This window comes from Impatiens glandulifera, chromosome 2 (assembly GCF_907164915.1).
Source record: "Impatiens glandulifera chromosome 2, dImpGla2.1, whole genome shotgun sequence".
Taxonomy (NCBI): Eukaryota; Viridiplantae; Streptophyta; class Magnoliopsida; order Ericales; family Balsaminaceae; genus Impatiens; species Impatiens glandulifera.
In genome coordinates this window covers 1034315-1106123 of record NC_061863.1, presented here as the reverse complement: position 1 = coordinate 1106123, position 71809 = coordinate 1034315, and the positions used below count along the sequence as shown (strand labels likewise).

At 28.7% G+C, this 71809-nt stretch overlaps 10 protein-coding genes and 1 long non-coding RNA gene across 11 annotated transcripts; 2 read left to right on the top strand and 9 right to left on the bottom strand.

The window, feature by feature from the left end:
- Window positions 1–6152: 6152 nt before the first annotated feature.
- Window positions 6153–7197, bottom strand: LOC124928192 (vesicle-associated protein 2-1-like). Its single transcript, XM_047468721.1, has 5 exons — window positions 7134–7197; window positions 6923–6993; window positions 6756–6837; window positions 6562–6677; window positions 6153–6485 (listed from the first exon to the last, which is right to left on the bottom strand). Exons 1-5 carry the CDS (start codon window positions 7195–7197, stop codon window positions 6153–6155), a joined length of 666 nt encoding a protein of 221 aa, XP_047324677.1.
- A 6120-nt stretch (window positions 7198–13317) lies between these two features.
- Window positions 13318–13765, bottom strand: LOC124927999 (oleosin L-like). The gene has a single exon (XM_047468514.1). The coding sequence runs from the start codon at window positions 13751–13753 to the stop codon at window positions 13337–13339; it is 417 nt and encodes a 138-aa protein (XP_047324470.1). The 5' UTR covers window positions 13754–13765; the 3' UTR covers window positions 13318–13336.
- An 11880-nt stretch (window positions 13766–25645) lies between these two features.
- LOC124928189 (ethylene-responsive transcription factor 2-like) lies at window positions 25646–29945 on the bottom strand. The gene is made up of 3 exons (XM_047468719.1): window positions 29935–29945; window positions 29675–29727; window positions 25646–26088 (listed from the first exon to the last, which is right to left on the bottom strand). Exons 1-3 carry the CDS (start codon window positions 29943–29945, stop codon window positions 25646–25648), a joined length of 507 nt encoding a protein of 168 aa, XP_047324675.1.
- Window positions 27547–28447, bottom strand: LOC124927968 (homeobox-leucine zipper protein HAT4-like). The gene is made up of 3 exons (XM_047468479.1): window positions 28237–28447; window positions 27993–28072; window positions 27547–27892 (listed from the first exon to the last, which is right to left on the bottom strand). Exons 1-3 carry the CDS (start codon window positions 28375–28377, stop codon window positions 27685–27687), a joined length of 429 nt encoding a protein of 142 aa, XP_047324435.1. The 5' UTR covers window positions 28378–28447; the 3' UTR covers window positions 27547–27684.
- A 292-nt stretch (window positions 29946–30237) lies between the features above and the next one.
- LOC124927364 (COP1-interactive protein 1-like) lies at window positions 30238–33538 on the bottom strand. The gene is made up of 3 exons (XM_047467770.1): window positions 33432–33538; window positions 32109–32402; window positions 30238–31719 (listed from the first exon to the last, which is right to left on the bottom strand). The coding sequence occupies exons 2-3, from the start codon at window positions 32377–32379 to the stop codon at window positions 30263–30265; spliced, it is 1728 nt and encodes a 575-aa protein (XP_047323726.1). The 5' UTR covers window positions 32380–32402; window positions 33432–33538; the 3' UTR covers window positions 30238–30262.
- Window positions 33539–33743: 205 nt separating this feature from the next.
- Window positions 33744–37760, bottom strand: LOC124927375 (BTB/POZ domain-containing protein POB1-like). Its single transcript, XM_047467782.1, has 6 exons — window positions 37401–37760; window positions 36017–36148; window positions 35731–35846; window positions 35575–35641; window positions 35060–35339; window positions 33744–34713 (listed from the first exon to the last, which is right to left on the bottom strand). The coding sequence occupies exons 1-6, from the start codon at window positions 37624–37626 to the stop codon at window positions 33897–33899; spliced, it is 1638 nt and encodes a 545-aa protein (XP_047323738.1). The 5' UTR covers window positions 37627–37760; the 3' UTR covers window positions 33744–33896.
- A 1681-nt stretch (window positions 37761–39441) lies between these two features.
- On the bottom strand, window positions 39442–40937 carry LOC124925867 (reticulon-like protein B4). The gene is made up of 5 exons (XM_047465985.1): window positions 40594–40937; window positions 40312–40492; window positions 40093–40234; window positions 39933–40002; window positions 39442–39849 (listed from the first exon to the last, which is right to left on the bottom strand). The coding sequence occupies exons 1-5, from the start codon at window positions 40784–40786 to the stop codon at window positions 39674–39676; spliced, it is 762 nt and encodes a 253-aa protein (XP_047321941.1). The 5' UTR covers window positions 40787–40937; the 3' UTR covers window positions 39442–39673.
- A 5260-nt stretch (window positions 40938–46197) lies between these two features.
- On the bottom strand, window positions 46198–47113 carry LOC124927132 (late embryogenesis abundant protein At1g64065-like). The gene is made up of 2 exons (XM_047467485.1): window positions 46704–47113; window positions 46198–46636 (listed from the first exon to the last, which is right to left on the bottom strand). The coding sequence occupies exons 1-2, from the start codon at window positions 47051–47053 to the stop codon at window positions 46318–46320; spliced, it is 669 nt and encodes a 222-aa protein (XP_047323441.1). The 5' UTR covers window positions 47054–47113; the 3' UTR covers window positions 46198–46317.
- Window positions 47114–54199: 7086 nt separating this feature from the next.
- On the top strand, window positions 54200–54622 carry LOC124928187 (RING-H2 finger protein ATL40-like). Its single transcript, XM_047468716.1, has one exon. It carries the CDS (start codon window positions 54200–54202, stop codon window positions 54620–54622), a length of 423 nt encoding a protein of 140 aa, XP_047324672.1.
- A 691-nt stretch (window positions 54623–55313) lies between these two features.
- On the bottom strand, window positions 55314–57871 carry LOC124923920. The gene is made up of 4 exons (XR_007098274.1): window positions 57695–57871; window positions 56867–56959; window positions 56085–56260; window positions 55314–55503 (listed from the first exon to the last, which is right to left on the bottom strand). It is a non-coding gene; the product is annotated as an uncharacterized LOC124923920 (long non-coding RNA).
- Window positions 57872–62209: 4338 nt separating this feature from the next.
- On the top strand, window positions 62210–63964 carry LOC124928180. The gene is made up of 5 exons (XM_047468708.1): window positions 62210–62356; window positions 62458–62550; window positions 62643–62834; window positions 62906–63058; window positions 63596–63964. The coding sequence occupies exons 1-5, from the start codon at window positions 62210–62212 to the stop codon at window positions 63962–63964; spliced, it is 954 nt and encodes a 317-aa protein (XP_047324664.1).
- Window positions 63965–71809: the final 7845 nt, after the last annotated feature.

Sequence of the window (71809 nt, the reverse complement as noted above, 5' to 3'; positions counted from 1 at the left end):
CTAATCATTAATCAATTTGAGCACAAGATATAAATATATATTTATATTTTTGAATTAAGATGAATACGTATTTGAATTAAGATGAACACGTATGAGTTATGACACACAAACACTTTCGATAGAAATCGAACCCGTGATATTTTGATCTCTTAAATTATTATTTTTTTGGTTAAAGTGAACCGAATTTATGAGTTTTTTTGTTATTATTTTGTATCTAAACTTTAGGGTTTTATTATTAGTTTTTTTGGATGATGTTCTCGTTGGCTTTGGATTATTTTATTTATTTGGTATTGACGGTATGAAATTCTCGATCAATATGACATTTGGTTGGGTATAAACGACGATGTGAAATTCTCGATCAATGTGACTTTTTGTTGGGTATGAATGATATATAATTCTCAATCAATAAGACATGAATATTTTGGCTAGAGTGTAAACACATTTCTTCTTCTATAAGATTGATTTTGAACTTGTTTCTTATATGCTTCTCTAAAATTAGGTTGAAGTCTCTAGCTGAACATGAGATTATATTGTTTTAATTTTATTTGGAAATATTTTGTTATTTATTTTTTATTTGAGTGTATTTGCTTAATTTTTTCTTATGATAAGAACCATTCTTAAAAAGTACAATTTTTTTTATTTTATAGACAAAATTTAGATTGAGTTTTGTATTGTGATAAGTATTATTATTGAGTTTTATATTTTAATAATATTAATGATACTTATCTATTTTGTATACAGTTATATTTTATTTTAGAATTAATTTTTTATTTTAATAAGTTAGGTAGTAATTTTAAATATTATAAAATAGTTTAAGGGCTAAAGTGATATTTATATATATAATTTTACACCTTTTTGTTTTGCTAATAAAGTTTTTTCTCTATATATATATATTTTTTTTTTATAGATAGTTGTTTTCAAATATAATTGTTTTTTTTTTTTAAATTATATGCTCATAACTAAAGTTTTTGAAATAAGTCCTATTATTATTTATTTAATAATGACCATTGACTTTTTCTATGATTTTAAGAATATTCATGGGTTGGGTTGAAATATCTATTTTGAAACTTAATCACATTATATTTCAATAATAAACTATATTGCGTAAATTATTTTTAAAAAATATATTGAATTACATTTACAAAATCTAATTGTTAATATTTTCTTCACCTTTTTTTTCTTCTTCTCATCTATCTCTTCTCTTCAAGTGCTTGTCAATATCACTAGAACAAACTATTTGCTCATATTTCAACACTTACACTATTAGACATTTAATTTATGTGGTGTAAGAATCGGTCCAATGATGTCGATTTATATGAAGATGATCGTGATGGTTCTATGGAACCTTTTCCATTTGACATCCATAAAAAATACAATGTAAAATAAGAACAAATGATAGATTATAGTTCAAATCAAATCAAATCAAATTTTAAGTAGAATTTGAAAAGGATGCAATGTATTACAAATCAAAATTCAAGTCCCATTTTGATGTTTTGACTTTTTTCATTAGATATTCTTTTAAAGTTTTGTTTTTGTTTTCACTATATCTTTTTGTTATTTTGATTTAAATATAATTATAAACTTTTTAATAAAATAAAGTGTTTAAGGTAATTATATAAGACTTTGAATTAAAATATATATATAATACGGTAAAACTCTTTTTTTTAGGTCTATTCAATATGATACAAATGATGGTAACTATATGAGTATCTAAAGTGTTACCAAATACACTCGAAATACAACGAGATTAACCATTTGTGACTAATAATGAAATTCTAAACAAATGTTTACCAACGAACAAACATAACATAAAATATAGCGTTAACGAACTCGAATACCCTAAATAAAATGAATGAGTTTATCGAACGTCTCCACTGGTTTTTTAGAAAGACGTCACATATCGTCATAATAATAACGTTGTGAAGTAAACACATCGATCGATTGCGATCGCAAAACATCATACGATTTCTTTCCAACCAAATGGTTCACCAGAAGATAACCGGGATAAGAACACATTGACTAAATCCAGCCGAGCTCGTGATTTTATTCAAAGATTTCAACAACCGATGATAAACTTAGGCATCACATATTCAATGTCAATTATGTTCCAAAGTCATCACATCATCTTCCTTGCAATGTAAAAACAAGTGAAGTGTAAAAATGGTAAAAATCTTTTATCATTATTATTATTTAAAACTCATTAGATAAGTAATTCAAAAAAAAATAAGAAATCAAATGCTATGATTTTGATCGCCAATAAAAACTTTTTAAATTAAAATGAAAGACTATAAATAAGTTAATTTTTTAAATTAAAAAATAAAAATTAGTCATATAAAAATACGATTCATTCTTATCCCTTTCCAATTTCTCCAGGTCACCAAGAACCAATTAACAATAGTAAATGGTTTACATTTATTTTTTCACCGTGTGTTATTTTTGTTTTTGTTGGAGAATATAAAATAGCTCCTAAACTTATAGTTCTTGACAAAAACAAGCCCCTAAATTTATAGTTCTTGACAAAAACAATTATTATTTTTTTAAAACGATTTAATCATATTTCATTAAGAAGCAAAAAAATTGGGAAGATCAATAATCAAATAAACTAACCAGTCATTTTAAGTCCCATTAATTAGTACATATTAGATCAAATAAGCTCAGGCCTATTACTTGTCTACTATAAATCTCTTACAAAAAATACCCACTTATTCTACATTGGTTTTGAAAAACAATAAATTCTTATGCTATCTCTAACCCTTAATTTCATTTTCATGCTTAAAAGTAGTAAATTTTACGTGTAACAATAATTTATCTCTAATCTAAAAACTCATTTTCAAATTAAAAAAAATATCTTTAGAATATTTTTTTTTTTACCAACTTTTTAATATTTTCAATACTATCTACATATTTATAAATTTTACAAATTAAACCCAAATAATTTTTTTTCTATTTAATTAAAAATATTGAAATCGACTATTTTAATCTTGAAATCTTTATCAATTAATATAGTCTAAAATGTCTTTTATTTTTAATTTGTAGTCTATAATGTTATTTTCTTACTTTGTATTTTATTTTAATGTATTTTTTTTTAATTTTGTTAATTATTATAAATTTAAGATACATACAAAAATATATAAGAAAAAAATAAGTAAATATATATTTTAAAATTTTAATTTACAAACAAAAATTATTTTCTCTGTTTATTATATATATTTATTATAATATTTAATTATTTCATGTTTCATATCAATTTGGATCTTCATAGCTAGGTTAAGAGTAATTTTTTTTTTAAAATTTTTTGACATCCATTTCTATTCAAATTTCTTTAAGATGAAATGGGTCATTTTTAGGGATTAACTTTATATATATAGTTTTAAAAATGATATATATAGTTTTAAAAATAAAAAATATATATCTTAGTATATTAATATATAAATATATAATTTTAATAATTTTAAAGGGTTATATATATTTTTAATTTAATTAATATTAAAATATTTTAATAATAAATTTTTTAAGAGAGAATAATAGCTTAAAGTTTGTATTTTAATTAAAATATTAAATAGTTTAATAATAATAAATTGAAATAAGATAAATTGTTAAGTGTTTTTTTATAGTGCCATTTAAAATATAAAATTGAAAAAAATATAATTTGTTCTAAGTTGAATTTGTAAGATGGCACTTACAATGTCAAATAATTTGTTATACTATCTTCTGAAAGGAGGAAAAAAAATCTCATTTTATTATTACTATTTTTTAATATATATAATTTAAAATAAATGATATAAAATTTATATCCAACTGAAATAATTTATGTGCAAATTATATTATTTTTAATCGGTTAAAATTAAATAATATTTCATAACTTTAAAATTGACATTGAAATTAAAATTGGTTAGAATCAAATTCTTAATTCTTAAGTTGGGTACACTTTTAATGTTAAGAATTAGAATTTCAATTAGAATTTTAATATCAGTTATACTCTTTTATTAAGAATTTTAATTTCAAATTTATTATATATATTTTTAAACAAAATAACTTATTATATTAGCATTTCAAATACGATTAAAATTTTGTATTCATATATTTTTTTTTTTACTTTAGAAGGTTAAAATATTACACTTATTACTTTTTTCTTAATTTAGTAAGTTAACATTTTAAATATATATATATATATATATAATTTATATATATTAATTTAAAAGTTAATAGGTTAAACTTATATTTTTTTTTCTTAATTTAAGAAGTTAAGATGTCGAATAATATATTTATTTTTTAAAGTTATGAAGTTAACATGTTAAACCGATATTTTTTTTATTAAAAATTAAAACATAAAAATCTTTTAACATTTTAATTATTTTATTTAGTTATGTCAAATTAATATTTTAATAAAATAGATAATATATATTAAAATTATTTTATTATATATTTTTTTCAATCATAAAAATTGAGATTAAATTATAATACTGTTGAAGTTTTCTTAAATATAAAATTGTAATTTTAATTTTAATTTCAATCATAATTCTAATTTTAATTCTATCAATCCAAACATATCCTTGTCCTTTTAAATACTCATGAGTTACATATCAAATATTCAATAGTTGTTTTTATGGTTTAATATATTCTAATTACATTACTTTTTTTAAACTATTGTATGTATTTACATGATTATTTTTTAACTTTATGAATAATGTATATTTTATTATTAATCACAATTATATCTTTGATTTAATATCTTCATATTTTGTTGCGCGTCAATAATGATTTAATAAGATATCATATCAAACTAGACTACGTACCCCGTAAGATTTTGCATAGTTTATTATTAAAATGTTCAACTATTTTTTCTTTTACATTTTTTCTTGGTTAAATTTATTTAAATATTTTTTATAAAATAACTAAAAGATAGTAATTCCCTTTTAAAACGAACAATAGTGAAGAGAAACTATTTGAACTAGTTATATTTCAAAACACTATCAAACTTAAAACATTCAAACAAATCATTTTATTTTGATAATTTTAAAATATAATTATAACAAAAGGACACCAATTTGTTTTTTAATGTATGAAACTAGTATGTCAATGTCCCCACTGATATTGACATGACATTCATATTTTTATATATTTTTAATTTAATTTATTATTTATTTATTTAATTTAAAAAAAGACAAAATATACATTAATATAACCGTTTCATTTAAAAATTTTCATTTATCATTTTTATCCATCTTAATTTTTTTCAAACTCATCCCAACTTCAAATCATGAGTCCGTCCCTAAATTCAAGAAGTGAAAATCGAACTTATGATGTCACATTTTTTTTTTATATGTTAATTTTTTTTTATTTGAAAGATATGGTGATAATAACAATGTAGGGGAGATGATATCAGAGGAATCTTATAATAATTTGATTTTACTATAGTTTTGTGCTCAGTTTGTTTTATGGAATCAAATTTTCCTTGTGAATGGACAATGGACAAATATGCAAGTCCTTTTCTCCACCATGTGTCTCTAATTTTCTAAAGATTACTCACTCGTTTTAGATAATTCAATTGTAACGGATCCAAGTTTAATTTATTATTATTTTGCAAAAATTTATAATATTTTATTCGTTTTTGTGTATACTCGCCCGAGTTCCGGCAATTCAAAACAGGGTTGATGACGATGAGGAATAAGTAAAGGTAAAACTCATTTAAGTGTGATGGTGAATTGAAATATCAAAGCCTACCCAAAACTCAGCAAATATTACTAAAACTCTTTATAACTAGACAAAAACAATTTCTATTCACCACCTCTTCTAGTCTAGCGGCAATAAGAGGTGTATATCCCTAACTTTTTTGAGAGGTCTTGGGGTCTCGAGATTAAAGTTTTATATTTGTTGCAAATCGTCAAAGATTGCGAGTCACCATCATTTTTTGAAACAACGATAAAAGGATACAAAATTGTTTTAAAAGACGAGGGCACATTAGTAATTTATCTTTCGAAAGGTATACTTATTGAAAACAATTCAATCTATATCAAGTGGCTGCCATCAACTATGCAAAATCACACCTCTTATGTTTCAACTTAAAAAAGAAGGTCATGAAGGAGGCAATCAAGATTTTTTTTTCTACATTCAATCAAATGGGCAAAAGGGAACACAACCCTTTTCCTAAACTAAGCCGCTGCAATGTCTAAAAGTAATCCCATCATGATTCCAACTAATGCAACCATGATTGCATAAGCAAGAAAGAAACCCGAGGAATCAACCCCTTTTTGATTCTTTTGTCTCTTCAACATATCCTGTATCAACACGCCATGATTAATAACGATCAAATCTTTATAAGAAAAAGGAGAAAGTAGAAATGTTTGCGTATATGAACTCACATTATCGCTACCGGATTGTGTCCTTGGTAATTCATTTTCGGAACTTCCAAAATTTTCTCGAGGAGATAGATAGAAAACCTTGAGTTTAAACTCCTCTATTTTTCTTCCACTTTCCTTGGAAAACTACATATAAATAAAATTGAGGGTACTTTTTCTTTTTAAAGCAAAAAATTGCAAGTAAACGAAGATTCATTAGTACCGTATCGGATGGAAGCTCTTCAACTTCGCTATGTTGCTCGACTTTCGTGGTTTGTAGTAAAAACTTGTCATTACATTGCATATTTGGAGGATACTCTACTTGTGCTTGAAGAGTCACTAAAATAAAACCATTGAAATTACAACTATATATATTAATCTAACATAACTACATACTATATAAAATAATAGTTTCACCTCTTATTACGCAAGAATCTCGCGGTTGTACAATACCCGTGTTTGGTCGTACAAAATATTTCTTCGGTGAAGTAGTTTTGACCTAATTTAAATTCAACATTAGAACAAAAAAATACATATAATTTTCTAAAATGAATATATATATATAGATAGTACAATGTTATAACCTTAAACGCGACATAATTCTCGGTGTTGTTGGCTATCTTAAGATCGCAATAGGTTTGTTTCTCTAATTCAACTGTCACACAATAACAACACACACACAAATTTCTTAATTGAGTATAGAAGTATAGTTCCAAACTAGTCATGTATTAACTCTATATAAATATAAATTTAAATTGAGTGTATACAAGATAAGAAATAAAGACAAGTGCATACATAGGAACCTGAGCTCTTCTGGGTGAACAGAGATCAATTTGTTACTACCACCACCAGCGCTCATGGTTTAACGCTAATAAAACCGAGACCTACGACTTTGTTTGGAAACACTTGGAACTGGATTGTAATCGTTAAATTTATCGATTTTAACGCCCGTGGTACATGCATGCATACATTGAAAGTCGAGATGTTTAATTACAATTGTGCATGGACGAGATTAGATCCAAAATAATAATAATAATAATGTTAGAATTGGAACTATAGGAAAAAACAGAGTATGAAAAAGTAAAGAGAGTTCACGGATATTAAGGATCGATCAAAGACAAAATAGAGGAGGAGGAGGAGGCATCATTGAGACTTATATAAGCTAACACGTGGTGATATCTGAAATTTATTTAAATCTCACCTTGTGCATCTGTCATCTCTTTCCAGACTAATTTTAGATTCCATTATATAATCTTGTAACAATTTCAAAAATTCAAATAACATTGTTTTTTTTTTTTTTTTTTTTTTTTTTTTTAAATAACTAAATCATACTAACTCTAGGCTTTCAGTTATTTAAATAACTTAATTTAAGCAAATAATATTTTATTCTCACCTTCATGCATCACATCATTTAATAAAATAATCAAAATATTAAAAAAAATAATTAATTATTATATATTACTATCCTTTAAATTTTTTTAACAAAAAAAAATATATTTATCTTATTACCAATTGTCAGTATCTCTCTCTAGGTTTTCTTATAAATATAATATTAATATATAATTAAAATTACTTACTAAATTAAATAAAAATAAAATTTATTATTAGGTAAATCAAACTTATTGTAAAACTTGTTAAATAAAACATATACTTTATTAAGCAAAACATTATATAAACATCTACATAAAATATATTATATAAAAATTAAAATATTATGCATTATAAGAAGAGTGAAAGCCAAACTTATTACAAAACTTATTACAATAAGCTTTACATTATAACGCAAAAAATGACAATTTTAAAGATAGTTTTTGAACTCAATAATCATGTTTTATAACTTATTTTTCTCTCGAGTCACGAGTGAGACATGTAACAAAAATGATAGTCTTCACTAAGGATGACAATGGGGTGGATTGAGGGCGGGAAATGCAATTTATCATCATCGCCCTATTCTACTTTGGAGATTTGTTTTAATATCATCCCGTTGGGTTTTGCGGAATCTCCGCGGAGCACCGTTATACCGTATTTTTTATAAAAAATCATACAATATATGAACGAATATTTTATTATTATATATTATAATATATTAAAAATTTATATAAATATAAAAAATAAACTTAAAATTCTTATAAAATATGAATAATAACTAAATATATTGGTAATATTATTTATTTAATTATATTTACTATTGTTCGGGACAGAATTGAGATGAGATCAGAGTGAGGTACACAAATATCATCATTGCCCTATCCCCGTTCAGTTTTGGGAAAAAACCGCCCCTAACAGGGCAATTCAAACCGAAAAGCGCGAAACGAATTATAAATAACATCCCTAGGCTTGACTAAAGTACATTTAAAATTGTCGATTTAAACTAGCTTTCATTTTTTATAATTGTCGCCTAATTTACTCTTCGAGAAATTAGGAAAGAATATATATTTAAGTGTTTTCAAACGCGTTTTAGACATTTTGTTCTCGTTACTATGCTTAGTTACTAAAATGCACAAACGCTATGTCTCAAATGTCCATGTCATCTCCAACCCAAAAACCCATTTTCAAACTCAAAATTCAAAAATGTTATATTAAATTGTAATTCATCTCCAACCCAAAAACTCATTCTCAAACTCAATTATACTAACATTTTACTTTTTCAATAATATCTATATATTTATCTAACATTACAAATTAAACCTCGTAACCTTATAATAACTTATTAACTTTTAAATTCTCATTCAATTATAGAAAATTTTAATAAAATTAATTATAAATCAATAATTTATATAAAAAAAATAAACATTATAAAATAAATACAAATTACATTACACAAGCAAAAAAATGTGTTTTATTTTTTAAAATTGTTTTTATTATTTTTTAGTTTTTTTTATAAATATTATTAATTATTATAAATTTATGATACGTAAAAAATATTAATATAAAATATATATGATAAAAAAAATTAAAATATAAATAAATTATATAAACAAATTAAATAAAAATAGATTATATAAATAAATTAAATTATATAAATAAATTAAAATAATAAATTATATAAATAAGTTAATATACATCATTTAAGTATAAGATTGATCGATTTGTACAAATAAAAAACTTTTTAATATAAAGAATAGTGTAAACGCAAATTTGAATATTAAGGAGAGAGAATTTAATGAAATACTCCTAATGGTTAATAGGTTTGCGTTTGGTTTGGTGTTGGGTTGGAGAAGAAAATGTGTTTTGGTTTACGTTTGATGTTGGGTTGGAGAAGGCCTAATGATATACTGTAAACTTTTTTACATTTAAAAAAAAAAAAAAATTACCCATTATTTATTTATTTCCCTAAAGCACATGCATATAAAGGCGAATGTAAACATAAACACCTTGTTTAGTTTTTATAACAATCTCCTCTAAAGCACACATATTCGTTCTTTAGCGAAATCTCGTTCAATATATAATGTCAAACAGTCGGCAAAAAATCATCCTTCATTTTATTACGAAGTTCCGTTTTCACCTCTTTCATGGTTGAAAATATTCGCTCAGTTGTAGCTAGCGGTAAAAACATGTAATATTAAAATAAAATAAATCAATTTAGTCAACATAATATAAATTTTTGATCGCATACTCTCGGTTAATTATTGACACAACTAAACAAATGTAGAAATCTTCAAATTCTGCATCATATCAAGATTGTAATGTACCAATTCATATTTCAATACAATAATGTCTTGATTTGTAAAATCTTCAGGGTAAAATTTCATTATAAACTTACAAATATTATCATTATTAAACGAGTCTAATGTTTTTTGGGGTTTAAAGATGTACTAAGAGATGGATTTTTTATTGTAGAGACTATATGTGTAGGTGGAGAATTTTTATTAGTTTGACGATCTCTTTTTAAAAAATGAAGATATCAACGTCTTTCTTTTCTTTGCATCAGATTGATATTATATTTTTTATATACACAAACATAATTTTCAAGATTGTATATATTTTCAAAATTCAATATTTTATCGAACAATTAAATGTAAAATTGAAAAAAAAACATAAAAAAATTCTCATGTAAACATTTAGTTGAAAAGTTACATTACATTAATAAAAAAAATAAAAGAAAAAAAATTAAGTAATTTTAACCTGATAAATTTTCAAAATTTTACTTTATCAAACCTACATAAATTAGTTATAAATATTATATACATAATTAAATTAATAATTATACTAAGAACATGAGAATTAAAAGAAATAAATTAAAAAGAAATTAATTATACTCTTTGGGAATTAAAAAAATAAACACAAGAATTTTTATAAAATAATTAGAAAATAGAGAATTAATGGAATAAATTATAAGGTAGGTGTTCTTTTTAAACAATTTATGAAAAAAATCAATAAAAAAATTTATGAAGGAATTAAGGTATATATACATAATATACTTGGAAAAAGTTAAATATTTTTAATTTAATTTAATTTTATATATAATATAATATATATTTGTTTTCAATGTCAAAAATAAAATTATAAATGAAGGTGTTTTTTCTTTCTTTCAGGGTGGTCTTAAGCCCATAGCCCTATACTAAATTCGTCCATGTGAGTAGTGAAGTTTGAAAATTTGTACCTAGGGGTGTAAACGAGTAGAGTCGAGCTCGAACTAGTCCTGGCTCGTGTTCGGCTCGACTCGTTTTTTATTGGTTCGGCTCGAGCTCGATCGAGCTTTCAATATTAAGCTCGAACTCAGCTCGATCATATAACCATAGACTCGATTTCGGTTCCAAATGCTTGAAATGCTTGAATTTAAATATATTTATAAATTAATTTCTTATATTAAAAAAAGATAATGAAAGTCGAGAGTCCATTTATCGGACCGTACAACCTTTCGCATATTTTTTTATATTTTATACCCCGTAACTCTTCCTCGGTTAGGACTTAGTTTACGTAAGAATGAACGTTTTGGTTTGCGTAAGAATACACGTAGAATAATTAAGAGAATTATTAATGTTCAAGCAAGTTTAAGAAGAATATTTTTCAAAGCGTGTATTGTATTTTAGATAAACTTAAAAACATAGTGGACTATGTTTATTTTAAAAAATAAAACATTTTATAGTGAAATAAAAATAATTTTATATATTATAAAATTAAATATATTGAGATTGCATATATTAAATAATATTGTAGTATAATTATATTTTGATTTGATTTTCAAAATTATGTTACTATAATTAAATTAATATTAATTTTATTTATTTTTTTATTATTTATTTTCTTATAACTTATAAGTATTATATAATATAATTTTTAATTTATAAATATTATTTTAGTATATCTTGATAAATCCTTTATAGTAAAATAAAAATAGTTATATATTTATAAAATATATTAGATTGAGATTGCATATATTAAATACAATTATATTTTGATTTAATTTTTAAAAATTATGTTTATGTAATTAAATTAATATTAAATCTATTTAAATATTATATAACATATATTTTTAAATTTATAAGTATATTTTGAGGAGACCGCTAAGCAATAAATTCATAGATAATCTTATAGGTAAGTTACAAATTTTGATTAAAAATAAAATATAATAAATAAAAGTTATATGATTAGGCTCGAAAAAACTCGACGAGTCATCAAACAAGTCTTACCTAAGCTCGAATTCGGCTCGAATCTTAAACGAGCTGACTCGAACTTGACTCGAATTCGATTTTGACCGAACTCGAATCGAACTTTGACCGAGTCACTCACGAGCGGCTCGGCTCATTTACACCCCTAATTGTACCTATAAAAAGTAAAACGTTAGTTTAAAAATAAAATAAAATCCAAACATACTCTTATTCAAAATTATTTTATTTTTTTCTATTAGAAATTATATATTTTTGAAATGATCACATTAGTTCTGATCATTTCCTTTTTTATGTTCTGAAAACCATTAAAAAACGATCGGTCTCTTTTAAAAAAATGGGTCATTGTCCGGAGAAGAATGGGTCTAGAATGTCTAATTAATTGCACATGGGCCTGTTTGACTAGTTGTTTTGGGTGGGCCTTATTGGATGTGTTGTTATTTTGAAGATTATAAAAGGTCCAGTGGTCTTACCCGTTCTAGATTTTGACTTTAAAATCCGGTTTGACACTACGGTTCAACCAGAATTTTGATCCGGAAATATCAGGTTCAAAACCTATAACACAAAATCATAACTTATTTATCAAAATAATATATTAAAATTAAAATAAATTAAAATGCATTACAAGTTAAACTTATTAAAATAAAATATATATTTTATTTGTCTTTATCTTTCTTAATACTTCTATTGAAATACATTTTATTGTAATTTTTATTTAATATATAACATTTAAATCATAAACTTTTTATTTAATATATAATATTTTTTCCCTTGTGAATATCATAGTTCACTTCACTATAAAAGTATTTTTTTTTTCTTTTCAATTTAAATTTCAAACATTACAAAAATACAACTCATTCTTCTTGGTGTAATCATTTCAATATAGCTAATAGCCCCTAAGGTATTGTTTGGATACAACCTAATAAAAGATCAAAGAAATACATATTTTACGATTTATAAAACAACAACTAATAGAACAAATTTTATTACATTCAAACACGATTCTCACCGTCAAATCAATGATTTTATTTTTCACGTGTCAAAATCTTACATTTATTGACACGTGTTCTTTCAATCTCAATTAACTAACCCCATAAATTTATATCATATGTTCAAATTAATCCTCAAACTTCCAAACAAATAAATTAATCCCTCAAATTTCGATCAAAAGCTGAATAATCAAATAACGAGTTATTATAACATAAAAGCAAATAGCAATGGCAACTTTATTAATACAAAATTCCATGGCCAAAGCCTGGAATTTCATTTTTTGAAAAGGGAAAACCTGAAAATACATTACAAGTGATGATCTGATAAAGATTCAAACAAAAACAAAGAAACAAAGATCCAAACATACATGATCGATCATAAACCACCAAACAAACAAACTTAAGAAGCAGAAGTAAACTGCTGCTGTGCCCTGTCCTTAATCTCGGTCGCAGCTCCGGCGATCCTATCCCTAACTTGATCCAACCGATCAGCTCCAACTGGATGTTTACCAAACAAGTAACCATACATCCAATAAAACACAAATCCAGCAACAGTTCCAAACCCACCTGAAGCTATGAATCCAGATGCAATCAGAAACAGAGTAATCACAGCTGGAACAAGAACAGGGCTGAAGATCACAATCAAAGGAGTGGCAAGAACTATGCCAACCACGGTTGCAGCTAAGGTGAGACAGGAAAGGATGACTAGGGTTCCTCCTATGGCAGTGGCGGTTGACACTTTCGCAACCTGACGGGAAAACTGACTCATGTGTTGTTGCTGCTGGTGCTGGAAAGTTTGTTGCTGTTGAGTCGACATGATTGATTGATTGAAAATGGTGGGTTTTTGCTTTAGTGATGATCAATATGAATATGAAGATGAAGAGAGGATTGTATTGTATATATATAGAACCTAGATTTGAAGGTAGGGGATGAGGTGGAGGTCATGCATGGGAGGTGGGTTTTTGTGTGGACACGTATGTATACATACATACATACATTTGTACATGTTTCTTATGATGTGTGACTTTATTATTATTATTTCTCGGTTGGATCGGTGTCGGCTATGGTTGTTTTTCATTACCATTGTTTCTCGATTATTCTACATTGACAGCTGCTTGATTTTGAGTGTAATATTGTATGTGTTGTTACTTGTTAGTTCCTATCAATTGAGTTCTTTTGAAATCATGTGATCTGGAATGCACTTGATAAGGTTGAATTTTGAGTGAAAATAAAATGTTAATAAATTTATGGATATATGTATCTTTTCAAATATTATTTTTATTTAAAGTGAGCTTAAATTCACCCTCAGGTTGAATTGGATTTTTTTTAAAAATTTAAAGGAAAAAAAAATAATGATGGTTGATAATTTTGAGGAGGTATTGATTATTTTTAATAAAAAGTATTAATATATTTTTAAAAAAATAATAACTTAAAATAGAATGTATTTTAGTATTTTTGTTAATGAAATGAATAATTTAAAATAAAGTGTATTTAGTATTTTTGTTAAATGAAATAAATAATGTGATAGTTAAAAAGTGATTAATTGAAATTTTGATTTTATTTAAGTTTTTTGTAAAACTCAAAGAGAAGACGGCTTTAATTTCTTAAGTCTAATTCTCTAATAGTTTATAGTCATTTATAAAAAAAAAATCATATTTATTTATCTGCTTTAAATTTTTAGAGTCACCATGAAGGGTCTTAACCAGAACATGAAACGCCACATGTCCTTATATATGTCCAAGATGGGGACTGGAGTTACTAATACTTTTGCTTATAACGTTTATGGATTTGCACTAGCACTACAAGTGTGGACCTATGAGGTTATCGAAAGTTTTTTCCCTAGATTCTCCATAAGGAAGAATGTTGATGGCCCTTTATGCCCAAGGATAGTATTGTATCAATCCAAAAGGAAGAACACCATTCAGGAGGTACATTCTGCCCTTCATAGCACTGTGTTGTCTACGATGGAAAAGTCTTCCACAAAGAAGAGATTGTACAGTGGGGAGGATTTTGAACAAATTGAAAATTTATTCGATGATTTGTTTGAAGGAGTTACTAAAGGGGGGAGAAAGAGAAAGGCTGAAACGGAATCAGATGAAGATGTTGATGAAGATCTAGATCAAGATGAAGAACCTACTATTGTCCAACCTTCTAAGAGGAAGAGAAAGCTTGAATATGATGTAGCCCCCAGCAAAGCAGCAAACATGCATCGTAGGCAACCTCCCCTAGTCCCATTAGTCCCCCAACCGCAACTTAAACACCTGCATCATCACCGACATCTCTTGTTCGATGTATATGTCATGAGATGAAGAAAGATGTCGAAGATGAAGAAAGATGTAGAAGAGATGAAGAAAGATGAAGAAAGATGTAGGGAGACATAAGAGACATCAAAGTGAATCAACAAAACAACTTTATTCTGTTTCAAAAGATGATTCTCAGTATATGCAACTAGTTCGCCAACCATGTGACCAACCAGACGACCATAGTAACAGTCAAACTATATGAGAAGAGCTACCAGGTAATTCGTGCAATGCATCTTCAATGTTAGATTAAAAACGTTATGGTTGTGTCACGCGGTTGTGTCTCGCAAATGCAAGTGTGTCATGCAGTATCGTCTCGCGAATGCGGGTGCGTCACGCGGTTGCGTCTCGCGAATGACCTGAAGCTAATTTTTTTTTTCCATTTTGTAGGAGAAAGAGAAGGTGAATGAGAATGATATGGATGATGATAATGTAGATTCAAATATTGAAGCCATTTTGAAGGACATTCATGATGAAGAAGTGGAGGAGAAGAAGGATCTGATGAATGAGAATGATATGGAGAAGAATGATCCGATTGAGAACATTGTATAAGTGGAGGAGAAGAAGGATCTGATTGAGAACATTGTAGAAGATGAGAACATTGAAGAAGAGGAGAACATTGTAGAAGGGGAGGAGAAGATTGATCCGATTGAGAACATTGTAAAAGAAGTGGAGAATAATGAAGAAGTGGAGAACATTGAGAAGGATTCGATTGAGAACATTGAGAACACTAAGAATAATCCGATTGAGAACATTGAGAATGATTCAATCGAGAACATTGAGAACGTTGAGAAGGATCCGATTAAGGAGAAGAATGAAAAGGAGGAGAAGGTGAAGAAGGTAGTGAAGAAAAAGCCGGTAAAGAAGGCCGTGAAGAAAATGAAAGAAAAGAAGGTAGTGAAGAAAAAGGATGAAAAGAAGGCAGTGAAGAAAATTGAGGAAAAGAAGGAGGGCGATGATCTGAAACTATTCAATACTTCTACTAAAATCGTATTTGTCTCGCGAAGGACAAGGAAGACGAGGAATGATCAAGATATGCCCAACCCTAATCTAAAACTACCCAAGTTAAATGATCCTATGACCGTAAATCCCCTTCTCAAATATGACGATCAACTACTGACTGAATTGCAAACATGGCTGAAAGATCCAGATATCGACAAGAATAAAATCGATCTCAATACTTTGGAAGGTGATAAGGGCTTATTTCGCCGAGTGCTGAAAAGATTCAACTGGCTGCAAGATCAGGTAAGTCATCTTCAATGTTAGAATAATTTCACAATTGTAGATTGTATTTTGAATGTTTTTTTATCGTGTAGGAAATCGATGCATGTTGTTTAATTCTGAGAAGAAGATTTTTGCAATATCCAAAGACATATAAGAATAATTTCACAATTGCAGATTGTTGGCTCGACCCTAGGTTCATTTCTGATTACAAAGATTTTATTAAAGATCCTGCTCTTTTTGACATTGAAAACTTTATAGATTACTTCTATGGCAATGAAAAAAGTTTTATGATCAGTTGGAAATTATGCGATTATATATATATTCCTTTGAACATAAAAAAACGTCCACTGGATATTTTGCGTTGTTCGTCTACAAGAGTGGTGCATAGACGTATATGACTGCGATCCTAGATGTTATGTTAATCTTAATGAATTTATGCAACCAATGTGCGAAACGCTTCCGTATATATTTGATAAGGCAATGTTTGATCATAAAAAAGTAAGGTTTCGTCGACTTTTTTTAGACGTTATGCCATACATAAGACTTCCAAAGTCACAAGTCCCCAAAGCATCTAAGAGTGGAGATTGTGGTGTCTTTGTACTAATGCATATGGAGTACTTGACTGCAAACCTGAGTCTAGCAGAAGTGACCTCAAATGAGATGAAACTTTAGAGAGAAAAGTGGCGGTCAGGTTATTTCATCAACTTGTAGAACCATAGGTTATTTATCAAACTTTTGTAATATGGTTGATGTAATGTTATCAAACTTTTGTAATATGGTTGATGTAATGATATTAAACTTTTATAAATGTTATTATTGTTGGTTGATATATGTTATTGTTTCTTGGTTCTGAGCTTTCACGGAGAACCATTTGATTGCGTCTCGCGGTTGCGTCTCGCGGGTGCGTCTCGCGGGTGCGTCTCGTGGGTTCAAGTAGGAAACCCTAAATGGAGCTTAGCAATCGTACTCACTTAAATGGAGCTTACTTACAAATGGTTATGGTAGCAAATTAAATGTTCATTCAGTAGTAAATAATATTCTGTTCATTATAATCAATTTTGTTTAGACCCTCCCTCCATCAAATACTCTCTATTGACAATAAATAATATTCATTCAACACTACAACAAATTCATTCTACAACAAGTTCACTCAACAACATGTTCATTCTATAACAAGTTCATTCTACAACAAGTTCATTCTACAACAAGTTCATTCTACAACATGTTCATTCTACAACATGAAAATGAAGCAAAAGTTCAAGTTAAAGGCTCGTACAACTTAGATGATGGCTCATACAGCTGAAATGATGGCTCATGGTGCTGAGATGACGACTCATGGTGCTGAGATTATGGCTCGTACTGCTGAGATGATGGATCATGGTGTTGAGATGATGGCTCATGCTGCTGAGATGATGATGCTCTTGCTCTTGCAGTTGATGGTGCATGCATCACTATTTTGCATGTTTCCATATTATATCCTAGACCAGCACATGAGCTGCATCATCTCGTGACCTTACGGACCTCACCTTGGGATGTCCTACGCTTAGTTTGAGGCCGCCCTTTCTTAACCTTAACAGGTGATTTTAGGCACACGCGTTGTTTGATAATTTCATGAACATCCCAATTTTCTTCATCACCAACATGATAACATGTCTCCGAATATGCAATCAACCAAGATTCAGTTGTGTAAAACATGTGAGAAGGAAAATAGAACGATTAAACAATTGATTAAATAGATTGAATTTTTGAGTTGAATAATACATTAAGCATAAGTCATAAGAAACCACATTCTGGTGACAGGCAGCAGCCATGGCATTCGTACAAGGAAGACCGGATACTTCAAATACCCTACAAGTGCAGTCCATGTCTTTCAAATTGACTTTAAAATGAGACTCATTGTCATGCACATATAACTCGAATCGGTTAAGCGAAGATACTGTATAAAATCTCGCCTTCTTGAATCTCTCACGTAATAACTTTTCATAAGTGAGAGATAAACGTTCTTGGTGGTTGGACGATTTTTCTCTTCTATCATTAAACCAATGTTGTATTGTGAATCTTAAATAGTCAGCTATTATTGAAATATGATACTTTATTGCTTCCCTGCTCTGACTATTAAAACTTTCAGCATAATTGCTTGTGAGTTGATTGTATCGCTTACCGGGGGAAAATGTTCTACTCCATCTTTGGAACCCAATTTTTTCCTAATAAGCAGTAATCCTATGATCTTTAACCTTGATATTGTAAAAAAACCGATTAAATTTGGAGACTGTGTACGCACGAGAAGCCATTATCAAACTTCATATGACATTTATTAGTTTTGAATTTGGCCATAATATTCATCTTTATGTAATATGTGCACGCATTGTGGTCTACTTCTGGAAAAACAGCACACAAGACATTGGCGATGCTTGGATGACTATTAGATACGAAAACGAGATCATCAACTAATCCAATTACATCTCTAAGTTTTTGAATGAAATAAGTCCAGGAGTTATTATTCTCTGAATCAACAACGCCGGATGCGACAGAATATAGTTGTTTATTCGCATCTAATGCAATATCTACCAATAGTTGACCTCCCATCTTGTGCTTAAGAAAATTGGAATCAACGCACAATACAGGACGACAAAAGGCTTTGAAACCCCTAATTGAGAGACATAAGGACATTAACATATATTTAAAGTGGTCAAGCTCGTCTGTCTGAATTTCTGTTATGGTACCTGAATTATTCTTCTCCAACATGTAAATGTATGATGACAATTTTCCATAGGAATCCTCTATCGTTTCTCGCACCGCGATTAAAGCCATTTTCCTTGACCTCCAAGCCTTATTATAAGTCAAATGTATCTCATAAGTTGTCTGTATATCTTCAATTATTTTCTTAGGCAAGTGGTCATGGTGATGGTCCGTGTACTTACTCTTCATGCACTGCCCAATAATCCATGCCAATGTTTGCATTTTTTTTCTCTTCCTCGACAAAATTGAGCATGAGTGTTGTTGGTTGAATTTACGAATCTCAAACATCTCAGATAATTTACCTTTCACAGCACGCAATCTCCACTTGCATGTCTCATTCAAACATTTCACATACCAAAGATGTTTTCGTGACTTCACCACTTTAAATACAAAATGATTAGTCATGGCATATTTATATAGTCTCAGTTGAAGTTCTTTTATTATCAAACAACGCACCGACTTTCAATACGGTTTCACTAGTTATTGTCATCGCAAATGAGGGGTTTTTCGATGATAGGTTTGTTAGGTCTGTTGATGGTGTAGTCATTGATGCTCTTGCACTAGATGGTGTACCCATTGATGCTCTTGCACTAGATGGTGTACCCATTGATGCTCTGTCACTAGATGGTGTAGGTATTGATGATCGGTGAGGCGTGCGTGCAATTGCTGGTGCGACACTAGTAGTAGCTTGCAAATCACTAACTCGTTCATAATTAAAGTCACTAACACGTTCATAATTAACTAGTTCATAATGAGCCCGTTCATCTTTTCCTTCTCCTCCTTCATTTTCACTTTTAAAGACAACCTATTGAGAAACACTCTAAGTATAGTTTTTTGAGTAAATAGTGGTAGTACACTATCTTGACTTGGGTACTTCTTTACTATAAAGACACACAGTGGTGACGAAGTGCGACCAGAAATCAACCGTGATAAATAGGTCCACAAATCATCATCTTCATCAATAACAATAGGGGGAAGTTTTGGCGGAACATCATATATGACTTCAATCACTAAATCATATGTAGACTTTTGCACGTTAATCTTCTGATAAATGATATCAACTAATTCGAAAAATGTAGTATTTTGGAGTATATCCAAAGTTTTGCATGATTTTGCACAGAAAGACCTAGCACCATCAGCTGCAATTCTCCACTCTCCATTATACACAACAAATACTTCAACAAATACTTCAACTGCATATGAAAACAATAATACTATCAATCGAGAGACGCAACCGTACCATTGAAATTCAATTACTAATTATAAATGGTCTGGTCGCGAGACGCAACCGCTTTCGCGAGATGCAATTGGAATCCGCTACAATGGAGGCATTTATACCAATCAATCCCTAAACCTAACAAACGGAATGCGTTCAAAGAAAGAAATAAACAATAAGAGTAGGTCAAAGGAAGCATACATTTGCTAGTACCGGACATCATGGTTGTCTGTCTTTCTGGGATTCTGACGTCAGGGTCCATTTATTTTTAGAGAGAATGAGGAGAAGGGAGAAGAGAGATCAAGGAAGAAAGAAAAGAAAAGAAAATGTGAAGAAAGAGATTTTTTTATTAAATAGGAAGGGCATTGTGGACTTTTCACAATGCACTCAGTTACGTCTCGCAATCGGAGGTTGCATCTCGCAACGGGGGCATTTTCGTTAAAAATAAATAAAATGTGTCATCAGCGCATTTAATTTTATGCGCTGGTCAAAAAGTCAAATACCCCATCTTTAAGGCAATTTCGTCAAATTTACCGTTTAAGTAGTACAATTTTGTTATTAAATTTGAGTTTTTTAAGATTTTTTTTTTATTAATTCTTAATACCGCTTCTATATGTACGATTAGAACATTTGCAGGAATTTGAAATAGTGTTTAAATTCATGTAAGCTACCTTCCTTTTTTTACTAAAATGATAAATAAATAAATGATAGCAGCATATATTATAAATTATATTTATTATTAGAATATTTTTACAATAAATGATCTTAGAGAGAGTATATTTTATTCTAAATATTAACTTTATGAATAATTTAATTAATATATTATAAAATAAATTATTATGTTCTAACACTAAATTATAATGCTTGCATTCTATTTCTTTTATTAATTAACTCTTAGGTATCATATATTTTAATTATTTCATGTATATTAAAAAATGAAAAAAATTTATTTAAAGACAACCTAACAAAAAAAACATGAATATAAGAGATTCTTATTAAGTAATAAGAGATATAATTTTATGTTTTTATTTATTATTTACATTTAAAGATGGTAAATAAATATAGTCTACAAAGTCAATTTTTATATTAAATATTTATTGAAATTATGATGTTTCGTACTTGTGCCGATACGAGCTATAATCGTGTTTAGTATATTTTTGTGTAATCACTCTTAGAATAATGATGTTGTGCAGTTTAATTAGACCTTTCGAATTTTAATTTATATTTAACTTTATCCTTCTTCCTTTTAGTTATTTAGTGCACTTATATTACATAGATTTTTTTCAAATTTGTATCTTTCAATTTATTTGTTTTATTTAAAAATAATAATTAATATAAAAAAAACATATATAACTGCATCTGAAAGAGTTAATGACTTTTTTTTTTATAGTTTAATTAGTAAAAGATGCATTACTTGCTTGTCTTCACCATTGAATTTAGGGTTTTTGGTGTTCTATTTGTGTGAGAATCCTTCTATTCAAGTAAAGCTTTTGGATTTTTTTTTTTTATGAATAAAACATTTATTTTATTTATTTTTTTAATAATTGTCTTAGAGAATTACAACTATTAAAATTTGGAATGAAATGTTTTTTTATTAGTTAGGCATTTTACATTTTTTATCTTTAATAAATTGAAAATGAATTTAGTATAATTTTTGGTTAAAACTTTTTATTTTTCTTTACTTTTAATGAAATGTTTATTTTATTTTTTTTCATTATTAGGATTTTAAAATTAAGTCTAATAGTCTAATTCAACTTTCATATTAAATATCTATTTAGTTAAAATTGGGAAATTAAGGTTTCTAATTTTATGATATTTAAAACCTAACATTTTAGTGTTTTGATTAGAACAAATTAAAAAGACAAGTTTTTCATTAACAAACAGGCAGTAAGAGATTCTAATGCGGTGACTGTTTACACATAAGAGGATATGTAATAATTTAAATATGTAATATAACTCAACTATGTAAGAAAACAATATTATAATATTAGTTATAATAATATATATATTTTTTTTATTTCCCCCATTAATGTTATTAACTTCTTAATATCATTAATATATAACTTGACTTTCTTATAATCTTTTCTCATTCTTAAAAAGATATATAAATTTATGTCTTTAGTTTAATATTTTATTTTAAAGACAAAAAAATTGTTGTTAAAAGTAATTAATTCCAACATTTAAATAATAGTAGGAATTGTGTTGTAAAATCCTTGTACTTGTGTGCATACTCGTGATCATGTCCTTTGTACTTTTATATCTAGAGTTATATGAAAAACTGTGTTGGCCCATGCACGTAAAACTTGTGTGATCGGAATTATGTTGTTTTATACTGGAATGGAATTAAAATAAAAAAATGGAAAGAAAAAATTATGAGTTATTAAACTTAATTTGCCAAATTAAAAAACATATATGGAAACAATCAACCTAGAACACAGGATATACTATTCATCCTTAAAATTACTTAAACTATTATAATATTATAAATTTTAATCTATTATAATATACATATAACTTTTACCAATAACAAATAATAAAATTTTATTTTATTTTGGGCCTAGAATTAAGCCCGTTACAACTTTTTATATATATTTTTCACCATGGGCCCATAACTTTTATCAACAAAAATAATAATAATTTATCTTTATAATAAATAATACATAATTTATTTAGATTCTTAATTATTAAAATGTAATTTTATATTTTTAAATTTAATAAAAATAAAATATAGGTATTTTAGTTGATAAAAAAATAATTTAATCGTTAGAATGGAATTAATATGATAGATATAATTTACAAAATTAAACAAAAATTTTTTAAAAAAATTAAAAAAACCAATATCAACCAAACTCTTGAGGAAATGTTCATAATGTTATCACATATATTTTTTTAATTTATAATCTTTTAATTATAAAAAATAAAAATAAAAAATAAAAGAATTATATGTTTAAGTTTTGACGAAAACAAACTGCTTGCCTCAATAATTTGAAATTAAACATATAAATAATCAAATTATATGGCAATATAAGAACAATACATAAATAAATTGAAAAATCTCGTATTTTATTATAATAATCAAATTATGTCTCTGTTTAGTTGGGTAATGAATACTCAGGAATCCTGAGAATTTGGGGCTATGCAAATTTAAATTTTGGACCTTAAAGTAATAAAAGAAAATAAAAAATTTAACAATAAAAAATGAGATATAAATTATTAATATATTATAATAAGGAGATAGGAGATAAACAAAATTATTTTTATAATATATATTTAATATTAAAAAAGAAAAAATAATATTAATAATATAATATTATTAAATATTAAAAAAATGAGGGCCTATAAGTGGGAGTCATGTGCAACCTTACTCCAAAATTTTAATATAATACTATTAAATATTTTAGACTTTTGAATTTTTTTTAATCCAAATTTAGTATATTATGGCTTTAAAAGACATCAGTTAAATGCAAGTTACTTTTAAGAAACTATCTTTATGTAATGTATGTTCTACCATGTCTGTCCTCACCTTTGAGATGTCCTATAAACAAAACAAGGATTCAACACAATAACTTAAATATATATAATAATATTTCGTTTCTTAAGTTTATAAATAAAAAAAATACTTGGGTTAGAGTTAAAAAAGAAATAGTTATTGGTAGATTTTTATTGATTTTTATAAAATTTTGGGTTTCCCTTAAGATGGATCACCCTAGGCCAGGATTTGTTGGACTTACCGCTTATGTCAGGCCCAAGTTACATGGGCTCTTTCCAAACCAATGACTAGTTATATAAATGTTAAATAATTATAATGAGTTCAATAGGTCCATCTTTCATCATTCTAGAAAAAAAGAATCAAGATCAAAATAGCCAGACTATATTTTAAAATTAAAATAATAGACTAATTATATTTATATTTTTAAATAATACATATTTCATTAAATGTTATTAGTCCTTATATAAAGAACACATTCAACCAAGGTATAATATAATTAGTTCTAATAAGATACCAGATCTAAATATATGCATTTAATTTACAAGTAAATTTTTCATGTTTTGGGATATTACAATATTGAATGATATTTATAGAACATACTCAAAAACTTAAATTGTCATGTTAATTTATTGAATTTCATCATTGGACTTTAAAATACTTTAATTAGCTGAGATCATTTTAAAAGAACATAAGAGTAATTTTGTTAAATATAGACCTATACAAAACAATATCTTTGTAAAATGAAGTATAAAGAAACAAAAAATGGAATTTTGCTCTTAAACATGAAAGGAACACAATAAATAACTTAATTAAACTTAAAATAATATTGAATCATCACGTTGATTCAAAACCATAACCAATTTCGGGTTCTTATATATTATTCTTAAACCTCTGTTTAAGAGAATCATAATTGTCTTATCGAAGATTAAAAGTTGAAAGAACTATTCATAAATTTCAACTGAAACCAAAGACTAAAATACATAGATTTGGATGATCTAGGAGAAGGGTAAAAACCATTCAAAAAAACAAGATTCTCTGTAGTCAACTATAAGAATGTGAGTTTAAAAAAGATTTGGAGTGAAACTTAAAAAATAACGAGAAAATTATGGATAAAATAAGAATAGATATATAAATGTAAGTTTTGTAAATTTTTTTAAAATTAAATAAAAGAAGGGGTAATGTTAAATTTAAAAAGTATATAGTAATGTCATATTTTACTGTAAAAACAAAATTATATTTTCGAGTCTTTGCTATGATGGAATGAATCAAGGTACTTCTCATAGTTCAAAAGTGTAATCCCGGTTCGAACCTCAACTTAGTCTCACCCAAGCAAACTCTCATATAAATTGGTCAAATTCAATCATCATCATGATGTAAGCCAGCCCGTCAAACCTTTGGGTAGGACATCCGGGAAACTCATTCTCTTTTAGCTAAAAATTAATATTCTTTTTCTAATTTTATAATCTATTTATAAAATTGGTTAAGTTCAGATAATAAAAAAATTAGTATGAGTAGGCAGCCCACAAGTCATGAGCTCGATATAGTAATTCATTGATTTTAGTTATAAAAAAAAAACATTTTTGAGACTTTAATAGTGTTATTTTCTTGTCAAAGAAAATTTGTATAAAAATCAACCGGTTCACGCTTGAGAATAGACAAATAAAAAAGTTAAAGTTGGTAAACATCATTTAAATAAATATTCCTAGTTGATATTATTAACCAATCTTTATAACATACAATTCAACATATCTTATTTCCTCCTTTTTCATCATCTTCCACCTCATTTTTCACCACATTCATCTTCCTTTTTCTCTTATGATCTCCACTTCGATCAATAATCGAAGAACACTCCTTAACCCTAACCGGTTCAAGGTTCCCGGAATTAATCCTATGTGGAAAATTAAGCATAGCCTTTGAACCCCTAATCCTAAAAGCCGCCCTATCATAAGCCATTGCGGCTTCCTCAGCCGTTTGATAAGTCCCAAGCCAAACACGGCCACCATTCTTCATCGGATCCCTTATCTCCGCCGCAAACTTCCCCCAAGGACGTTTCCTAACTCCCCGGTAACGCCGTTCTCTAACCGCCGTTTCTATGCCTTCGCCGGGATTTGGAATTATGGGTAATGTGTCGGTTAGTAGAGACATTATCAACATGTCACCGGAATCGTTTTCTTGAAGGGGAAATTGGGGGCAGTAATATTTATTCATGGAGTCTATAAATGGAAAGTCGGCTCCTTTTTTAGACATGGTAAAAAATAGAGAGATCTAGTGAGATTAATTTGTAATAATTAAGGATGTTTATATATATATAGACTATGATTATAATTAAGATAGTTCTGGGAAATTTACTTGAATGACTTTTCTTTTATATATTAATTAGGCACGTGCATAAATTAATTGTAACCTGAATTAAACATTGACTTATGTTAATTTGTTAAGGAATAGGATGTTCAAAGATGGCGGGAACCTTGACTAATTTATTTTTAATTATTATTCACTGGTGCATGAAAACATTAATTATAATTTAAAACACCTTTTTATTTATATTTGTATTTGAATTTAGAAATAAAATATAGATTCCTTCTAGACAAAAATGATGTAATATTATTTATTTTGTTAGGTAGGGCTTTGATCTAATAATATTATTTATTTTGGAAGAATACTAGCCTTAATTATATTTGATAAAAAGAATCAGAGACTAATTAAGCATAATTATGAATAAACTAAGACATAGTCCAAAAACCATGAGCGGAGAAACATCAATGACTCATATTTTATTTTAAAGAAGAGATTACATATTTTATAGGCCAATTACATCTAAAGAAAGGTGTAAAAATCAATGAATTAGTGTCAATTGGTATATAAACTCAGATAAGGTGTACCGAAAGTAAGTTTAGGAATCCGACGCGGCATGCTATATGGGTAGGAGAGATTTTTTTTTTAAATGTCACATTTCGGAACCCAAAATGTCAGTTTTTTTTTTTCAAATTCTGACATGGTGTCACGTCGGATTTGTGATCTTGTTTTCGCTGTCTCTTCATTGAGTTTATCATTCCTCGTGTTGAAATTAGTATAACCCATGTGTTTTAAGTGAGAATCAAATTCATAATCTTTGATATTTTAGAAATTATTATTTTTACTTGAGCTAACTTATTAGATTATTTTAGTTATGTATAGATTTCATTCCAAATCTTCGTTAAAAGGGGTCGTGGCTATTGAAGTGGACTAATTAATCATCCCAAATTAAAACGGATAAAAAATACAAACAATATAATACCCTTATTTTTATCTTAGTGAGGACTTACGTAATCAACTAAACCTTTTTTTTATCAAGATGTAATTTTTATAACGTCTCAAAATTATATAATTTATTTTAATATAATACTCTTAATATGAATAGAAAATAAAACTTAATTTAGATGGACTCTTATTAATTAATTAACTAGTTGTCAAGATTGAACTTGTTTATAACTTATTCATTACAATGTAGTTTAATCACTCATACTTATCATTTTATTTGATACAGATTATTAGACATATTTATTAAACGCGGTAACTTGTACGTTAATGTTATTTAACTAAATCATATGTTAAAATAGTCAAATTTTAATGTTAAAAACATATATATATATATATATATAAAAGTTAAAATCATAGTTTTTATTTCCAAATAAGTTCAAAACTTTCTAATATTTCCTAGCTAGATGATAATTAAATAATAATAGTTACACATCCAATTTCCCAGATTTACCCTTTCAAGAACAGCTAAATTACAATCTTTACCGCCGGCGGTGAACGCCGCCGTTCTGACAAGAGGTGCATAAGTTTAGAATAATAGGAGGAGACATTTCCATGTGTAATCCATTTGTCAATTTAAGGGCCCTCAGATCTTCAACTTCTATTTTCAGCCGTTGATTCTCCTCCGTTAATGATTCCCAGCATCGTTTTAGAATCGAACAGTCGATCTCTGTTTGTTTAAGCTTTGTCCTGTTTATATGTTAATAATGGATGCTGAGTAAATTAAACTATTCCGGCGGGGTATAATTGGAAATATATATATGTTTGATTTATATATATATATATATACCTTGCTCTTCTGTTTTGGAACCAGACTTCTACTTGACGAGGTCTTAATTTAAGATGTTTTGCTATACCCAACTTTTGTCTCTGCAAAATCCCATAAATACCCTTCATTGTAAATTATGTTGGTTAAAATTAATATAAAATATTATTGCAAATGATTGATGTTGGTTTTTTTAGTTTATATTATTTTCACTTTAATCTTTTAAACCAATTAATTAAAAATAATAATAATAATAATATTGACTTACCGGATTGAGTGTGGTGTTTTGCTTAAAACTTTGTTCTAGAAAAGAAGATTGGTCTTTGGAGAGACGAAGTTTCTTTCTATTAATGTAGTCTTCTTCCTCGCTGATCGTGCCATGATCATCGTTGGTAAGCTCTGGTTTCATCGGAATCAGATTATGATGATCGGAGAAACCCAAACTTAGGCTTTAACCCAAATCTTGATGATTCTCCATCTTCATTGAATGTTGCAAAAGAGAGAGAATGTTGTAGAAGAGAATGGAGAAAATGATGAGGTTAAATAGAAATTATTAAGGAAGATATGTGGTTTCATCAAATTTCAATCATTAAATGATGGTGTACCACAAATCAATTATGTTAAATCATGCCTTTATATAAAGTTATGCTAGGCTTAAATTTTTTTTTTAAAAGAAAATTATATAAATTTTTAAATTTGGTTTATTACTAAGTTTATATCATTTTGTTACGACGACAGTAGAGATATCTTTTAAAAAATCGGTGGATGCGATCAGTGAACTTTTGTTAGACTTTATGTTTTGTGAACATTTTTTTGTTTATGTGTTCATTATTGATTTCAAATGGTTAAACACTTAAATTTGTTGTGTTTTGGGTGTATTTGACGACTATGTGAACACTCGTGTTTTTGTTTTATTTTTTTTTGTTAAGTGTAAACTATGTATTTAATTAATTGACTTTTTTTAGAAAAAAAAAAACAAGTTTATATAATTTTGTTTTAAAATAACATCTTTTAAATTTATAAAAAAAAATTTTTTTTGTCCATCTATACATTACAAAATATACAAATTACACTAATCTAAGGTTTTGTATTTTATTGGTTCATTGAGAATTTTGTTAACTAACACTATCATCACAAATATTAAAAATCAATCAAGTAAAATAATATATAAAATGAAAGACAAAAAAATAAGTTAGTGTAATTGGAAGCATGAAATTGCATGGGAAATTTAATAGTGGATCCCATTAAATAGAGAATAAGTCAAACAAAGGAAAGTTCCCGTGGGTTCACAATGACTGGGTGGCTTGTTTGATTTCGGTTTATTTAGAATTTAAATTAAAAATGAGTATAATTATTTTTTTTTAAAATTTTATAAAATTTAAAGAAGTGACTGAAATATAAAAAAAAAATTATGTAAAGATCCAAAGGGATTTTCACATCTACTTATATTAAGTTTTCGGAATTTTTTAATCAAAAAATATATTATTTTTAATAATTCAAAATATTTCAAATATTTTTATACAATTTAAATTTTAAATATAAAAAAATATTATAATAATTCATCAATTAAAAATACAAAACTCATACAGAGAAGGAATTGAGGTGGGCCCATCTTATTCGCGGTGATGATTGGCGTGACTTGGCTTGGCTCGGCTCGGCTCTCACGTGTTTATTTCCCAAACTACACACCAAAATCCGTCTCTCTCTCTCTCCCCACATGTCAGTACACGAGGCTTCCTCATAAGTGAATTGCACGGAACTAAAAAATTATTATATTTTTTTAAATACTTCATTCTTATCCCTTGTTTTTGCTTAAATGATTTTTATATCATTTAAATAAATAATTAAAATAATAAACTCTAAGTGTGTTTGATGATACATTCCAAAATTCGTATTAAAAAAACTGATGTTTGATTAGATTGCATTAATTAAATACTTAAACTGAATGTTTTCATAAAAAATTCACACTTTAATCATCACTCATTATTATATTTTTAAAACAAAATTCAACCAAACATACTTATGAAAAGGCCAATGTTTAGTTATTTTTTTAAAATCCAACCAAACAAACTTATGAAAAAGTTAACACATCCTCTTATAATTATGTCTACATTACCTTGAGAATTTAATTAAGAAGAAAATAAATTAAGGTATATATATATGTATATTAATTATGAATATGGAATTTGAAAATTTATTATATAGATTACATATGAATATACTGTTTTTCAAAAATTAAGTTTGAAAGAAAGAAAGAAAAGAAGGGAGAAAAGGAATTACTAACCTTTATTTTGTCATGAAGAATTGCATCCCTTATTAGAAAGAACCCTTTTGAAATAATCCCGACTGCTTCTATGATAATCAATCCAAACACACAACTGTCTGATAGCTTCTCTTTTCTCTTCCCCAAGAGCCATCATTCCTTCTTCTTTCTCCTTCACCACCTTTTCCAATTTCCTCACTTTATTCTCCACCTTCCATACTTTCTCTCTATACCCCAACACTTCTTCTTCCCTCAAATGCAACTCTCTTATCAATCCCTGTATCTCTGCCTCCACTTCCTTCGCTTCCTTCCTTTTCCTCCTCGTCCATTCCTTCGCAAACACAACCGCGCATGATGTACTCGATATCCTGTTCAGTAAATGCTCGCTGTATTCCTCGAATTTCATCGCCGCCGTGTTTAGTTCGTTCATCATCTCGCTTGCTGTCCAAGCTACCAACTTCATGCTATCGCTATCCAAGTATTTGTCTCTTGCCGTTCTGTAGACCTCGCTGTTTTCCACGTGGAGTTGTTCGGCTACCTTTATTCGTCGGCTTAGGAATCTTATTTGATCTTCTAAGTTTTTACGGAGTTCGGATGATGCCTCGTCGATCTTTTTATCCCATGATTGTTTTAATTGCTTGTTCTCCTCTCTTAATGTTTCTATGACGTGCTCGTGATTATATGTTTCGCTTTTCAGGTTGTTTAGCTCTGTTTCTAGATTGCTGTTTAAGGCGCTTGTTGTCTCAAGCTTCTCGTTGGATTCTATCTTCTGACTGTTTAATGAATGGACCTCTTGTTGAAGGAAACTGACCTGATCCATTATGTTCTTTACTCTGCTCGACGCTTCGTTGTTTTTTTCTTCCAGTTGGGATTTTTGGGATCGAATGTTGTCCAATTCGAGTTGAAGGTCGTTTGAATGTGCGGTCAAGAGCTCCATCTTGGATCTTGAAATGCCATCGGTTTCTTCAATCCTGTTCAGAAGAGAGGAATGCGTGTTTTCGTGCTCTGTGATGTGGTTTTGTAGCCCAGAATTCCTTTCCTCCATTTCTTTGATCATTTTCTCTAGTTCCTGTAGTTTGGTTTGGGATGATGAATAATCATGGCCGATTGCTTCCTTTTCGTCTGTGACAATGCTCAGTCTGTTTCGCAGCTCGGCCAGCTCTGAACTTGGGGTTTTGAACTCCTCTTTGGTTTTCGGGGTGGTGATTTCGATTCTGGGACTGTTTTTTCCACTCATGTTGTCTGTGGAGTAATATGAATCCGAGTCTGAGCTGTAGTTTGAGATTGATGTTTCTTGTTCTGCAATACGGGCTTTTTCTATTAACTCTCCAGCGAGATTATCGTAAAGTGAATGCAGCAAATGATACTGTTTGTGAATGTCTTCCACGAGTTGAATAAGTTTGGATTCTTTGTTGGAATTCTTGTCTTCTGTTTCTCCTTTCTTTGTCTTTATGAGCTTCATAATGTCTGAAACTTTATTATCTATTTCTGCACAAACCAAAAACATAAAGACATAATCTTGCTTATTAGAATCAACATATGATTATACAACATAAGAATTGACAGAAATAGGCAAGAAAGCAAAACAAAGAGACTAAGAGAAAGCTAGAAGATGAAATAAAACTGTCATAAAGCTCCATTCCAATAATACTATGTCAAAACATGCTAAAAGGGAGAAGCTAGAAGAAAAAAGACTAAGAAAATACTTATATATGATCAAAGATGGAAATGAATTGAATGGTAGTTATAAATGAATTCAAAGATTTGATTAATGATTTTCTTTCATTTTTCAGATCAATAACTGAAATTTGTATAATAATGGGTGTATGATCAACACAATAAAATGAAAAGTGTGTTAAGTTTCCTTTTCAACATACCATTTCTAGGAACAAGTGAAGCGTGGTTAGCTCCATCCGGTTGCTTGCACCATGATAATCCTCGTTCTGGGAACAATGCTGATTGAAGAGCTTTATATTGCATGGTTCTAGTCAAAGAGCTATTCCAGTGTCTCCAATGATCTAACAATTGAGGTGGTTTTGATGGGAAATGTTGTATACCTAGTTTGGTGTTCTTTAATTGATCACTATTGTCATGATCAACTTGTCTACCGAATGATCTAAGTGATTCCCTCCAGCGACTCTTTGTCATCTTCAATCAGCTTGTCCAGAATCCTGACAAAGAAAACAGGAGTAATGCAGACATGTCATTTAGATATGATAATACAGAGAAGCTAACATAATTGTTTCATAATCACAAACGCCATTTTCAAATCAAAGAGTTTGTTCAGTAACTTCATCATGGACGATTTACATCCTTTCTAATAATATGTGTGAAAACTTACAAACATGTATTCAAAATTGAACTGTGAATTTACTTACTAATTTGAACATGAAAAAATAGTTGGCCATGTATGTGCACTAGACATTTACACACAATCAGATACCCTAAACATGAAGGAAAACTGAGACCTAATCAGGTGAGTAGTTTGGATGAATCCAGTTCTACAAAGCACAATACCTAGGCATTAACGCTTTTTCTACATCTTAAACCTAGATTTCAATCAATCTTTCCCACACTTAAACGAAACTATTAGCATTTCTCCAATATAAACATCTAACAGAACGTATGAATCTCTGTCCTTATCATTCAAACACAGAGAAGCTAGCACAATTGTTTCATAATCACATACGCCATTTTCAAATCAAAGAGTTTGTTCATTAACTTCATCATGGACGGACGATCTACATCCTTTCTAATAATATACGTGACAACTGACAAGCATGTATTCAAAATTGAACTGTGAATAAAGAGTTGGCCATGTGACATTTGCGCACAAGCTAGATTTGTTCTCCACAATCAGATAACCTAACAGAGACATTCAAACATAAAGGAAAACTGAGACCTAATCGGTTAATTAGTTTGGATGAATCCAGTTCTACAAAGCACAATACCTAGGCATTCACGCTTTTTCTTCATCTTAAACCTAGATATCAATCGATCGCTCCCACACTTAAAAGGAAACTATTATCATTTCTCAAACATAAACATCTAACAGGACGTATGAATCTCTGTCCTTATCATTTCAAATAAGATAACTGCACAAATATTTCTAGAATCGCTTCTCAAAATGTATACATATCATCTCTATGCGTCAATAATTCTTCGATCAATAGCGAAAACCTAAGAGATAGAAATCATACCTGTAGTTTGCGCGCTGCGAGCTTCATATCTGAGACGAAAATGGCGATATGGATGACCGATAGAGAGAGAAAGAGAGAGAGAGAAGAACGGTTAACAGAAACTTCTGTATGCGAATAACTAACTCAACGCGCCATGTATTTCAGTTTTTCTTTATGAAAAAATATCATACTTGTCCCTGAAATATTTTAAATTGACCAAATTTATCTTCTTAATCGAACTATCTTATTTAAATCGTCATAGAAGAATTATTCGTCGTCGTAACAAATTAACTAAGATTATAATTTACGAAAGACATTTATTCAAAGAAATAAAAAAACTTTATTTTCTAAAATACAACCGAATTTAAATTTATCTACAAAACCGACACGATAAGCCAATTATCAATGGCACATCTATTACATTCCAAATGTTTACAACAGAAAAAACATATCGTATTCCATCTAACCTAAAGAAAGATCGAGTTTTCATTTTCTAATGGCGAGCTCCGCCTTAAGATGAAGAATCCCATCGACAAAATAAACACTATCTTCGGCTAAGAACGCTGTCCAAGGCATACTAAACAGATTCCTATAACCAACCGCCTTCCCACCCGTAAAAGTATAATTCCCCTTATACTTCCTACTAAACTCCTTGCTCGGTTTCGACATAACCGCAAACTCGTAATCGACTGAAATAGACGCAGACCCTTTCTCCTGCATCCCCAAGAACAGCCCGAAGCTGTGCAAAGTCGTTTGCTGATCGATATTACAATGAGCTGAAAGAAAAAAACCCTGACCTGCCAAATGAAACGCCTGAGAATAAACTCGACCGGATGGAAACAGGTGGGCGCAGTCTTCTCGTTTGAAGTCCAGATAGACTATACATTGCTGACGGGGCTTATCGAACTCAATGACCTTTACTGGTCGATACTTGTACGCCCTCTCAACGAAACAAGAGGGAGTGTTGGAAAATTTGGAGGCTATTGCGAGAGCTCGTTGTCTGTAGGGAGGTTCGGACTTGAAGAAGAGAGCTTCAAGAACCAGTTTGGAAGAAACGTCGGGATTGAAATCAGGACAAGATAGGACTTTTCTCAGTTTTCGGCAAGACATGTATGAGAAGCGGATGACGTGGCTTAGACGGGTACCTAGGATATCACTGCGTTCGTCGGATTTTGGGTAGTGTATTCTCGCCCATTTGAGGACGAAATCGTATACTGTGTCTTCTGAAGCTACCTGGAGATCGTCACTAGAGAGAACCGCCTCGATTCCAGCTAGAGGCAATTTCAAAACATCTTCTTGGTATCTATAATGAGAATAAGGAAAAGGGAAAATTCAATGTTAGGAAGGAATATCAAGAGGAATGTTAACCTAACCTTTTGGAATTTGTGTTATTTTGTCAATCATAATCATTTTTTAAAATTGCCAAGTGTGAAAATGAATTAAATGAAGCTTTTTAAGGTGAAAAGTGATTTTTTTATAATCTTTAGATAATGTGCCTCCTCAAATAAAACCTTTTTTGAAAATAAAAATCGAAACAAAAAATAAGCAGGAAGACTCAAGGGAGGTTGTGCTAGTCTACTCAAAGGAAAAAAACAGGTCTTGCAAAAGATAAAAAAACGGGAAAGCAAGTGCAAGGCAAGATTACTCACTTCATAATGTCCTTGTAGCGACCAGCTAGATGTTGCTTAGCAGTATCGACAAGAGGCTGAACCGCCTCAGCCATCAAAATGGAGGAAGGAAGATCGAGATAGAGCAAGGCAGACTCACAGGTCATAGGCAAGTTCCTTAGCAACTTGCTACAGTGTCTAATGCACGAAGCAACTTCATATTTGTCAGCAGCCATTAACACATCCAACAAGGAAGAAGGTGAACTTGTTGACAAAGTATTATTATACATAAAGCTCAAGAGTTCCATTAAGGCAGCTTCTTCTGCTCCACAGAGAAATATCCAAATTAAGAGACCACATATAATAACTGATTCCGCAAATATAAGTGTGAATTCAACAAGCTCTCGAGGAATTTAAATTGGCTCCAATTCTAATTCCATTTTTTTTCACTAAACGAGCATTAACCATAAGAAAATTAGTCAAATTTGCAAGCATTATAGCACAAAAGTAGAATAGTGGTTGCTTATGTTGGGGGGCCTAAGAGAGTCTCACATTACCTGATGCAAGGATTCTAAGAGTTACTTGTCTGTGCTTTGACTCCCTCAATGTTGCATTCGAAAAAAGCTAAATGATAAAAAAAACGCAAAAAAATAATCAGTATGACAGTTTGGAGATCATAAGATTACAATAATAAGCCATAAAAGTACATTCACCTCATAAAAATACACACTCTTTGCAGCTAAAATGGGGGAACTAATGTGTACATCCTTTACTTGAAGAACAGCAGAAGTGTTTGGATTTGGTTCAATACTCTTAGCAGCTTCATCACCTGCAGAAAAGGGATGTTTTCCATATTAAAGAAGTACACACTCTCTGCTGCTTGCAATTATTTGTTATGGATAGCTGAGTTCTAGATAATACGCAGTTGAAATACAGAAAGAATATATATTATTTTCTATGTTTACTTAAAATGACAAAAAAATTGAAATTAAATTATACCAGGAGGATCAATATTCCTAACTGAAGTTGATTCCTCAAGAATCTCCACAGGTTCCTCCTCTTCATTATCATAGGCAATAACAACATCTGTATCTTGTTCTGGCAAATTACAGTTTAAGGGATGTTCCTCAGCTGTAAGCAAATGATAATTGTGTTTCAGTCAGTAAAAGAATAATTTAAACGGAAAACTATATCTAAACTGATATTACTTTCAGAATATATCCCAAAGTTCATTTCTTCATAGGGAATTTGGATGACAGAACTAAGTTGAAAGAGTCCAAAAGAGATGAAACAATAATGGATGCATACTTTAGAAAGAAATGGATAAAATGAGGAACCTCAATATCCCATCATAAACAAGCCTTCAACAATTCTAGTTATGAAACTGCAATGAAAGGAATAACTATTGTACCATACATAAAACTCAAACATTACATGAGGTGAGCAACTTTGTTCAAAACTGTTACTAGCTAACATGTTTGGTTGTATTAGCAAATAAAGACATCGTAGTTCCCAATAGCAGTTTGGATTTTCTATGAGAATATGTTTGGTTGTATAGTTTTGTTATGCTTATCAATGATTTTGTAGATTTGAAAAAATGAAAAGTTAATAAGATTTGAAGTGGTAGAATATAAAGCATTTTTAGGGCGTGCTTGTGATCAAAAGTGGGTTGTTATGTATGAGGACAACACGATCGACTGACAATTGAGTAAACAAACAAGCATAAGGACAAACCACTGGCCATTAATACTAAACAAGGACTAAGAGACTACTACCCTACTAGCTAGATTTCCATATGAAAATATTTTGTCAGCAGCCAATTCCAATTTCAATGTTGATACCTAATCAATCAGTATCACAGATAAAAAGGAGTGACATACTTCATCAACTCATGGTCATTGAAGATTCTTGAACCAGACAAAAAGATCTGAACATTGTAGTATATTACCAAAGGAGGTCCACAGAAAATGTCATATAACCAAACCCCACAAAGGTGTTGTTCTAAATTTCTACCAAGTAACCAACAGTCCAAAACTTTGAAAAGACAAATATGTAAAATCAAAAGGACTAAGGGTATCTTTGAAACTTAAAGATTCAAATTTATGTCTTTTGTCATCAAAACCATAGAATTTAGAAAGAAAAAAAAATACATAGTCTACAACATTTGATTGATATTGATATGAAGCTTAAACACTAATAATGAACCCTTAATTCTAATATTTAGAATCAATATAAAGCATTAATTAAGAAACAACTTCTCTCATTTGAAATCCATGAAATATGAATCTAAACATACACACTAATTCATCAAAAAATTGCATCTAGAGAAAGATCCTACCAATTCGAATAAATTATGAGACTAATTTGACATACACAAACATACCATTTTCCTTCTTTGTTGTATCTTCCAACCTCCTCCTCTTACGGTTACGCGCCCAATCGACTACGAAGATGCAATTCCCATCATCGGACTTAATATCGGGTACATCAGTTGCGATTTCAATTCGAAGAACACGATCGGAGAAGTTTCTGTCATTAAAAGCGAAGCCGAAGTCTGAATCGGCAACTGATAAAGACCAGTGATTTCCGGGAGAGAAACCAACGTCCATGGTAGTTGAAGCTTATAGTTGTGAAGGAAGGAAGGAAGGAAATGAGTGGGATTTGGGAAGAAGAAGAAGAAGAAGATTAAGCTTTATCGGAGAAACCCTAGTACAAGGGAACGAATTCTGTCTGGTAAGATCAATATCTGTTGAAAAGCTAAAGAAACATTCTCGATTCTACTATTTATATCTTTTATCAATTATTTTTTTTTTATATATATACATTATTTTTTTTAAAATTAAGAATATTGTTAAATAAGTTATTCAACTAGTAAATTCTCCATAAAAAATAATTAAATTTCTATTCTAGAATCTCATAAATCATTATGAATGAGATTGGAAGATTATATTAATTCTTTTATACTAATATATAAAATAAAATCTTAGCAATAAATATATAATAAATAAATCTACTTCATTCAACCTTATTAGGAAATTCTATTATATAAAATAAAATCTTAGCAATAAATATAACTACTTTGTTCAAGCTTGTTAGGGAATTCATTATGGATTTTTATTTTATTTTTGTCAATAGATAGATAAGGTTGACTTTAGAGTTTCTATTTATTAGTTCCAATATCATTTTCTTTTCTTTTTCTTATTAATAAAAGACATAATCTTGATTTTTTTTATGAATTGTATTGAGATAAAATAAATTACATCATTCTAATCTAGATTTATTACTAATAAATGTTTATGTGAATTCTTTATTGAATTTGATATGAATTTTAATTCAGAGATTTATTTGATATTTTAGAAAATATATCTTGATATCAAGATATCACCCAAGCTTTTGTAATCTAATTTAATATAATAATAAAAATACATTTATATTTTTATATCTCTTAATCTCTCACCATATAAATTACAATGTTAGAGATATATATATATTTTTTAATATCATTTTTTATTAAAAAACACACCAGATATATTCAAACGTTCATAAGGTAAAAAACGAGACAAAAAATGAGAAAAAAATAATCATAAATTAAACCATTCATTTTAAACCATAAAGGGGCATTAATCAAGTCTTAGAATAACAAATTTTTCAAAAAGTCAGAGTATATATTTCTGCAAGTCAAAGCAAGAAAGAAACTCAAAATCTTTTTTTAATTTTTTTCTTTAGATTATAAACTATAAATGGGACCAATTAGTTTGTTAAATATATTATTGATTTAACCAAATTGTATATGGATACATATAGATAATGAGCCTAAGTTCATTATAGATGGAGTAAAAATAAAAAATTATGAAGAATATATGAAAGAACTTAATAAGTTACTACACTAAAAAAAACATTAAACATGTATTAATTTCGAACTTTCAAAAATTTCATATAAAAACAAAATTATCGCATGAAAACGAAAGAAAAAATAAGGTGCTTAAATTATAAACAGCATTCAAACTTAGCCTATTCTCTGCATTCCCTTGTGATTGAACTGTTTTTCTTTTCTGTTTTATTTATAACATATTGTTCACAAAGTTGTTTTGATAAATTTTCACTATTATATTATTATCTTCAAAATTTAATGAAATAATCAAATTTGTTTTATCCTTTAAAGAACATTTATTTATCAGTTATCACAATATCTATGAAACCATTTTTGTCTAATTGAAAAATATCTTCTAAACCTAAACTATAAATGATTTTTCAGTGCAACACTACATGTATATTTTTAGGGATAAAGCCCAACTCGTGTCGCACCGCAACCATATAGTGGCTACTCTAAAAACCGAGGGGTGATAAGAGGCTTTCGAGTTTAGACATACAATTATCTCTAAACCCTAAACCAAACCAAACCAAACCAAAGATTTATAGAATACACATTCATTATTGGCACATTATTATTCCAAAGTAAAAATATACAACATTCAAAAGAGAAAACCCCAAACAAAACCTAATCAACATCAACCATTCTTCTTCCAACATTCCAAATCCAAAGACCATAAAACCATTATTTATAACTTAAACCATACACAAGTTCTATAAAACATGCCAAAACCCTAGAAAACACAATTCAACCACCATGTTCACAACTTATACACAACACTTTATTTATGCAACCTTCTTACCTTTACCTTTAGAGAAGCCCTTTGGAATCTTACTCAAAACCTTCTCATTAAAAACTCCATATTGCTTCTTAAACTCAATCGACGCCTTCTCCCCAAATGCATCCACTTTATCCTCGTATTTCTCGTACACCACAGGTACAGTTTGAAGCAAAACAAACACTACACAACAATAATAAGATATGTTAGTATGTTACCAACATGACATAAATTTTAAAACATGTGAGTTTATATTTTGTTTTCACCTAAATAGAACAATGTCAGCAAATCGAAATAGCCACCGATAACAGATAAGACCCACAACCCAGAAATTACCTAGCAACAAAAACCAGTCAGATCATATATTCATATGTTAATCCTGTTTACAATCAAATCAAATCAAAAGGAATGAAGAATTCAACATACAACAAGAAACTTCTTGAACTCTTTTCCAGAAGCAATATTCCTTAGGAGAGCAATACCCTCGTTTATCTGCAACCTAAGAACAGAGACAAATTCGAGAATAGGTTTCTCAGGGATGTGAAACTCTGGAATGGTAGGTGGAGATCTGAAAAAAAACCCAGCAAATTCCAGAATAAGATACATTTCATTTGAAAATGAAAGTAAATCTGCAGAAATGTTTACTTGTTAATGAAAACAGTAGCATTAGACCACAAGAACAGTGAAGCGACAGCAAATATCAAACCATGGCAAACAAGAGTGAGTAAATGATACTCCAGCAATTCGAATAAAACCCATATAACAGTGACGACAGCTAGGGTTCCTCCAGATATCTTCTTGTTCCTCCATAGGAAAACATCAGCAGCTGAATTTATGAACATGGTATTGTCAAAACAGTAAACCCTAGAAAGTTGTAATCTTTATATCGTGAAATTAAACCCAGAAAGTGAAATTTAAAGATCATACGTTTACCACCGCCAAGGACTTTGTGAAGTGGTTTCTCCCTTCCAAAGAGACGATTAACCTTAGATTTGAGTGACGATGATGATTCGTCGTTGTCGGAATCCGATGATGAGGAGGAGGAGGAATCATGGTCGTGAAACTTGTCAGTGATTTGGTCCAATAGTGGGTCTTCCTTCTGGATGTCGTGATCAGCCATGGAGGTCTAGAACAACAGATCGAAGTATGTATGAACAAATGGAAGTGATAGGAAGAGAATCGTTCGTATCTATCTCAAGAACTAGTGTTTATCTTACTGAAATGGCGATGATTCTGAAAACGTAGAATTAGGCGCGATTTTATCCAATTTCCACCGTCAAAAGGGGACAATTTGATCCGATATGAAGCGGTGGAATTTTGAATGTCAGATTGTCAGTAATATCCATGATTTTTTCTAGCATCCTTCATCTTTATTTAATTTAAAAAAAAACACGAATTTGTATTTTTTTTTTATCAAACGTACCAAATCTTTCTTCTCTTTTTTTATTTTAATTATTTTCGCACATTATACTTTTTAAGATATACAAGTTTAAAAATTTTATATATCTTCAAAAATATACTTAATTTAAAATACAAATGATTCAAATTGATAAATTATACATAAATTTATATAGTTCCAAATTTTTATTAAAAAATAAATACAAAATCTTCTTCTTCTTTTTTATTAATTAATTTTATCCAAACAATTTTTTTTTAATCAATCGAATCACTGAAAAAAAATCTCAATTTAATAAATGTTAAATGTATGTCCAAAACGTACAAATTAATTTTAAAAAACGAAAAATAATACTTATATTAAGTTTTGTGAATTTAGAAAAAATAATATAATTGAAATTATAAGTAATATATATATATATATATATATATATATATATATGGGTACAATTTATTGTTTGAGTCTAGTGATAAAAAAAAAATAAAAGATATACCTCAAAAAAATATACCATCATTAAATTGAGCTTGTAATTAATTATCATCATCATATGATCAATATTTAATAATCTATATTAAAATGTGTAAAAAAATATTATAATACTTTAAATTTATATATATATATATATATATAATTAGGAAAATAACAAACAAACAAGAATTTTCCACAAAATAATTATAAATTTGATTTTAATTACTTTTGAAGAAAGGGTGACAAATAAGATATTTTAAATACTTATTTTTAAATCAGGACAGGTCCTAAGATCTTCAACATACTAATAGGGTGGACTCCAAATAAAATATATATTTAAAGTACAAAAGTTATTAATTAATTATAATTCAAATAATTTTTGTATGAACCAAGGTATATTTATATTTCACTTAATTAAGAGATACATAACAATAACAATGAGAAAACCATTTAAATAAACCAACACTTTAACTTTGTGGGCTATATAATGAACAACTTTATTGGGCCTTCTATTAGAAAAAATTAACTTTATCTTTTCCTAATATCCAATGAAGGATAAAATGAATAACAACACTTGTATATTCAATATTTCTTTTAGGGCCCTTTCTTTTATGAACCAAAATTTACTATATATATTTCAATTAATTAAGAGATATTTATCTTTTTTGGGCTATATAATGAACAACCTTATTGGGCCTTCTATAAGAAAAATTAAACTTTTATCTTTATTTTTTTAATATATTCCTAATATCCAATGAAGGATAATTTATATTCCAAAAGTCAATTATATGGTTTCCAATTAGACCTACATTTAAATTCATCTTCAAATACCATTCAATATATAATTTCCTTTACTCTCAAAATTATTATGCTTTTGTATTGTAACATATCAAAATATATTTTCTTCTTCTTCTTAAAGGGTAAAAAAGGTTTTTACTCAACAACTAATATTATTCAATATGACATCCTTCTTGGTATATTATACTGTTATTATGACATAGCTCTGACGTCATTTGGATCAAGGCAAAGGCCTATATCAAATTTTTTTTTTTTTGTTTTCTTAGAGGGTAAACAAGTCTTTTACCTTTAATATTATTGAATAGACAAATCCTACTTTTCTTGGCATATTATATTGTTACTATGTTCATAGCAGTGATGTCATTAAGATAAAGACAAATGCCTCCTCTTGGTTATAACCTAGGCATTGTTTCATTAAAAAAGCAAAAATGGTTTTATATTATATGACCAATTTCAAAAGTTTGGGACACTTAAAAGATATATATGACCAATTAAACCTAGTTTATGCAATTTCAATTTTGAGCTTAGTTTGATTAGAAAATAGCACAATTGTAAAGTACTTCGATCGACTAGTTGAGATGAAAAAAAAAATTGATTTAAGAGAATAAATATTTTAGTTTCATTTTCTTTAAAAAAACTCTTTAAGAGCTTGTTAGATTTATATTTTTTTCTTAAATTTTTAACATTTTTCATAAATTCGCTCTATATCATATATTAAATCACTAATTTTATTAATTAAAATATCTTAATTTATTTTAATAAATTTAAATACAATTTTTTTTTCTTCTAGTAATTAAACTATTTAAAAATTCAAATAACATACTTTTTATTTTATTTTTATCAAATAAGATTTTTCAGAAAAAAAAAACAAAATCAAACATGATCATGAACTTATTTGCTACATCTATATATATATATATATATATATATATATATATATATATATATATATATATATATCAAAAATCAAAACCCACTATGTTTGTTAAGAAAAGTTGAATTCTGCCAATTGAATAATTTTTTATGAATTATTTGGAAAAATAATGTGAAATGTTAGGGATAGAGAAATTTTGAAGAGGGAACAATTTCATCGAGAAAATATATAAAAAAAAAATTATCTCACTTTTCACCCTTTTTTTCCACCAATAACATTATGTCTAGTGAAAATATCATTTCTTATAACAAAAAAAAAAAAAAAAAACTTTATTTATCTTTTTATATAATTTGTTTATTTTAATATATTCCTAATATCTAGTGAAGATACCATGAATATCAACACACACAAATTAAGTCAAAATTAACAATAATTATTGATGAAAAAATGATTACACAAAATATTAGTCCAATTATATTAAAAAAGACTTAATAAATAAACACAAAATATACATGACAAGTCTTTTTAGAAAATGAAATCACTATTCATTTAATAAATTAGTATAAAAGTTAGGTGAAGAGACCAATTTGCATAAATAAATAATAAATAGTTCTTACATAGTTGATAAACATTAAAGCATTGTTTATCCTTTATATAACCATCCATTATAATGGTATAATCTAATTTAAAGTAAATATTTCACCATCATAATTTTTTTTTAATGAAATAGTTCAACTAATTTTACAACTATCTCCAAGTATTATATAGCTAAATAGTTAGGTGTCCACTTAATAATAATAATAATAATATTCTTGCACTCATCTCTAACCATTAGTATTGAATTTGTAAATGGGACATGTCTATTTATTAAGAATAATATTTTTGAACTCATATTTTTGACAATAAGTCTTGAACTTCTTTTAGAAATCGAATTATCCGAATTTTATAAATTATGTTGGAAGCGAAGGACAACTAACTATAGTTCTATGCATTTTATACTTTGTCAAAAACTGCAAATATTTTTTTTACATCGTTTAAACCTAATTCATACCAAACTATTTAACAACTTTCGAAAAGACCTCTCAGTTCTTTTTATTATAGTGCAAAAAATATTATATGTATTTTTATCATAGATATATATATGTAATCACTATTTAGAAAAATAAATAAATTACTATCCAAAAGTACTCAATGTGGTTGTCAATTAGACCTACATTTAAATTAATTTTCAAATACCATGTTAGCTTAAATATCTTAAAAAATATTAAATATTCAATTTCTTTTAATATTATGCTTTTGTAAAATACTAAATGTGGTTGTCCTTTATAGACAACTACCCTTCTTGTCATTGTCTATATCAAAATTTAATATGTGTTCTTCTTAGAGGGTAAAATGGTCTTTTAATTCAACAAATATCTATTAAAACCCCCACAAAGACCTCTAATGAATAAAAATGAATAAAAGACCATTCTTTTTCTTTGGCATATTATATTGGTATTATGTTCATAGCTGACGTCATTTGGATAAAGGCAATGACCTAGTATCATAAATTTATAACTTTAATGTCTTGTTTGAATAAAGGAAACGGTTTTACAGCATTTAACTTACTTTTTACTTTAACAGTTATTAAAATTTAACAAATATTTTACTAAGACATGAATATTAACTATAGTAAATAAGTCATTTTGTGTTATAGATTTATTTATTATGTTTCTCAAAAATCTTAATAATTTTTATATTAAAAAACACACCATATCTAAATTAATATAAAAAAGTAATTTATATATCAGATAAAAAAGTACTTGAGTTTGAATCATGATTCAAAAAGCAAACTAATAAAAAAACATAATTTATTTGTAAATTAAGTTTTAGTAATTATTTAATGAGTAATAAAATATTAATTTTTAAATATGATTCATAAAATCAATAATTTATCACAATACAATCATTATAAAATCATCAAAACTAAGATACTAATTAAATTTCAATTTAAAGTTATTTTGTATACTTCTTTTCTTTTAGCATACACAATCATTTTCTACTTCATATTCTAAATTCACAAAAAAATAAATAATAAATTATTAAAATCCTAAGCCTAAAACAGAGTCCATCTTATTTATTATTATTCAAAATTTAGTTGTACAATTTGTTTTTACTTTAGTATACATATATTTAAAAAATCGAACTACATATATGATATATGATATATATATATATATATATATATATATATATATATATAATTGTTTTCATAAGACAAAATAAAGTAAAGCTTACAATTATCAAAATTTCAATGTTAATATTTAAAACTAATTGAACTTAAGCGATAAAAAAAAAATTGTCAAAATTTTCCATACTAAATAAAATTCTATCCAATTCAAATGATTTTCATATAAATATAAAAAAATTACGTTCACATTATGATTATCATAAAAAAAAAATTATATTTTTCATTATTTATATTGGATTTCTATATGTTTAAAATAACAATATTTTTTTTTTATCAAATTGACCACTTGATATTATTTTTCCAATATAAATTTTCATCAAATGGACTCTTACTTTAGACCATGTTTATTTATTATTAATATATAGTTACGCTTTTTTTTGCTGATTTTTTTTTTTATCAAATGGACCACTTGATATTATTTTTTCAATATAAATCTTCATAAAATTGACTCATTTACTTTTGACAATGTTTATTTATTTATTTATTATTATTAAGTTACGTGTGTGTAGTATTTATTTTCTTATGAATTTTGTTTTATTCTGAGTATTAATTAAGTCAATATTATATATGTTTATATTAGGGCTAACAATCTCTACTTATTTTTTTTTTCTTTCTGAATTTAGTTTTGTTCAAATATTAATTAAGTGAATATTATATATGTTTATATTATAGGCAAAAAATCACAAGAACACAGTGCAAACACGAAAATATACTGAATTTTGACCAAAATTACTAAACATTAAACCGCGAATTAAAAATAAAATCGCAAAACACGAATTCAACATTTGTTTATATAATATATATTCAGTAACCACTGTAGTAAAAAAAACTGGAAGTAAGAGTAAAAGTGATTATATTATATATATTTAGGTTAGGTAGTAAAATTCAAAAACAGATTAAATTATGAACTTGTCTAGTTTGTAAATGAAGACTCATAGTACAGTTCATAACCGTCTTCTTCAACTTATTAACAATCTTCATAATCCTCACTCGTCCATTCAATTCAGCATAACTATTCAAATTCACCGTTCCAGAATTCAATTCACTGCTAAAATTCTGATTACTCGATAATCCATCAACAGATTTCACATCCATCGATATATTAAACCGATCCACTTCTCTAGCCCTAGCTCGATCTCCAAATATCCTTCCTCCGCCAATTGTCCAGTTATCATAACTAATCGTCGCTCTACTTTCCTCAAATCTAAACATAATCACAGATCCAGATCAGATCAGATCTAAATATGAATTGAGAATTAAAATATGCGTACCTGTATCGTCCGAAATTGTTGTTATCGATTGCGAGAAGAACGGAGAGAGATGCGTTGAAAGTATAAACAGGTGAGGCGGCGATATAGCTAAGACGACTGACGGAGATTGATGTGAGTTTTACATGAGGACGTTCAACGCGGAGAACGGCGATCGAGAAGATTAAAGCGGCGGCGGCTAAAAGGACGATGAAAAGGAAAACGTAGACGAAACATTTACCACCGCTAGTTCCTTGTTGCCGGCGACGACTGAGTCTGTATTTTGGATTCATCATCTTTGCGAAAGCTTCTTCGTTGCTTCTTGGATGGATCTTACCTGGTGTTAATGGAAGCTTATCACTTTCTATATCCATGGCTGCTGCTGCTGCTTTAACCGAATTTGAAATTTATAGAGAGAGAAAGAGAAATTATTGAATATCATTAATTAGGGCAGGCGTATATATATATATATACAAACAGATTCGAAAAGTCGTAACTGACGACGGATATTATTATATTTTTCTAATTTGTTTTTGTTTTTATTTAACTGCTTCTATTTATAAATTAAATTTTAATATATTAAAATTCTTGAAAAATTAGATATTTTCCTGAATTGTTAATTATATTAATATTCTCCAAAAGTATTGGTATCTTTTAACTTTATTTAGTTAAACTTCAACTCCATTTAATGATGACATTAATTAAATAAATAAACTTATTTTTTTATTAAATTAAACAGTATTTTGTTTTTAAATAATAAACGAAATAAATAATATTTTATTGAATTAGTTTATGAAGACATAAATGTAAAATAAAGTGTGTTGTTATAAATAGTCTTGAAAAGACCTGGTCAGTGGTCACCCGTTAAAGACTGAGTCTAATTAATTAATTAATAATGGAAAAGATGACAGATTAAAAGGTCAAGGATTATTTGAAATTAAAAATATAATTAAAAAAAAGTTATATTAATTAATTATAGATTATGGACTATTTACAGTTCATGGAATCTTCCTTATGCTGTAAAGCAGCTCTAGAAATGTGTTTTTAGGCTGACATTTGTTGACCCATGATTAGTGTTGATAGATTATTATTATTATTATTAATTTTTATATGAGAAATCATTATAAAATTTCAAATTATATTGACACAAATTCAAATATATGTCATTTCCAATTTATTATTTTTAAATTATACTTTTCTATTATCTTCGGTTACATTTATTTAAATAATTATCTATCCATCTCAATAAATTTATTTCATTTATTAAATAGTTCCATTTTAAAAGTATATATTATTTAATAGATTTATTTATTTTTTAAATACATTAGAAGTTAATTTAATTATACAAATCTAATTTTTTTAAATCAAATTAAAATATAATATTATTCAATTAACTATATATATTCAACATTTTTTATATAATCAATATGTTATTTGTATTATACCTAAATTTTGATATATAAAAATTACAGCTATATATAATGATAAAATATAAAAACTATATATAAATATTTTAATATTTTTATTAATAAATTAAATAATATAATTAAAAATAAAATTATATTTAATTATGGTTGTGTTTAATCAAAGCCTAGACAATCATTTAGTTATCCATTTTGTTATTCAAATAATATACTATTATATCTCTCTTATTTTTAATATATTTATTAATAATTCAATTGTTTTTTTTTAAATTGTGAAAACTGATTTGAGCACAAAGAAAAAAACATGACATTAAAAGAAAATAAATAAAAACAAAAAATAAAAAAACAGTACTAAATAGGTTATCGAGTTAGAGAAAACGATTAACTCCCCGACGGACTCTACCGGCTTTCTAGAATGAATCTCATAAAGCATAATAATAATAATAATAAACATTATGAATAATACACATCAGACGACTACAATTAGTGAAAATTCGACGATGTATCTCTAACCAAATAGTCCACCAAAAAATAATTGGGATAATAATCCAATTATGAAGTCCTGCCATATGTTGCATCAATCCAAATTTCCCAACAACTACCCAAAGACTCGGACATCACTCAATGAATTACAGTGATACTTCACAAAAGTCTTCAGATATAAGTCACCCATCGATAATGCAAAAATAAGTGAATTGCCGATTCAACCTTCTCGTGACACATATGACAACGACTAAGTATAATACAACATTTTTATACACATATCATCTATAAGAATTCTACTATGAATAACACTCCATCCAATAAGCGAGATATTGGATGGAATCTTTGACTCCCAAAGTTTCTCTCAACAAAAATTATATGAACTCATCTTAGCGAACAACTTATAACAATGCCTTACATGAAAACTATTCATATCTTGCCAAAGCATAACATCTTGTTCATATGAGGACACTTGTTTGCGTCCTACCAAAAGTAAATTCTATTATTAAACGAACTCTTCATAATGTTTAATCTCCTTATATATCTAATTCGGCTAATGAAACCACTAGATTGAGGATCAAATATATCCTTAACTGTGGCATTTCTACATATAGCAATAAAAACAAGCTCTAGATACTTCGTAGTTAGACTTTTGACTCTACACCAACTATCGTTCCAAAAGTTGATCGAAGAACCATCGCCTACAATGAATCTAGATTGTTCACGAATTATTTTTCATATAGAATAAATTCCCCTCCAAAAGTTATACCCCACTAGATAATTATACATTTTTGTGAACCAACTAGACAAATGTAACCATACTTACATTTGATCATCGATGCCCAAAGACTATTTAGTTTTGTTGCAAATCTATAGCACCATTTTCATAGAAGAGACTTATTAAAGGAAATAAAATCTTGAATATACAATCTTCCACGATCTTTAAAACATTTAACATTATCCCAACTTACTAAATGACAAAACGATGAGTTAGAGGATTCACATAGAAATATACACATTATTCTCTCAAATTTCACCGCCACACTATTGAGAATAATGAATAAATACATCATATATGTGGGCATAAATGACAACATACTCTTAATGAGGATTAACGACCCCTTTCAAGATTATTTTACTTTTCCATCTAGATAGTTTACATTTCATTTTAGTGATAATTGGGTCCTAAAAGACATTGGATCTTAATTTAGCACCTAATGACATACCAAAGTATGTTGATGGAATATCACCAATTCTGAACTCCAACATATTTTCCAACGTCCTTCTATTTGAAACAGGATCTGAAAAAAAGATGTTTGACTTATTAAAATTCACTCGAAAACTAGAACATGCACCGAATACCCATAAAATATTCCGAAGGTGTTTAAAATTCATATAGGTAGTCTGAACCATACAGAGCGTGTCATCAACAAAAAACAAATGTGATGTAAAAAATGATATCTTCTTGACCCACAACTCACTCCACGGATGAGTCTCGAGTTTTCTACGAACGCTATCAATTTTTAGAGAGCTTCCATAACAATAACGAACAAGAAAGGATAGAGTGGATCACCTTGTCTAATCCCTCGGGAACTCTCAAAAAATTCCTAAGAATTACCATTAATAATGACATAAAACTTAGCCGTTGAGAGACAAAATCTAATCCACCAAATCCATTTCACATCCATTCTCATTCTGCCAATTACATCAAACAAAAAATCTCAATTGACGTGATCATAAACTTTTTCAATGTCTAACTTGACAAAAACATATTTATCACCTCTTAAATTAGCTGAGTTAATGCACTCATTGACTATTAATACTACATCATATATTTGACGACCTTTGATGAACGCCATCTAATTACTAGATATGACCGTCTCTAATACCTTTCTCAATCTGTTGTCAAACATTTTACGATAATCTTATAGAAAAATGAAACGAGACTAATAAACTTAAAGTTCTTCACATCAATAGTCCTTTGAGCTTTACGAATAAGACATATCAAAGTAGAGTTTCAACTCTTATCAAATAATGAAAAACAATAAAAATAATCAATTTCTTCCATAATTCCCGTCTTATGAAAATGTCACGCCTTCTTAAAAAATCCAATGCAAATTCGTCGCAGCCCGACACTTTATCACTATCGCATCCCTTAATGGCCTCCTCAACCTCTTTCAACGAAAACCGAGCCTCCAACATATATTTTTGTGCTAAACTAATTGAATAAAAAATAATACCATTCAATTTAGGTATAACCTTAAATGGCTCCTTAAATAAATCCTTATAAAATTTGACAATACTCGTAGAAATTTCTGGTTCACTATCATGAACTTCCCCCTCGATCGAGATCAAATTAATCACATTATTCCTTGTTTCCGTGTTAGAGATCCCATAGAAAAATTTGGTGTTTCTATCTCCGAATTTTAACCATGTATCGAGCAACAATTTCTTCCTCCTTACTTATATCGAACAACTTACTAACAATGCGAATTCGAGAACTAACCTACTCAGTGGAGAGTTCACGTATCTCCTTCGCCCCCCATCAATGACATTAATTTCATTACAAATGTCATTGATATTAGCACAAAATAAAACATGATTTCATATGAACCAACTTTTGAAAATTTACGTAGATTCCTTAAGTTCACAAAGAGTTTACTCGACGGAGAACCAACTAATATTTAACTCACCCACCATGATTGCACACACGGTATAAAGTCTTCCTTGATCAACTATTTATTTTCGAATCTAAATGGTCGACATCTCTCTCCATCATATGGTGTTCCATTAAAATCGGTCGGTGATTTTAACAACTCTCTAGAAGGACCTTTTGAAATATATTAGAAAACCTTCGAAAAATAGATTCACTAATTAAAAGTCTATCGATACGAGAATGAACTTGATCCTCATTGCCATTTCCTCTCCTAAATGTGAATTGACCGCCTTCTAAAGCCAAGTCGATAAGTTCAAGATCTTCAATTGTTTTTGAAAACTCGTGCATTAGGCTATTAAGTCTATTTTCCCATTTCCTTTCAGATGGGGATCGAACTTCGTTCATGTCGCCCGCAAAAACATTTGGTAAGTCCCTTCCAACGACTGCTGAAGCAAGGCGTCTGCCAACGCTTCTTTAGACGGCTGCTGAAGCAAGGCGACTGCCAGCGCTTCTTCAGACGGCTGGTAAAGCAAGGCGACTGCTCGCGCTTCTTCATACTGTTGCTGAAGCATGGCGTCTGCTCGCGCTTCTTCAGACTGCTGCTGAAGCAAGGCGTCTGCTCGTGATTCTTCAAACTGCTGTTGAAACAAGGAGACTGCTCGCGCTTCTTCAGACTACTACTAAAGCAAGGCGTCTGCTCGCGCATCTTTAGACTGCTACTGAAGAAAAGCGTCTGCTCGCGCTTCTCAGACTACTGCTGAAGTAAGGCGTCTGCTCGCGCTTCTAACGCCTCTTGAGTTGTACCTGCACATTAAACAATTTCATGACTTAGTTTATTCACTTATTAACGCATCATCAAAACTACGTCGTATTGACTTAATTTTATTACTCTAAGTTCATTTTAATAAATTAAAACGTTTTTCTTAATTTAATTTAATTAATTATTATTTTTAATTAATTCTTCTTTTTTCTTTATTTAACTTAATCTAACACATGTCTTCATTCCATGCCACAAGAATTCCACCGAATACCCCTGTAGAATCCGAAGAATCCGAGAGCCTCCCAACCATATAACCTCCAGTTACATATATCATTAACTATCCATTGATCAATTTTCCAAATTAATAATTCAAATTTCTATATCAAACAAAATTATTAATTAAACAATGCATTAAATCAAATTAATATAAGTTATAACAAATGTTATAAAGTTAGTGGACAAACAATTTAATGAAAATAATAATATAATTCATTTTTACCTCCCTCATTTGTAGATGAGAGGTTGTAAAAATCTTTTTAGTTTGTAAAATTAAAAATCTTATCTCATTTGTATTTAAGTTCTTTAATATTTCATTTTATATATTTCATTTGCATATAAAAGCATTGATGTAACTAAAATAATTACACAATTTAATAATAAGTTTTACATTTTCTTTTTTCACTCCATCTCAAATATATGTCATATTAAAAAAATATTATAAGATTTGAATTGGAAGAAAAACATTAAATTCTAAATAGGAAGATAAAGTGACAATATAAATTTAAAGAAATGAACAATATTCTATAGAAATAGAAAAGTCAATCACTGAAATGAAAATTTATAAAAATAAAATAAAATAATCAGAGTTTTATAACCATGGTCGAACTACTTATATAAAAGATTAAAATTATAATATTTCCAATAATTTTTTTTAAAATTGAAATAGGTGACAAAGGTGATATAATATGTATGATTATATATTTTTGTAACCATTATAAATAGTCCATTATGTATGGTTATATATATTTGAAATAATTATTTGATATTGTTAAATTATGTACTATATTGCACTCTAATATGTAAATCCCTCTTTCATTATTTATAAATTGTTCACATGCATCCTTCCCACTAAATTGGTCATAATTAATGAGTGGTGCTATTTTTATTTTTATTCTATATTATGCAAATCACTCTATCATTATTTATTTGCTTACCACTAAATTGGTTTATCTAAAACAACTGGTTAAAACCAGCTCAAGAAAATATTAAATTCATGAAGGAGATTATTCCAATCCATCTAACTTATTTAATATATTTAAAATAATTTAAACAATTTAAATAACCATATAATACACAAATCTTATCATTGATCGATAAAATAAAATAAATATTTTAAAAAAACTTTGTCTCAATTCAATAATCGGATTAGAACTTACTTCAATTTAAGTAACTTTTAAGTATAAATTGTAAAATATTATTTTATTTGCTTCTAAATAGAATTTGAAATATACTTTACAGTAAATTGTCACTTTCAATTTATGTTTTTCTTAGTTTTAGTTTTAGTTTTTATTTTGAATTCAGTCATTTTGTTCTAGATTTTATTTTTTCTAGCTGACTTTTTATATATATTTATTTCTTAACTGATTTTTCTAGCTGATTTTTTTGAAGTTCATATTTTTTTAACTGATTTTATTTAAAACTTTTATAATGGTGAGTGGGTCCAACTAGACATTTAATGTTTTTTTTTTATAGAAAATTCCACTAAACCTCTGCTCTCTGAGTCTCTGACGGTTTGACCGTATTTTTTTTTATAATAAATTAATTCTTATAATCAGATATATTAATTTTGTTTCTTATTTTTTTTTATTAAGCTTGTTTGATCTTGGATTTTAGAATTTTTTGTTGATTAAAAAATGGGTTATTTGAAATTTATATAAGATACGTTAGTAAAATATTTTTTATATTTAAAATATAAATTTAATAAAAGTAAAACAATAATATTTTGATATTTTGTAAAATAAATTAAGTAATTAATAATTAGAATGATACGAATTTTAAAAAACTCAAAATAACTTGTATAAACCCACATCAATCAAAAGAGTTAGCTTTTTTTTTTTTTTTTTTTTTTCTGCTTATATATATATACTGTTTCCATTTCATTCTTCAACTCATTTTATATCACACTTTTCTCACTTAAATGGAGAATTCATCAACCTTACCTACATGGGAGACGGGTCACACTAAGAGGCTAATCCATGCCGGAGACTTGAATCCATGGTTAGTTATTCTAGTTATCTTTACAATCTTTATTGCTATATTCATAATGTACACATTGTACAAGTACTACTCCCCGACTCCACCAAATCTTCCCCGTCAACTCAAGTTGCAACCGCTACGAAGACTCGATAACAACATCATCGAGTCATTCGTCGTTGAAGACTTCTTGCCCGGGATTCAGCAAGAAAATCATTGCAGTATTTGCTGCTTTGATTTTGAAGAAGGGGATAGGGTTGTAACATTACCTAGTTGCAATCATCGTTTTCACGATGGTTGTATTAGGAAATGGTTTGAAAATCAAACCAATTGTCCAATGTGTCGATTTGAGTTCATGGCTAGTTAAGTAATGGGTAGAGTTTTAAGATTTAATGTTTGTTTAGTTGTGGTTGTGGGTAGAGCCATTTTCAAAAAAATAAAAAAAAATGTATCCTATGTAAACATTGTTAATGAGAAATGAAGTGTTACTTATTATGTTAATTGTGTATTCTTATCCAATTTTAATGTATGTTTATTATTTTTTTATGTAACAAAATAATTCAAGAAAGTGAATAATATTGATACAGAAGAAAAACTTTTTAGAGAAAAAAAAACACGTCCTATATCTCATTGTCTTATATGTACAAATGAAACATAACTCTTCAAGGATTCATTTATTTATTTTTTCTAATTTCTTTCTTTCACAAGTTTACTTATAATAAAGTAAGAATATCCACAACTTTGAAAGTCAAAACAATTTCGCTCGCAACATTCATATAAGAAACAACAATTGTAAATTTGTTTTAAAACATCAACCAAAAGAGATTACATTCATTGGATGAAATATGAATATCATTTCAATGTAGATTTGAATCAAATCAAAAAACAAGATGAGGTCAAGATAACACACTTTATATTCTGTTTAGGCAAGAACCATCATCATAATCATGAATATAATGGAGAATTAATAGGTATATGAATATAAGAGAACCCGATAACATGTATTCACAATCTCCCAAAGACGGCATGATGGCTAAACGACCACTTATTCGTTATGATCGAAAGCACGATTAGAAAAACCTATACCGGAATCAACAATGATAACTAAAACCATCTCCTCCCAATTGCACCCTACCCTGTACACCGTGCACCATGTTGTATTTATTGTTTTTCTTCACTAAAAAAATTAGGCAATTGAAATTATGTTGGAATTCCTCTTCAACAACGAAATCATTATATTCAAGAGATCTGCAAAAACCACAATATATTATATTACAAATAGCCTATAGAACAGAGATATGTGATGAATTGCAGTTCCACAGGGAGGCGAGTTGCCCAAAAATCTTGATACATTTGAATACTCGTTCTTGTGAACAAAACTTGTAACATATAGGAGAAAATTAAGAAATCAGAAACAAAAGAACGAGCAAATTTCCGTCTGATATGCCATGGATATATCCAAGATTAGTCCCTTTTCTTGTATTCTTGTGTCCTAAAGATCTGTCTACACATGATTAATGGAACTACGTTCAAGAGTTTGAAAGACCTACATATATTCTTGTACCGGCTAAATTCCATTAAGTAATTAACTTTCGAAATCAACCATTCAAAATCACTAACAAATATATACTTTGAAAATTTCTTCTAATCTTCAAGATAATCACTAATAATATTGTTTTTCAACTCAACATTTTAGAAAGTAAAATTTTGTGACATTTGTAAGAAAATGCAAGCTCAAACTTCTAGCATGCAACAAAAAAATGGTAAAAATATAAGGATAACCTTTAAACAGAAAATAGATTATTCCAAAGCACAAGACAAATTTTTACCTTGTTTAGTTGCTTCTCAAGTTCTTCAACCTCTTTTAGTAATTGCGATTCTTTCTGACATATTTTGCTTGGCATTCTATTCTCTCAAGATGAATCCTCAAGCAAAAGATTCATTTTAAAATCCTTCGAGGTGTTGGTTCCTTGGAATAGTTTATTGCAAAAGGGCAAACTCATATCTGCACTTTTTATTGAAATTGAAATTATGTTATTAGTTTTCTATCTATCTTCAAAGAAACAAATAGAAAGAAAAGGTTTAAACCAGATGTACTTAAAATAAAAATTCTTGTTTTAAAAAGTATCAATTATTATTATGTCATAACCACCTCCTCACAATTAACATTCATTTATCTACATAAGATTGTTTTATCTAAGAAGATTCCATCAAAACTTGTAGCCATGAAATTCGGAACATTGAAAAATTACTTTGGTAAATGGTGTTGTTCCAATACCAAGTCCCACACGCAGTAATACATCAAACTTGATATAATCATGTGCCAGAACTCGGCACGTCAAAATTAAAAACTTTGGCAAACTATTAATTTGTTTCAGGACAATCAATCAACACTAAATCTGATATATTTTTCCATTCACCCACTTCTCTAACATATTTATCTCAATTCTAACTGAGTATTAAAACTTATGAGCATTGTCTTCAAAGAGGCAGTTATTTATCTCAATTCTATCGGGGAATACAAAAACTAAAGAGGGGGAAGATTGAATGAATAATGCAAGCAAGACAAAGAGGCCATATGATATGGGGAAGAATAAAAGATTTTGTTAACCTTCAGAGTGTGATGTTGGGGTCCGACTAAACTGACTTTCCTTGCATACATACTTGCATACATTAATGAAAGTTGTGACAATGATATCTGTACCTGCACAACAACAACACCGAGCATGAGATATAAGAAGATTGGATAGTAGTTGCAAATAAAAGGAAACATATCAATTCAATCATAATTTTTTTTTTTATATAAACAGGGCTCTCATGCAAACAATATCAAGAGTTTGTTTCAGGAAGAATTTCAAGACCCCTGGGCTAATTAATTGCCTTAATGACCCTTCATCAACATTCCTATCCATGTATTTTTCTTTTAATTATAGGAGACAAAACAATACACTTACTTAACGAAGAAGTTCAAAGAAAAATGTTCCTTCTTCCTTACACTGGAATTAGATTACATGTAATCCGATCTCTTTTGTTGGGTTGTTTTGTCGACTTCTTGACTACCAATATAAATATGGAAATGAATTCTCACAAAATAGACAACTTTAGTAGCTTGACAGCATAAAAAGATCAGAACTTCCTATCTTGGTTCCCTATATTCACCACAAGCAACCTCACCAAAATTATGACATGAATCACATCAAATTAAAACACCCATAAGATAGATATCCTTAAAAACCAAATCTGATCAAACAATTCAACACTGAATTATGATCCAAACTTTTGGCGAATTAAACATTGGCCCTGACTTATGATCCAAACTTTTTGTCTGAGTGACAATGCTTATACAAGTTGAGCTGGATAATAATAATTCAGACTATATATCCCAATCAAAATAAACCATTATACTGAAAACAGCAAATTCAAATGAAAAACAACGTACATGTGCGAGTCAAAGTCTCAAAGAAAGCCCAAACCGAAGTAGGGTTTCACTAGCCGGTGCTGCACAGAGAGAATCCCAAGGGTCCCCGGTCCTCCGTCCTCCGGTCGCTGTCTTTCGGTCGCCGGCCGCCGTCTTCCGGTCTCCGTCCGAACGTCATCCAACATAGAACTATCTGAATCTCCGGTGGCTAGGGATAGCTCGTAGTTTTTCTGTTGTTTTTAGTTTTGTATACAAAAAATTATTACTCTTTGAATATTATATATTATCATTATTAATTAATATTCTTAATTATTATAATTTAATATTTAATCAAGATTATTATCTTATAATTTATATATATTTTTTAAAACATTATTAAATACAAATAAATATATGCTAATTATTTAAGTTTTTAACTATGTTATTATTTTAATTTATTTTTCTATTCAATAGTAATATTAATATATTTAAATTAATATAAAAATATACCTGAAACAAAATTATTAAAATAATATTTAAATTGGTATTAATTAATGATTATATTTAAAAATTTTTAATCATCTAAATTTAATTAATTAAAAGGTTATTATTAACTCAATTACAAATATAAATTTATAGTTACCATTTTATTATTACTAACTGTTTACTTATTTGTATTCCCTTAAAAGTATGATTAGTAATTAATTTGACTGTTAGTATAAAATTAATTAACCCAACAAAATATTATTTTTTGTTTTACTAACTATTCAATAAAATATAATACCTCTAATCAAACAACCTTATGATTTTCATTTCAAGCCTTTTTTTATCTCGAAAATTTATAATAATTATGTACTTATTTATTTAGATCTAATGAATTATTTTTATTATTATTATATACTTGTTTTTCAATTTATGTATATAGTTTTTTTTGCTTTTTTTTTTGGTTTGTAGAATATTAAAAAAAACATTTTAATTTCTTTTATATATATATATTTTTTTTCTTTCAGAAAAGTTGAAATGTTAAACTTTTTTTTTCCCTCGTATTGTTTTTTTATTTTTAAATTGGAGGTGTATCGTTTTTCTTTCTATAACTATATTTGAGTTTATATTATGTTTTGATCGGTTCGGTCTGATATCTTATTTAATTATAATGTTTTTTCGTCTCAAATTTTTATAGTCTGAATAAAATTTTGAATCGTTGGTAGATCGTTTGTTGTTCATACCCCGATTTTGTTGGTAATATTTTCTCGAGTTCGTATTCATCATTTTTTTGGGAAGACGGTTAAAACCATTTCATTAAAATCTCAAAAGTGGAAAAGTCAAGAATCAAAACTAAACAAGTCTTAACTAAGATTATAAGATGACAATCAAACGACCCTAAAGAACCTGATTAGTAGCAATGAAACATAAAAGAAATAGAGATTATAAACAAAGATTATAAACTGTATCAAATCCTAATTATCTCAATTAGGATTTTTATTTCCATACAACATGATGTTTCAACATATTGTCTTCCTCTCCCCTTGTCCTTGTCCTTCCTCTTTCCATTCCTCTCCCTCTTGCAATGAACGGGGGATGAACTGAAGAGGTTGATGAATACTACATATTCTCATCTTGATTTCTTTCTTTATATGAACTTATTCTTATTTGATAGAAAGAATTATTCTTCAGAATTTCTGAGCTCTTCACCTTGTTATTCTCAACTTGAATTTCGAGATCATTGTCTTTAGTTCCTTCAGCTTCATCTTTGGAACCTCAACAACTTTAGATTCCTCTGTATCAACATTGACATTCTCTTCTTCCTCTTGATTAACTTGAGTATCTTCTCTCTGTTTTCATCAGTAACCACTTCAACTTGATTTGATTGAGAATCATCAAGTATCTCTTCAACATGATTAGGTTGAGGATTCACCTCCTTCTTCGTATTGCTTTCTTCTTGTACATAATTTTCTTTATCTTATATTTCTTGTTCTTTAACCACATTTTGCTCTTTAAAAATAGGAACATTTGTATCGTTTTCCTGCATCTTTACTTTCTGACCATTATGAATTTTCTAATCTTCTTCCTTAGCCAAATCACATTTTGAGTTTGCATGTTGGAAAGTATTGCAGAAAGAACATCTGTCTGGCCTCCACTTATAAGTGATTTCCATGATAATAGGTTCTCCTTTTCTGTCTACTATTGTCATATTTCGGCAGTGTGCTTTTAGGATGCACCTCAATGCTAATTATAGCAAATGTTAGGTGCTTTCCTCCTTCAGTAATTGGATCCATGTATAATGATCTACCTAATAAACCTGCAAAATGACTAAGGCTTCAGAATTGTACATATGTGCAGGTATATTCCAGAGCTTGAACCATATCTATGCAGTTTCTTTTGGCTTACTAAATAGGTTCAAGTCTTCGAACCATTTTTCTAACTTCATACAATTAGATCCTATATATGTATGCCCATTTTCTAGAATTTCCTCTAGATTAGATCCCTTCTTGAATTTAAGGAAATATAAATCATGAACATTTGCTGAAATTTTCTCCAGCCCTTTTCCTTCCCATTGCTTCAACAGTGCATCTTTAGTAATTGGGAAGGATACTCTGTTTTTTCCTATGTAGTTTCCCACAACTACATTTTCCTATTCCTTTATACAGTTTTCCTCTACTTTAATAGGCAATTTAAATTCAAATAGAGAATTCAGTACCTCCACTTTTGTCTGTGTATTGTCCAAGTAGATTTTCCCTTTATAAGAATAATTTTCTGACTTTTTTGCATTGTTGTTCTTACAGACTTCATTAGTTTTCCATGTCGAGTTGCTCCTGATAGTATATAACTTAGATTTGTGAGCCTTCATTACTCATTAGTTCCTTCATTGTAGCAACTGACCATTGACCAATTTCTTCATATTCTTCTTTTTTCAACAGATTCCAGTCTTGAAGATAGTGAGTGTTGAGTTGAATTGTAATTTGTTGTGATTTCTCCTTATTGATGACAATTTCTCCCATTTTGGCATGCATAAGAAGTTTTTGTAATCTGATTTTTGAGGCCAAACAGATTAGCTCTTTCATTATAGCGTATCTTCCAAGCTCTTTCATTATCCCATTGTTTTCCTGCATTATTTTCAATATGATTTTTCCCAGCAGTAGTTGGAGTAGATTGCTTAATTGTGTTGGTATCCTGCTGTTCTTTGATAACTTCTTCAAAAATTCTTTGACTGTTGTTTCCTTAATTTCTTCCAGCACAAAATCCCTAACTTCTTTTGATTTATTACTTTTGTTCTTCCACTTCCCCATTATGGCAGAGACATAGTAATAGAACAAATTAATTGCAGAAACCCTAAGAGATGATCAAAAGTAAACCGCAATCGAGGGCAAAATCTAACGGCGCTTACAAATGTATAAGAAACCATAGACTAGCAACACTTAATGAACGGCGCAAGACAATACCGGGATGCCCGTGTCGATCGTCCCGTTCCGCCTGTGCCTATTGTGTCGCCTGTGCCGATCATGTCGTGCCGCTTGTGCCGATGACGCTTTCTTTGATTAATGATAATTCCGATGTCGATTTGATGACTTACGGTGCATGACAATATCATGTCGTCCGTGCATTTCTTCTTGTGCCTATCGTGCCGCTATACCAATCGTGCCGTCTGTGCCGATCGTGTCGCCCGTGCCGATCGTGTTGCCTGTGCCGATCGCGAATCAAATCTTCAGAGCTTTTCTCTCTCTTTTTTCTATTCGTCATTCTTAACAATAAATGAGATTAAATAATCGGATGATTTGATCTTTTATATGTATGACATTTTACATCTATCTTACTATTTATAGAATTTTTCACTATTTCAGCCATATAGATTACCCATTTTCACTTGACAGAACCTTTTTAGGCGTTGTCAATTTTTGGCCAATGATAATTTTAACCGTCGCTTAGAATATTTTGTATAGATTATTCCAACATCGTTTCTTGCTTCGTTCGACTTGATTTATTTAAGCTTCATCATTTAGGAACTCAAATTAATTCGTTTTGGCCCTCAATATATTTATATAATTTGATATTTAATTTTTATGTTTATTTTGGTTTTAGAGGTTAAAAACTTATATGAATTTAATGAAAATTATTTTTTATAAAAAAATTATATATAGTAAGATTTACATAATTAATTATAGAATCTTTAGATTTATTACTTTTTAAGAGTTTCAATCCATCATTCATTTAAATATAAAATAAATACATCAATTTTCTCTTAGTTATTAAAGTATAAAATAGTAATTAATTATATTATCAAATACTTCATTAGGATATACGAATATACGATTCTATAATTAATTATTGATATCTTACCATTTACATACTTTACAAAAGAGGACGTGAAGATTCATATATATAGGAAGAGATATTTCTTATGTATAAAAATGAGGGAACTTTGATAAAAGGTTAATTAATTATCTTTAGCAATATCTCTAAAATTTATTCAATTTGTTTAAGTTATGTGATTCTTTTGTCTCTAATCTCTATTGAATGATTATTATTTCTTAAATATACATGTTTATTGTGCAGGAAATTATGGGTATAAAGATTTCAATTTTTGTGATCATATGTTTAGTAGGCAATTGCTTTGAAGTTGGGGCTATTTTGTTATCTAACAAAGAAGATTTAGAATTAGAGAAACAACTTCGTCTTATAAACAAACCGTCACTCGCCACAATTACGGTAAGTAAATTTATAATTGACAAATAAAGAATAAAATTTCAGTTATGGTCACATGATTTGTTATAATATTTTGAGATAACCAATAATGTTTATTTTTGTAGACGTTTTATGGTGATGTATACGACTGTATAGATTTTTATAAGCAACCAGCCTTTGATCATATCCTATTAAAGAATCATACTTTTTATCCTCAGGTATTTTCTCATATAATGAATGTTTAATTTTTTTAAATAATTTTTTTTTTATGGAGATATATGTACTTAAACATTTTTATATTAAATGAAAGATGGATTACAAGTACGTAAACAAAAATAATAGCAATAATTCGTCTTCCATCAATGCACGTCCATTTAAAATATTTAAAGAAGGAGGTTGTCCGGTTGGAAGTGTGCCTATTAGAAGAACGACAAAAGCGGATCTCATTAGGGAAAAGAAATATTTGTCGAAATTTGAATCTCTTGAACGAGCCAATCCCGATGTAAGTTTCGAAACGCTATATATATATATATATTTAAAAATTATGAAATTTTACTAAAACTTTAAATATAGGTTGCTATTGTCCAAACTAGTAAAGGATATGGCCCTTTTAATGGAGCTGGAATGATAGCAGGTGTCTATAAACCTAAAGCTAGTGGACTACAATATAGTGGAGTTCGATTAAGACTACAAAATAATGAAGATTTGATTCAAATTGGATGGAGGGTAAATTTTTTATTTATTTTTCTTAATGTTTTAAGTTTTGGAAATACATTTCTATCATAAAATTACCATAACTATTAAGGAAATGCATTTGTTTTTTCAATATTCCTTATAACATCATATATATATATACTATAATTTTGATATTTTTCTTACTTATTTTAGGTTGATCCATATTTAAACGGTGATGATCAAATTCGTTTTTACACATATTTTAAGGTATGTAATTATTATCTATCGATTTTTTTAATTAATCTTTTTATTTTTATTCATTTTTCTTATAATTATTTTGAATTATTGTAATAATAGTCAGGTCTAACACAATGTTTTAATACAAAGTGTCCGGGGTTCGTACTTGTCAACAAAGATTATCCTATTGATTACGTTTTTAAAAATTATTATAAACCTGGAGATAAAAAATCGTGGGATGTTCAATTCTACATAGCAAGGGTATTTTTATTCTCTCAATCTTTATAAATAAGTAACTTTTTTTTTTAAATATATAACTAAATGTTTGATAGGGGAATATGATGTTTGTAGGACCAAGCAACCGGTAACTGGTGGGTCGAAGTTGGGAATAATATCCGATTAGGATTTTGGCCGGCAGGGTTGTTTAGTGATCTAAGGAAACTAGCAACATATGTTGATTGGGGTGGAGAAGTTTTTAATACAAACGATAAAAAAGAAATTGATATGGGGCTCGGAGCTATACCTTATTTGAAGGAAATCGATAGAACTGCTTATTGTCGGGTTCTTCAAGTTTCAACTCCGGATGGGAAGACAACCGATGCTGCGCGGACACAATCATATACAAACGAACAATATCATTATAATATTTTGAATATCGATCATGCTGATGATTATTACCGACACCTAATACTTTATGGAGGGCCTTATAGAAACTTTTAAATTGACTATATATTGGTGTTACTTAGTTATAAACTTTTGAGTTTAATCTCAAGAAAGGTTTTAGAATTAATAAAATTCTAGTACTTGATTTCTTTTGTTCTTAATATATATATTTTTGCAATGTCTTCCACTCCTTGTCTAGCATTATGTCTCATTATTCATATCCCCCATTCTTCCTTATTTTTTCACTAAAGAAGTAACTACTACATTATGAATAATATGCATGGAATACAAATAAATCATATCAAATATATGTCTCTTGCTTGTCTCCATTTTCTAGCATCACTTTAAGTTATGACCACATTCTCCATAAGTTATTGTTTACTAGTTGGATGTTATTCTCTAAATTTTTCAATATTTTAAAAATTATAATATAATCTACAATTTTCAAACTGTAGTCCATTGTCCAATCCAAAGATTATTTGCACTCTAATATATAAGTGGAGTAATCAAGTGGGCACTCTGTTTATCTATAGAATATTCCTACTTCAAAATTGAGTGTGCACTCCATATATCTATAAAAACTATTCCTATTTTAAAATTGAAATGACCTTAAGATGATTTTTTTTGTATAAGGAATGAATTCTTATTAAATTCAAATATGATTTACATATATGAAAGAGTAAATAACGTTTACAAAATCAACTGATTATTGATATATAAATGCATAAACAATTTATATTTGGTTAAGGTTGTACTGTAAAATGTTTATTAATGCTTAAATTCTCAACATTTTCATTATTAGTATTTAGACTTCTTTGGACGAAAACACCCTTCTAACACATTTACTAATGAGAAATGATCGAGAGAGAATTTGGGTGATGAAATTTGAGAGAATGATGTGGCGCAATCTGATTCGCTGAAAATTTAATAAATTTTCTTTCTTCTCTCCCGTCTCTTTCCTCATCCTTTATCTTTTTTTCCAGTCATTGATGTAGTGACAAGTCATTCTCTCCTTCATTTCTTCTCCCAAATTCCCTCCTTCTATCACTATTTTTTACTAATTGTAACGACGGACTCACTTTAATTGTACCATTAAAAGATATTATACAAGTTTATAAATATAAATTTATAATTATCATTTTATTTTATATATATTGTTTAACTAATTTATCAGCGGTTAAGTTTGATCAGTATAATTTAATTTGACTGTTTGTAGAAAATTAACCTAATTACCATTTTTTTTATACTAACAATTTCAATAGTTAGATTTCTTGAATTGATAAAATAAACAAGAGCTATTTGATTGAGTTCTTGAAGAGAAAGATTGAAATAATATTATTGATTGAATGAATAATCTTTACAATAGTTTATCTATTATATTTATAATAGTAATAGAGAAATAACTAAATTGAGAAAATATAGGATTTGGTTATTATATTTAGCCTAATTAATAGGAGATAAATAAATAATTTCTCTTATTTATTTAATACTTTATCATCCCCTTCAAGCGAAAAGGTGAGGCACAAACCATGAGCTTGCTACGTAAAAGAGCAAATCGATGAGAAGAAAGACCTTTGGTGAAGATATCAGCCACTTGATCTTCAGTAGAAATATATTGGATGAGTAGTTGTTTACGAGCAACTTTTTCCCGAACAAAGTGAAAATCGATTTCAATATGTTTTGTGCGAGCATGAAATACCGGGTTTGCTGATAAGAATGCGACACCAATATTATCACACCATAAAACCAGGGAAGAAGAAAGTGAAACTCGAAGTTCACTAAGTAGAGATTGAATCCAACAAAGATCAGCAGTTGTATATGCAAGAGCACGGTATTCAGATTCAGTACTAGAGCGAGCAACTACTTGTTGTTTCTTAGAATTCCAAGAAACGAGGTTGTCACCAAAAAAAATACAAAATCCAGTTGTTGAACGATGATCATCGGGACATCCTGCCCAGTCAGCATCAGAGTAGGCAGCAAGAGTGAATTGTGAATTTGGACGAAAAAAGATCCCATGACGAGGAGTATGACGAAGATATCGAAGAATACGTTTAACCGCTCCCCAATGAGAAGATGTGGGAGTTTGCATGAATTGACAAGCTCGATTGACAGCAAAGGCTAACTCAGGACGAGTTAGTGTAAGATATTGTAGAGCCCCTACTATACTACGATAGAGAAACGGATCAGATAAAGGATCACCATCATGTTTAGAAAGGGATGAGCCAGCAGAGACGGGAGTGTGTAATGGCTTTGCTTGAATCATATCAGCCCGAGTGAGAATATCGTCAATATACTTGGATTGAGAAAGAAATAAGCCATCTTTGGTACGAGTGGCTTCCATTCCAAGAAAGTAATGTAATTGACCTAAATCTTTAACAGGGAATAATTTATTTAATTGAAATATAATTTTTGTTAGAAACGATTTAGAGTTGCCTGTGAGAATAATATCGTCCACATATACTAAAAAGTATGCTGTTATTTGAGGTGCATGATACGTGAAGAGAGCCGTGTCAGATTTTGATTCTATGAAATCAAGAGATAGTAGAGCAGTCCGGAGAGTAGCTTACCAGGCACGAGGAGACTGTTTAAGACCGTATATTGCTTTATGAAGTTTGCATATATGATTAGGAAAATCTGGATGGACAAAACCGGGTGGTTGTGCCATGTAAACTTCTTCTTGTAGAGACCCATGAAGAAATGCATTGCTAATATCAAGTTGATGAATGAACCATTGATAAGATATTGCCAAAGAAAGAATAACACGAATAGTAGTGGGTTTTGCCACAGGACTGAATGTCTCTTCATAATCAATACCTTGTTGTTGATAGAATCCTTTAGCCACGAGACGTGCTTTATGTCGATCAATAGACCCGTCAACTTTATGCTTGAGTTTGAAAACCCATTTACATCCAATAATATTATAAGATTGTGTACGAGGAATAAGAGACCATGTTTTATTCTGAATAAGAGCATTATATTCATTTGTCATGGCAAGACGCCATTGCAGATCCTTATTAGCTTTGGTAAAACATGTAGGTGTAGTAGCGGAAGAAGTAGCAATGAGAGCTGATGAGGGCATAGACCGTGCTTTATTGCGTGTGATCATCTGATGAGTAGAAGATGTAGGTGCATTAACTGTTGTGATAACTGGTTGTGTTGAATGAACAATAATAGTAGTAGAAGAAGATGTTATAGTGTTTGGTGATGTTGTTCAAGTCGAAGAGGGTGATGATGAAGACGGTGAAGTGATATGAGATAATAGAGGTGGTATTGATAAATTAAGTATAGTTGTTGGAAGAGATGTCTCATTATCTTCTTGTGGTTTAGACAAACGCACAAGGTCCTTATTTTTGAAAGGAAAAGTGAGTTCGTCAAAAGTGACATGTCGAGAGATAAATATTCGTCCAGACAGAATGTGAAGACACTTATAACCTTTATGAGATGAGCTGTAACCAAGGAAACTGCATTCAGTAGTATGAAAATCGAGTTTGTGTTGATTGTACGGCCGTGTGAGTGGATAACAAGAACACCCAAATGTCTTCAAAAACCATAATCAGGAGAAGAGTTAAATATAGTCTCGAATGGTGAACGTTGATGTAATGTCGGAGTAGGAAGACGATTGATAAGATATGTGGCTGTTTCAAAAGCTTCACTCTAATAATGTAGTGGCATAGATGCATGAGCCAATAAAGTGAGATCAGTTTCCGTAATATGACGAATTTTTCGTTCAGCAATGTCATTTTGCTCACTAGTATGTGGGCAAGATAAACGATGTAAAATATCATGATTATCTGTTAATGATTTGAAATTTCTATATTCTCCTCCCCAATCAGTTTGCAATATTTGGATTTTACGACTAAATAAATTTTCAACAAGTCGAAGAAAGTTGATAAACGTATTCAAAACATCCGACTTTTTCTTTAGCGGATATATCCACGTGAATTTGCTAAAATCATCCACAAAATGTACGAAATAACGGCAACCATTAGATGAAAATTCAAGAGCAGGTCCCCAAACATCTGAATGAATTAGGTCTAAAGGAGCCATTGATGTAGATTTTGAAGCTGAAAAAGGTAGTTTATGTGCTTTCCCATATTGACATGATCCACAAAAAGAAATAGTATTACTACCTGAAACTGGTAATTTAAAGTGTGATATAACTAAAGATGTAGTAGCGCTAGAAGGATGTCCAAGTCGTGAATGCCAAATTTGAGCCGGAGATCTAATTCCAATAAATGCTTATTTATTAGAACATGTTGAAAATGAACTTTCAGTAGGTTCAACGCAATAAAGTCCGTCCTTGAGTAATCCCTTAAGAAGCACTATCTTCGTATCTCGGTCTTTAATAAGACAAATATTTAGGTGGAATTCAAAAAATACGTTATTATCTGATGAAAATCTCGCGACACTCATCAGATTTTTAGTAATATTCGGAACGTGTAAGATATTACGTAAATAGAGAGATTTTTGTTGATTTAAAATTTTAGTCGTACCAATATTATAAATATTCAGAGGCATACCGTTTCCGACTTTGATAGTTTGAGTACCTGTATAAGGAGCATGTACATGTAGATTATTAAGATCGGAAGTAATATGGTCGGTAGCACCTGAATCTGGATACCAAGTGGGATCTACAATAGTAGACGATGTAACTAACATTGTCGTAGGATTTGTAGAAGGATTAAAACGAGGGCACTCGAGAGCACTATGTCCTTGTACATTACATATTTGACAAGATGGATTATAAAAACAACTTTCGAAGCGATGACCAATTTTATGACAAAAATTACATTGCGGACGATTATTGTCTCGGTTCTGTCTTTGGTTCTTTCCGCCTCCATGCCTATAAATATAAGCAACATTCGCCAAAACGTTTGAGCGCGAAATATTTTCATAATGGAATTTTCTTTTCTTGAATATGAGTCGTTGTTCATAATTTAGAAGGATGTCGGTCATCTCATTAAACAATAGATCTTGTCCGGAAGTTAGAACACATATCATCGGCTCGAACTCGTCTCCAAGCCCGTTGAGTAGAGTTAGTTGCAGATCTTGATCGGAAACATATTGTCCGGCAGCGATAAGTGCATCTGATAGGTTTTGAGGTGTTGAATGAAGTTAAGAAGAGAATCACTACCTTTGTGTGCGTTTAGGAGTTGACTCCGTAACTCAAATAGTCGGCTCTTTGATTGAGAAACATATATTTTCTCTAAGGTTTTCCAAAGTTCTTGTGCCGAAGATGATTTTGAGACTTGTTGACGAATCTCGTCGGTCAATGTTGAAAAGAGCCATGCAAGTACCCTTTGATCTTGGATACGCCATTGTTTAAATTTTGGATTCTTGATTTGAATTGTATTATTTTGACCATCTGTTTCTTGAAGAAATTTGGGAGGAGTTTCAAGATTTCCTTTTACTATATCCATAAAATCATAACCTATCATGATTGGAGTAACTTGTGATTTCCAATAGATATAATTATATTTATTAAGCTTTACGCTTTCAGATATTATTGGTAGAATTGAGGAGTGATATTGTTCTTCCATTGAAATCATTTTCGAGAGTTTTTCCTTATACGCTCTGATACCAAGTTAGATTTCTTGAATTGATAAAATAAACAAGAACTATTTTATTGAGTTCTTGAAGAGATAGATTGAAATAATAGTTTATCTATTTATAATAGTAATAGAGAAATAACTAAATTGAGAAAATATATGATTTGGTTATTATATTTAGCCTAATTAATAGGAGATAAATAAATAATTTCTCTTATTTATTTAATACTTTATCATCAATATTAATATATCATAATACATCTAACCAAACATCCTTAGATAGAATTTATAGTTTTCTGATTCTCCACTTTTAAAGTATTTTTTATTTGAGTTAATTGAGTTTAATTTTTGGAAGTCTAGTAACAAATTATAATCATGACTTTCGTTTAGATTATATGAATCGAACGAGGATATAAAATCTTATTTATTATTGTTTCGGTCTAATTAATTATAATATCATTACTTTATTATTATATACATATTTTTTAATTATAAAGTATAATCATATAGATTTTATTACTTTAAAAGTTTCAATCAATCATTTATTTAATTATAAAATTAATACATTAATTTTCTCATAGTTCTTAAAATATAAAATAATAATCTATATATATATAATGATGCTTAATTTTTAAAGTGTCCGGATTGCCGGGTCGAGAGCTGTGGTTAATTTGGATACTTGAGTCGGATTGTGGGTTGACCTGTTTTTAAATTTAAAACGGTTAAAAATAAAATTAAAAATGCTAGAGGTATGTTTCAAACTTGCAACCTAACAAAACAAGTACAACTCTTTAACCAACTAGGTTACAAAGACTTTATATTTTAAATTCAACACCAAATTTGATAAACGCGGGACGTTTTAATATTAATATAAGTTCAACTTTTTAACTAACTAATCTATATATATATAATGATGCTTAATTTTTAAAGTGTCCGGATTGCTGGGTCGAGAGCTGTGGTTAATTTGGATACTTGGGTCGGATTGTGGGTTGACCCGTTTTTAAATTTAAAACGGTTAAAAATAAAATTAAAAATGCTAGGGGTATGTTTCGAACTTGCAACCTAACAAAACAAGTACAACTCTTTAACCAACTAGGCTACAAAGATTTTATATTTTAAAATTCAACACCAAATTTGATAAACGCGGGACATTTTAATATTAATATAAGTTCAACTTTTTAACTAACTAATATATAATGATGTTGAGTAAATGAATACTTGTGTCGGATTGTGGGTTGACTCACCCATAAACTTAAAACGGTTAAAAATAAAATAAAAAATGTTATCCGTAATTTTTTTTTCACGGTTTTTATATTTTTACTCGTGCAAATGCACAGGCTAAATGCTAGTTAATTATAATATCAATACTTCATTAGGATATACGAATATTCGATTCTATAATTAGTTGTTGATATCTTACTATTTACATACTTTACAAAAGAGGACGTGAAAATTCTTATATATGGGGAGAGAGATTTTTTTTTATGTATTATTGAGGGAAATTTGATAAAAGGTTTCTCTTTCTCTAGCAATCTTTTTAAATTAATTAATTTAATTTATTTTTAAATATATATGTTTATTGTGCAGGAAATTATGGATATTAAGATTCCAATTTTGGTGATCATATGTTTACTATGCAATTGTTTTGAAGTTGGTGCTAATTTGCTATCCAAGGAATAAGATTTAGAATTAGATGAACAACTTCGACTTATAAACAAACCATCCATTGCACAATTACGGTAAATAAATTTATTAATGAAAAAAAAATTTGTTTAAGAGAATAAAAATTTAAGGTCTTATTTTATTTAAATTAAATTGGGGATCATTACCTATTTATATGATTTGTTATAATATTGTGAGGTAATCAAAAATATCTATTTTTTTTAGACGGATTATGGAGATGTATATGACTATAGATTTTTATAAACAACCATTTTGATTATATCTTTCTCAAGAATCATACTTTTCATTCTTAGGTATTTTCTCATTTAATTGAATGTTTATTTTTTTTAAATGATATTTTTACTATAATATATAATAGAGATGTGTACTTAACATTTTTTTTTTATATTAAATGATAGATGAATTACAAGTATGAAAACTAGAAGAATACCAATAATTCATCTTCCATCAATTAACACCCATTTAAAATATTTAAAGACGGAGGTTGTCCGGATGGAAGTGTGCGTATTAGAAGAACCACAAAAGAGGACGAGGGAAAAAGAATAAGAATACTGGTCAAAATTTAAATCTCATGTACGTGCAAATCCTGATGTTATATATATAAGAGAAAATATATTTAAATAAACATTACTATTTACTGATTATATAAAATTTTACTAAAATTTTATAT

Excerpts from the sequence above, each read along its gene's own strand:
- LOC124928192 (XM_047468721.1), bottom strand. The coding sequence starts at position 7,197 with ATGAGCGCTGGTGGTGGTAGTAACAAATTGATCTCTGTTCACCCAGAA. Across the intron at positions 6,994-7,133 it reads AGAAGAGCTCAGGTTCCTAT|TTGAATTAGAGAAACAAACC; the intron begins GTATGCACTTGT and ends ATTGTGTGACAG. Across the intron at positions 6,838-6,922 it reads AGAATTATGTCGCGTTTAAG|GTCAAAACTACTTCACCGAA; the intron begins GTTATAACATTG and ends AATTTAAATTAG.
- LOC124927999 (XM_047468514.1), bottom strand. The coding sequence starts at position 13,753 with ATGTCGACTCAACAGCAACAAACTTTCCAGCACCAGCAGCAACAACAC.
- LOC124927968 (XM_047468479.1), bottom strand. The coding sequence starts at position 28,377 with ATGAAACCAGAGCTTACCAACGATGATCATGGCACGATCAGCGAGGAA. Across the intron at positions 28,073-28,236 it reads AAAACACCACACTCAATCCG|AGACAAAAGTTGGGTATAGC; the intron begins GTAAGTCAATAT and ends GGGATTTTGCAG. Across the intron at positions 27,893-27,992 it reads TTCCAAAACAGAAGAGCAAG|GACAAAGCTTAAACAAACAG; the intron begins GTATATATATAT and ends ACATATAAACAG.
- LOC124928189 (XM_047468719.1), bottom strand. Across the intron at positions 26,089-29,674 it reads TACTGACATGTGGGGAGAGA|TTCCCCTTCAAGAAAACGAT; the intron begins GAGAGAGACGGA and ends ACTGCCCCCAAT.
- LOC124927364 (XM_047467770.1), bottom strand. The coding sequence starts at position 32,379 with ATGACAAAGAGTCGCTGGAGGGAATCACTTAGATCATTCGGTAGACAA. Across the intron at positions 31,720-32,108 it reads TTCACTTGTTCCTAGAAATG|AAATAGATAATAAAGTTTCA; the intron begins GTATGTTGAAAA and ends TGGTTTGTGCAG.
- LOC124927375 (XM_047467782.1), bottom strand. The coding sequence starts at position 37,626 with ATGGACGTTGGTTTCTCTCCCGGAAATCACTGGTCTTTATCAGTTGCC. Across the intron at positions 36,149-37,400 it reads TACAACAAAGAAGGAAAATG|CTGAGGAACATCCCTTAAAC; the intron begins GTATGTTTGTGT and ends ATTTGCTTACAG. Across the intron at positions 35,340-35,574 it reads TCTTAGAATCCTTGCATCAG|AAGAAGCTGCCTTAATGGAA; the intron begins GTAATGTGAGAC and ends TCTGTGGAGCAG.
- LOC124925867 (XM_047465985.1), bottom strand. The coding sequence starts at position 40,786 with ATGGCTGATCACGACATCCAGAAGGAAGACCCACTATTGGACCAAATC. Across the intron at positions 40,493-40,593 it reads AGTCCTTGGCGGTGGTAAAC|CTGCTGATGTTTTCCTATGG; the intron begins GTATGATCTTTA and ends TCATAAATTCAG. Across the intron at positions 40,235-40,311 it reads GCTACTGTTTTCATTAACAA|ATCTCCACCTACCATTCCAG; the intron begins GTAAACATTTCT and ends GTTTTTTTTCAG.
- LOC124927132 (XM_047467485.1), bottom strand. The coding sequence starts at position 47,053 with ATGGATATAGAAAGTGATAAGCTTCCATTAACACCAGGTAAGATCCAT. Across the intron at positions 46,637-46,703 it reads AACAATTTCGGACGATACAG|ATTTGAGGAAAGTAGAGCGA; the intron begins GTACGCATATTT and ends GATTATGTTTAG.
- LOC124928187 (XM_047468716.1), top strand. The coding sequence starts at position 54,200 with ATGGAGAATTCATCAACCTTACCTACATGGGAGACGGGTCACACTAAG.
- LOC124928180 (XM_047468708.1), top strand. The coding sequence starts at position 62,210 with ATGGGTATAAAGATTTCAATTTTTGTGATCATATGTTTAGTAGGCAAT. Across the intron at positions 62,357-62,457 it reads CGTCACTCGCCACAATTACG|ACGTTTTATGGTGATGTATA; the intron begins GTAAGTAAATTT and ends TTATTTTTGTAG. Across the intron at positions 62,551-62,642 it reads ATCATACTTTTTATCCTCAG|ATGGATTACAAGTACGTAAA; the intron begins GTATTTTCTCAT and ends ATTAAATGAAAG.